The following is a 52,555-nucleotide window of genomic DNA, read 5'->3' on the forward strand; positions in this document are numbered from 1 at the left end:
GAAAATTCAGAACTTAAATTTTTTGAAAATCTCTGACCACCAGTCTCTCTTCAGATGATCATATTGAATATTCACTCGACAAATTCTTATTATCATTTTACAGGTCATGATTCCATTAAAGAGGATAAAGGGAGCCAACGAAAGTGAAAATGTGATGAATCCAAACCAGAAGTACATACAAGTAGTAACTTTGGATAACTTTGAGTTCTGGTTTCTGGGTTTTGTAAATTATCCGAAAGCTTTGAAATGTATTCGACAGTCACCTCCAATCTTATGTGAGCCAGTTCCTGACGCGTATCAACAGAAATTGACTCTCCCTTCCAGGAATTCAGCCAAAATTAAGTATGTAGATATGTCTCAAATCTCTATATCGATGTCGAGAAGTTAGCTTGAATGGTCTCCCAGATAATGATGATTCTTGGTGCCTGTTTGACTGCTCTTTCTGTGCCATATCAAGAAAGTTTCTGTTATGAATTTAATTGACATCTCCCAGAAATAGATCAGCTCCATCTACAAGTGAAGAAGTTCAAGAAATGTAGCACACCCATGAGAAGTAAAAAGCACAGAAGATATAACTTTTCTAAACCTTTATTTGATGCTATCTTTGTGGTGGGTAAATGAAGCTCCCTTGCAATGCATGATGCAATTACTTACTTTGGCTGTGGCATATCTTGAAGATTTACTGTGAAGCAGGTCTTAAGGTCCAGAATCCAAACCAGCATAATGTGAAGATTTTGGAGCCTTTTTCAGTTCCTAATCAGAGAAATGTCATGTGGTTGTTAACCAGTGCAAAGAAAACGTTGATCTAATTACAGTTAACAGGTGCATTCTCCACACAAATGATGGTAATTGGCTACAAAGGCAAGATCAGCTCTGTTTCAAGTAGATTTGAGCCAACACAGTCTTGCTGAGAGGTAATTGTTATACAAATTTAAACAGTAAAGAAGGAAACGTTGTGATGCAAAATTTAGTCCCTCAAAGCCTTGACTGAAGAAGCTTCAAGAATCCATTTTACTGAATTTGTCAAGCCTTTGTATATGGTCCCTGGAACCACTTCTCATTTTTGCTTCTTTTCTTCTAATGTAACGTTACTGCACGAATGTGTATAGGCTTTATGTTTATGTCGTCAATAAAACTTATGCCACAAAAAGCAGAGAAAATATTTTGTATCTTTCCCCCTTTGTTTTTGGGTAGAAATCCTTTTGATCTTTGAATGTGACGAAATTCCTTAAAGCTTTGAGTGGCTTAATCTAGTCTATTGTGTCCTTTTTATATAATTCACCAGGAAAGTGGCTCAAAAGGAAAATTTGGCCTACAAATCACTCTCCCCAGTAATGAAACAATTTCTATTTTTTTTAGGTGAAAAGGTAATGAGGCAATTTCATGAGTAAGAAAAGAAGGCTCAAACTCTTAAGAAAAATGAATGACCTGTAGAAAAGAGTTACCTCAACAGGGAGTTACCTTTTCCTAAAAACTCTCAATTTTTTTACCTTTCTAACCTAAATCTCTCTAATGAATCTGATGCATGGATATTTCTTATTTCAAGTAATGGAGATTTTTCTGTCAAACTGGTAAGAGAAGCCCTATCACAAATAAGAGCGATACCACATCCTAATACACTCACTTCTTGGTGGAAGTTCTGTTGGAAATTACCCCTACACCCCAAATTTAAGTTATTCTTTTGGCAACTCATAAATGCAGGATTACCAGTCAAGGAAACACTCGCTCAATGGACATCGATGACTCTAATATGTGGGATTTGTGGGAAGTGCGTGGAATTTCTGTGGCATGTTTTTCTATCATGTGACTGAATTTGAGCGGCGGGTCTTTTAGGCCCAGGATGGAAGGACTGACACACACATCCATTAGTGATCTCTGCAAAGCTTTCATGTTAGAGTTTGGGTTTGACAGATCTACTAAAAGATGGATGGTGTCTGTCTTTATAATCACTTGCTATTTTGTTTGAAAAGAGCAGAATAACAAAATCTTTAATAAGCTTACCCCCAACCCCAATACAGTGCTGAATAATATTTCAAGCTGGATTCGAGATCTAAACCTCAACACCAACATAAATGAGCTTCAAGGAGCCACACATAGTGGGACACAAATAATGATTCCTAAATCAAATATTTGTTTTTGTAAAAGTGTGACTAACTTAAGCTTTTCACCAATGTTGATGTGTGTAGGGGTACATAACACAGTACTAGGCAGTGTCGGATGGAGTGTGAGACTATTTTGGAAAGGAAAACTTAACAATGTCAATACAGGAGGACTTAGGAAGGGAAACATCATGGAGGCTCTCTTACGTGGGATGAAGGACGGGATAGACCAAGTGGAACTCTACAACATTCAAATAGAGGAGATCTGGTGCAATGAAAAGGAACTGCTTGATTTACTCTCACCACTGAATCACAATAAGTGGTCGACAGATTATGTCCCAATTTTGGTAGATATAATCTGTAATAGTAAAAATATTAATCTTAGGGCCTGTTTGGTTACATGAATCCAAATATTTCAAATCTCTGGATTCATGAATGCGAGATTTATACCCATTTGGTGGTGAAAATCTCTAGATTCATGAAATCTAGAGATTTATCTTTTTACACTAAAAACGTGAATCTGTAGATTTAGGGTATGGGGTGAAATCCAAAGATTTCATCCCTACTATAAAAACACTAAACATTTGCTCATTTACAAAAATCACAAATGAATCCAGAGATTTCATTACACATATTCGATTAACCAAACAATTAATTTTATAAATTATGACTCCATAGATTTGAAATATCTAGATATTTGAAATCTCCAGTTCAAATCTCCAGACTCATGTAACCAAACAGGCCCTTAAGTAGTTTATCCAAACCACACTCTCCAGCAATGGCTCACTTATATAGCATATGCATCCTCCTTAGAATATCAAAAGACACTAGCTGTAATGGATACTACTACTCTGTGTATTTGCATCCTAAGTAATATTAAGTTTTTATTCAGTATCAAAAGAAAAGAGTTGGGTATAGACCTTGATACCAAAAAAAGTTGTCTATTTATTGTGGTTGAGGTATGAATTTATTGTTTACACCCAAAACAGAATTTGAAATATGAATTATGCGCTTTGGTTACGTTCTAATACTGGAAAATTTATACCGAGCTGGGTTTACCTTCGGTTCAAGTCTTGACTCCGGTCAAAGACGGTCCGACCCCATGATTAGGTTCGGACATTCGGTCGAATCATTATAGCATGATGAGGAAGGAACCCTACAGCTCCAAAGATAAGCACAACCCCGAGGAATTCAGGATATGTGATTGAGTTATAAACAGCTACTGTTACTATGAGGAGTAGGCAATCGTGTAAATCATGGAAATTACCACTGATACGGGGGAAAGATCATGCCTTAAGAGGAAATTGTTTCCACCCCCGAGAAAAGGGGTAAAATCCTACAATCAGACGGCCACCAAGAAAGATCGTGGACGAATCCAATGATGGAGAACACAAGGTAAAACCTATATAAACAAGTAGCCTATGCACAGACAAGGTATCTGAATCATTTCCATTACTATCGTATTCGATTTCTACTCTGCAACTCGCCAGAGCTTTGCAATAAGTTCCTTAACTGACTTAGCCTTCAGAGGTGACCTCCCGACCCCCACGGCGGACCACGTCTAACAATGTTTTGCAGGTAATTCCTCAAGTATTTCAAGGCTGAGCAAATTTTGGACGCATCATGTTCAATGCAAAATGGGTTGTTTCATTTCATTTGGTCCATCAAATGAGACCTGAAACCACTTCTCAGGTTCTTGATGCTTTTGATTCTTCCACATCCAGGGGATTGGACAGCAAAGAGCAGAAGGTATAATCTTGAGCAGAAGAACATGCCCTTTTCAACCAGTAAGAAATATTTGAAATCTGTGGATATATATGGTTCTTCACAAAATTCTTGATTAATTCCCTCCGTAGAAATATCTTGGGTTTCTGCAGAAACCAGTCAACTTCTTGGTTAACCCAGAAGTACCAACAAATGTCTTGCTTAAACCTTAGTAGCAATGTCTTGTGTTTTGCAGAAACCAGTCAATTTATTGGTTAGTCCAGAAGCATTAACAAAAGATTAAAAAAATAGAGAAACTAAAAGATTTTGTAGGTGTGCAGCTTGAAAAGAAAAGTTTTCAGTTTCCCTTGCAAACTTTCGGTTGGGGTAGTTGATAAAAATCAGTGACTACTAGAAACTTCCCATATGTCCATGATATCTTTAGGAAAACAGAGAAATTTCTGACTAATCAGAGAAGTACGCTGCTTGCAAAAGCATAAAATATGTGGCTGCCTTATCCCCCTTTCAGTATCTATATCATATGAGGTGGCCACTATGAAAAGAGATCCTTAGTTTGCTTCTCTTACTAACCACACTACCTTCAACCTCAGGTTGAGTGAAGAAAGAAACGCAAAAGCCCTGCTTTACATATAAGCACACATGTGCATTGTCATTAATAGAAAGCTTTTTACAAAATTTCAAAATTTCTTAATCTTGGGGAGATCCACTGAACTTTTCCAAGTTCTTTGAAAATTCTTGGAAGGACTCAGTGCTTTTCTTTTTTCATATCTGTGTGGGTTTGTTTACTCCTGTTGATGAGCCATGGATGACACTGCAACAGAAAGGTGTGATTAACCACCTAATCTGTTCCTTTAAATACATTAGTGGGCTCTAAAGTTTGTTCAACCATTAAAGATATACAATGCTGATTCAGAGATAAGCAATCAAAATGTTTAAGTTTTCTGCTCTTTGAAAGTCGGCAATGTTGAGCTAACTGAAATGTTTAGACCTGATTGACTTTAAGATTTGTATATTGGGACCTCTTCAATGGATCTTCCATTTTTGACCAAGAAATAACAAGAATATAGATGTATCTGACAATGTCAATCTCCTGGAGACTTTATAGAGAAACAATGGTGGGAAGATAATGTTTCTGGTTACTTTTGCTCCCCTACTGCTCCTACCCGCTTTTCACATGGAGAAAGATTAAAAGTTTCAGTTTTCCGATCACTTGAAAGGCCATCAAACAGAAAATTCTGTGGGACCTTTTTATTTTTCATTCTTTATCCAAATCTCTGTCTTTATTGATGTTGATGACCCATAGATGACTTGGCAACACAATGCTGTGACTCACTCACCACCCAACCCTGTTCCTTTAAATATGCTAACCAACTGCAAGTTTTGCTCCAGCAGTTAAACCTGTAAGTTCATTTCTTTAGCTGTGGAGAACATTTGGGCCTTGTAGTCTCAGATTGAATATGAATTCTTTCAATATGAAGAACCAATTTCCAGACCAAGTCATCGGTATCCCAGTGAACTCAGTATCCTTCACGGTTGAAAAATCAGCAGAGAAGCATACAAAAGGATCAGAAACTTCGATTCCATATTTTATTTCCTTTCCAAATGAGTCCTCCAGATCCAAACAAAGTAATTAGTCTATGTTCTCTCTCCCTCTCTCTCTCTCCCCCTGGGTTAATTTACTAACTAGTTGCTATAATTTAAATATCTGAGCTATGCACTAAGATGGCTTAGCTTTGTCAATGCAGACAGATTTGAAACACTGATAGAACGGATCAATAAGCTGGGGAAAAAAGCCGACAGGTTCACACATGGACTCTGTGATCATGGTAAGCATCTTCATGCTAGAATTTAGTTATTCTCTCATCTCCCCCCCCAAAAAAAACCCTGTTTTTATTATTTTATGATAAGAACTGAGTAGTTTTTTTCTGAGTAATTTCACTAAAATTTACTGGAAGTGTTTTCTGAAATTTCTCTTCTGATAACTATGTTGATCTGAGCCAAAGGTTTCAATATTTTTTCTTCTCTAGATTAGTATTGCCATTAGAACAATGAACAGTATTTGAATGTTGTTCCAAACTCTTGAATTTTTACAGTTAAATTGGGGTCCAAGGTATCTGCAACTGTAAAGGGGAAGTTGAGCTTAGGTGCCAGACTTCTTAAAGAAGGTGGTGTTGAGAAGTTATTCAAGCAGATATTTAATGTTGGAGAAGGAGAGAAGCTATTGAATGCTTCCCAATGTTATCTGTCGACGACAGCTGGTCCTATTGCAGGGCTTCTCTTTATATCCACTGAAAACGTTGCCTTCTGCAGTGAGAGATCTCTTAAAGTCACTTTGCCAACACAAGAGATTATCAGAACACCTTACAAGGTAAATTCATGATAAAATTTCTGGAACTAATGATCCCTGAAGACATCTACTTCCAGCATTTTTGTAGCATGCTCTATTAGATGTTTTTTACTCAAACATGTTTTGTTATCTTATATAGGTCATGATTCCATTGAAGAATATAAAGGGAGCCAACCAAAGTGAAAATGTGAAGCACCCAAACCAGAAGTACATACAAGTAATTACCGTGGATAAATTTGAGTTCTGGTTTATGGGTTTCTTAAATTTTCACAAAGTTTTCAAGTATATTCAACAGGCCATCTCTGAATCTTAATTGAGTCAGTTCTGTCATTATAAGAACAGAGACTGACTGCTCCGCCCAGGAATTCAGCATTCGTCAAAAGTTTCATGTATATATTTCTTAAAGCTTTTAACGGATGCCAACCATCATTCGTGTGGACGAGTTATTACTCGATCTCCAACGAGATGTTGTTTCTTCGCGCAGGCCAACTGTTCTTGCAGTATGATATCATTGAAATTTCTGTCTTGAATTTGATGAGACCTCCAGAAACTAGAGTACCCTGTGTATGAGATCTGAGGGTCTAAAGAGAAGTGGGGGAATTGATCAGTTCTCAATACCAAAGAGAAGAGGTTCAAGACATATAACCATTCTCATGAGACACAGAACCACAGAAGGTAAATTTATATGGACCTCATGATCCAATCTTTCAGAGGAGGCCATCTGAAAGCTACTCCCAGTACACGGTATGCCTGTGGCTTCCGGAGAGGCTTTAGAACAACATGTGATTCTCAATCAGTCAGGAGAGAACAGAGTTCCAGTTTCAAAAGATATGTGCCTTCCCAATACAATTGATCATCATTGGCTGTGAAATTAAGAGATCAGCTATGTTTCAGAGTTAGCAAGGCCAAAACAGTGATTTGCTGAGATGGAACTGTCATATAATTTTAATGGCAAAAAAGCAAGTTGAATTAAAAAATTTAGCTGTGACCAAAGCCTGGATTGAAGAAGCATCAAGAATCCACCCTGTATATGGCTTTTGGAACTCTCTCTTTTTTGTTTGATGGAAACTATATTCACATGATTTCATGTATAGACTTCATGTTCATGTAAATGGAACTTGTATATATGCAACAGGAAGTGTTTGATATCTTTGGATGTAAAGGAAATAGCTTTGAGTAATTTGTGTTTAACTTAATCTAGTATTTTGACTTCAATGATACTGTTCCATGGTTCTGTTCTAATCTATTAACGAAAGAAAAGTTTGAAAACGAAGTTCACTTTTATTCTGGAAACACTTATAAGTTCTAAGTCCCTGCTTTGTACTTCCTTCTAGTTTCCCTTCGAAATCATCTAAGAGCAACTAATATATCTTATGGGTACTCACACTTCTCCCAAATATGACAGACAAAGGTCTATAGTCAAGGTAGTCGTCCACCACGACACTCGATAAATATTTAGGAATCACCCCATAGTAAGGATTCCAATTTTGACAATTGAGATTAAGGAACTTATACAAAATTAATATAGCTGCATTTTTGACCATATAACTTGTGAGTTGATCACGTCCCCCTTGGGTAGAGGGTCAAAGTGGAAGTGGAAAAACATGGGTGAGGTGGAGAGAATATGGTCATTTGCAATCCAACAATTCCCTGCAATTAACCATTAGGATTGTAACGTATGGCAATCATTTATCCAATAATCACAACTAACTACTCCCATTGAATTATTTGGGTTCACTCGTTATCAATGGGATCAAGGATATTTCCAGCAAGAAATATATCGAAGAGTTGGCAGCAGACTAGCCAAAAACCAAAGTTTATCTAAAGCTTTGTCTAAAATTCCTGAAAAATTAGCCTTTTATGATTTCTTTGGCAACAATCTAGCAAAAGGGGGATTGTTCAGAACAGGTTAATGGACAACGGGGATGGAAATAGCTGTTGGATTCGTCTTTAGATATAAAGAAGGACGTGAGCCTTTTGTATGCTCTTTGCCTACTTTTTTTGAAAAATTTCTTGCAGTTTTGGTAGACAGAGATGAAATTGTGAGAGTCGATGTTCCTTTCAGAAGGGAAGAATTGAAGTATTGTGTCGAACAAGTAGGCGTAATTGTTGAGTTCTATGATGATGAACTCAGTGGAGTTAGTTATAGTGATCTTGCTATTGTAAAAGAATATGCAAGACGCACTCAATTGGGCAAATTTTTTGAATTATATCGTGCTACTTTGAAATCTCACAGTGTTTTCGTAGCAGTCCAAGGGGTTGGTTTACTTTTGGGCATATTTCTTTTGCTTTGCTCTTCTTTTTCGGACACATTTGGATGGTGCTAGAACCTTGTTCAGAGATCTTTTTGCTGGGATTGACCCAGATTTGGATGCTCAAGTAGAATTTGGAGCATTCCAAAAACTTGGAGATTCAACTACAAGGAGACATGCAATATGATGCAGCATTGCTCTGGTATCTTTGTTTGATTTTTGCGATTTTAAGATAGGGTACTAGAAAAATCTTGATTTGAATCACCACCCTTTCTTTGACTCTTGCCCTTTCTTTATTTGGGAGATGATATGACACCAAATGAACAGGCATGGAAGCTATAATTATAAACCACAATCGAATCTATGGAAGCATTGGTTTATAACAACAATGAAAAGAACCATGAGATTGTTATTGGAGTCCACCCAAACTTTAACTATCACCAAATTATAACAATAATGGTTACAAAATTACTATCTCATCTTTAAATAAGACTAGAGGAACACAAAGTCATAGCCACATAATCACAAAATGGAAATCAAGAGAAAATGGAGAAAAGTCACTAAAGAAGGTTTTCCGTGAACTGTGGTAGAATAAAATTCTGACCGTTTGATATGAAATGCTAGGTATCATGACCATTCATTTCAAATTTCACCTCATTTTGGGAAAATCTCACCATTGGATTCACTAGAGAAACCAAACAAAAAAAATCCCTTCTTCTCTTTATGCTGCTGCTGCCTCTCTCTCTCTCTCTCTCTCTCTCTATTTCACAATTTCCTTTTGTGTGCGACACTTTGCTTTTTCAAACTGAAAAGTGAAACTTTCTTTTGGTTTTGTTCCTTTTTTCTTTTCTTTCTTTTAATGATGTTGGCCCCACATACTTAATGGGCTAGACCCAACAAATCTCCCCCACCGTGCCCATGAGGGAGGAAACCGTCACTTGACTCCTTACTTGGAATCCATGTGTACAAGCTCCATGCATACCTCAAACTTCTCTCTAGTAACAACCTTTGTCAATATATCGGAGGCATTTTTATCCGTGTTAATCTTCAACAAAACCTTCCACAACATCACACAACCAATGACATCTAACATCAACGTGCTTTGTGCGAGAGTGATATGTAAAGTTCTTGCTAAAATCTATTGCGCTTTGACTGTCAAATAGGCTACATACTTGACTTGTTTCAAACCCAATTCTCGGAGAAATCTTTTCAACCACAACATTTTTTTCCCTGCTTTTATAGCAACGATGTATTTAGCTTCAGTTGTAGACAAAGCAACACATTTTTGTAGCTAGACTTCCATGAAATAACTACACTTACAAAGTAAACAAGTAACCTAAAGTTGACTTTCTACAATCAAAGTCACCCGCCATGTTAGAATCAATATACCCTTGCAAGATTAGATCTGAACCTCCAAAACTCAAACACAATTTGGAACTTCCTCTCAAGTATCTAAAGATCCACTTTACAACTTTCCAATGATCTTTTCCTGAATTATCAAGAAATTTGCTTACAACACTAATTGTTTGCGCAATTTAGTGTAATGCAGATCATGGCATACATAAGACTACCAACTGCAAATGAGTAAGAAATACCTAACATTGCTTCTCTTTCTTGATTAGTAGATAGACATGACTACTTACTCAGTTTAAAGTGATTGGCAAGAGGTGTGCTTAGAGGCTTAGTACCCTGCATGTTAAACCTTTCAAGCACCCACTGAACATGTTTTTCTTGTGACAACCATAGCTTCCTAGCCTTCATCTCATGAACAATTCGCATGCCCAATATTTATTTGGCTAGCCCTAAGTCCTTTTATAGTCCTTCATATATATAAAAGGACTTGAATAGTTGTTTTTTTAACTTCTTAATCATGTTTGTATCTTGCCCAATGAACATACACAAGGATCTGTTTGAGTTCTCTGATACCCATTAGCCAGCATAAGTGAGTCAAACTTCTCGTACCACTGCCTTGGTGTTTGCTTTAGTCCATAAAGACTCTTATTTAACTTGCATACTAAGTACTCCTTCTCATTGACTTCAAACCCTTCTGGTTGCATCATATAAATTTCTTTATTTAAGTTATCGTGAAGAAATGCAGTTTTCACATCTAACTGCTCAAACTCAAGATCCAAGTTAGATGCTAAACCCAAAATGATTCGAATAGAGTTCAATTTTGCAACTAGTGAGAAGATCTCATTAAAGTCAATTCCCTTATTTTGTCCAAATCCTTTCACCGCCAAATAAACCTTGTGCTTCACTAGCTGCCCAGTTGCATCTTTCTTTATCTTGTGCATCCATTTATTCTTCAATTCTTTTATACCCTTATGAAGTTTTACCAACTCATAAGTATGGTCCTTATGCAAGGAATTCACCTCCTTCTGCATAGCTTTCATGAAACTAATTTTATCAGTGTGGGTCATTGTTTCTTGAAAGCTTTTAAGCTCCCCCTCATCAGTAAGAAGAACATGTTAGAATTGGGATACCTTTGTGTTGGTCTACGCTCTTTTGTGGATTCCTCATTTGAAGTTCTACATGCAACCTCTTCTTATGGGAGCTGCTCTCCCTGCCCAATTTTCTCATGCTTTTCAGAATCATCTATCACTATCTCTAGATCATCATGATCAACATGTTTATCATGAATAGATTCTCCTGCCAGAACATATGTAGGATCAAGTATAACATTTTCAACATGAATTCATAGTCTTCTCCAAGTGTGAAAAAATTTCAGCTTCACAAAATATTAAATCTCTGGCTCTGAAAGACTTCTTTTTTTTTTGGACCTTATAACTTGTACCAGAATTCTTCATTTCCATATCCCAAGAATATGCAAGGAATTGCCATACAACCAAAACACCTTTAGATGATAGTAGATACATCATTTTCTCTCCACACCCTTTCTAGAATATCAGACCCTAAAAGAGCTGGTGGAGACCTGTTCATTAAAGAACAAGCACTGCTAGCTGCTTCTCCCCAAAAATATTATGGTAACATAGCCATCTTCAACATGCATCTTATTTTGTCAACAACGGTTCAATTGTACCTCTTTGCTACCCTATTGTGTTGAGGGCTTCTAAGGATTGTTTTCTCATGTTTGATGTTATATTTGGAACAATAGCTCTTAAACTCTTTTAATGTGTACTTTCCTCGGCTATCAGTGCAGAGACATTTCAGAAGCTTCCCTGTTTCTCTTTTAGCCATGACATGAAATTCCTAAAATAATAGAATGTTTGGTATTTTGATTTCAATAAAAACAACCACACCATTCGTAGGGGTTGAGAGTGTCTAGATCTAGACCAAATAGAGAAGAGGACACGAAACCCTTTGGGGTGAGCGGCGGTCTCATCATCGGTGTAGTAGATGTAGGATGGAACGGGTAGATAAGGAAGGCTTAAGCTGGGAGGCAACATGATGGGGGATATGGTTTTAACCAAGTGAGCTTAGTCCAAGGGTCTGGGTGAGATGAGTTGTAGATATGATTCCAACTTCCAAGTAGTAGTAGAGAAGAAAAAATATTCTCTGGAGGAAGCCAGAGGAATTTCTCTTGAGGGCTGAGCAAGAGAAGGGATAGGATAAAGGAGAAACCACATAAGATCAAGTTTCGAAAGAAGGGCTTTTTTTCAAGGGGTTCTAGTCTGAATTGGACCATGAAAGTTGAAGCTTGGCTTTTCGGTCTAGATTCATTTGATAATTGAACACCGAAGTGAAATCATCCAGTCCCAAGCACTAGGTTTTCCCAGCTCGAGATGAGGGTACCCATTTGACAACATTTCTGTTTCACAATAATTTCCCTATTTTAAGGAATTCTTTGATCCTATCTTCACATTCTCTTATTGCATGCGTGTCTTCAGAAATTCTTGAAGTAACAATTTCTTGCCATATTCAACTATAAACAATTTTGGCTTTCCAGAATTTACCCCGTTCCATCTTTCCTTAATCTGAATGAACTCAAGCTTTATTTTTTCTGATTCTCTTCTTGTTCATGTTTTCTTCTGTTCTGTATATATTTCTTTCTCACTTGTCATCCATAACTATGCATGATCAGTTAACTTGAGTTCCATCGACGAAGGTGGCTGAGGGAGAATCTGAATGAAAAGCTAGCTAGTCTGTCAAAGTCAAACCATGCATGACAAATGAAGGTGAAATCTAACAGGAAATTTAATTCACAATTCAAACAAATTAATGCCTCTGAGGCTCTGATATATAAATAATCTCATAGGTAACACAGACTCCATATGTACAAATCCACAAACTTTTTCTTTCTCATCACATCCAGATATAAAAATAAAAATAAAACCACTGAGAAAAGGAACGAAAAAATATTAAAAAGAAAATATGAAACATGTGAAGAAACTTTAATTTGAACTCCAAGTCTTTCAAATATTTATTTATTATTTATTTATTACTAACTAGCTAGTTACTTCATGGATCACATGATTTACAATCGCAAGGTTTGCCAGCAGGAACATCACAGAAACATCCAAAACGTGTGCAACTAGCAATACATGTGCAACACATTTCAGAACACACACTCTTATCATCTCTTCTGCAACATTTGCATTTAGTACACCTCTCTATATTCCCTGTATGTCCACGAAGTCCTTCATTGTAGTAGATCTGACGTTGCATCAGTTCAACAGATACAAACAATTCTTCTTCTGTTAATTAACCCAAATTTAACAGAATCATGAATTACGAATAGAACACATATAAAAGAATATTTAAGGCATACATTATATGTATTTATCTATATTTATATACAAGAGAGCGAGATTGTCTTTGTTACCTGAAGAAGTATTAGTAACATTAGTAGTATTGATTTGGCCGACCAATAGAAGAAGCAAAGCTACAACTATTACTCTTGTTGCATCCATTGTTGCAGAGGATTGAATGGTATTGTATGCAATTTGGGGCTTTGTTGATGGGAGAAGCTCAAGAATGCTTTGGTAAGATGCATGTCTAGTGTTTTTATAGTGGCGCAATGAAATCTCTAGATTTCACCCCATACCCATAAATCACAGATTCATGTTTTTAATGTAAAAAGATGAATCTCTAGATTTTATGAATCCAGAGATTTTCAAAACCAAATGGGTATAAATCTCAGATTCATGAATTCAGAGATTAATCTGAGATTTGAGATCTCCAGACTCGAGTAACCAAACAAGCCCTAACCAAATATGTGGAATGAAATCTGTGGATTCATTTGTGATTTTTGTGAATGTGCAAATATTTAGCGTTTTTATAGTAGGGATGAAATCTCTGGATTTCACCCCATACCCATAATCTACAGATTCACATTTTTAGTGCAAAAGGATGAATCTCTAGATTTCATGAATCTGGAGATTTTCACAATCAAACGGGTATAAATCTTGAATTCATGAATCCAGAGATTTGAAATCTTTGGATTCATGTAACCAAACATGCCCTTCATACATTTTTACAAGCAGGTTCTCCATCCTAATCAAATTTGTGAGGCCTAAATCATTGGGACAGAATTGGTAAGATTGTCCATTGACCTTGAAGATTTTGCTACAAATCATTTCCTAATTTGAATTATTTTCAGAAATTCTTCCATATAGATTCTCCTCTCTCCACATTAATTAGACACGTTGCCTTTTGAGGCTTGAATCATTGTGATAGAATTGAAAAGATTGTCCCTTGACCTTGAAGATTCCGCAATAAAATCCCTTCGTATTTCCAATTTTCTAGAGAATTTCCGAGATTATCAACTAATTTAGCGCAATAAAATGAATAATCATCAAGGTCTTGCCGATTTTGAAATTTTTTTGCCCTATTTGGCATATGTCGTTTCATCTAGGGTTTTCGTTTTGCCGAAATTTTGTATCATGAGAATATGTGTACTTGAAATCAAAAAGTCAAAAGTCATGGTTAGATAATCTTTATAATTCCTAAATTGCATTTAATACCTTGTGACTTTACAATACAGCCCTAAACCCCTTTGGAAATATATATATATTTTTTAATATGTTGTGTTTAAAACAGATTTACTTCGTAAGGTTCTTTAAAAGAAGTTTTACTCCTTATAAAAGGAATATGATGGATAGCAAAAATCATTGTGAAATTCAAATTAATTTTGACAAAAAATTATTTGAGCTTGAATTTTGAATTTATGAGTAAATTATTAAGAAAATTCGAATTTACTCCTAAATTTAAAATTCAAATTCAAATTCAAATGCTTTTGCCAAAACTAATTTGAATTTTTATAAAGACCTTTGCTATCAATTATATTTTATTCATTTCAGGAATAAATATATTTTTTAGCAACCTGGTGAAGAAAATTCTTTTTTAATTCAATGTATCAAGGATTTTATGCATGGGATTAAGGGCAATAAAGTCACAAGACATTAAGGGCAATTTAGGGATGATGAGATTATCGGAATTCATACCATTGTGCACATTCAAGAGACATTTCTCTACCAATTTGAGAATGAATAACAAAGGGAGAATTGAAATTGACACTCAATTGGGTTTTACAAATCTAAGGGTAAGAGTGAAATGGGCCTAAAGATTATATGAATCAAACAGCCATTTCCGCCATTAGAGGTGAAACCTGAGGGTAGTTTTGCTTCTTCTTGCCTATATATATTGCCCTCTCCTTTCTTGATGACAGCTTGGGAATAAGAAGAGTGTATAGGAAAACTTAAATATCATAGAAGGAAAGGATGTGGAGAATGGTGAGTTGAGATTCTGTAATTTGGTTTAATTGTTATAAATATCATGGTTCTTGACATCAAATTACTTAAAAATAAATAAAAATCTACCCATGAGGAATTTCTTTTTTCTTTTTTTCATACCATTTTATATAATTGATTGAGGGTTAACAAGAAGAAGAATGACATTGTCTTTTTCCAATTAAACGAAGTCGACTATATCAATTTTTATCTTTAATTAGTCTTATTTAAAGTCATATTAGATACAAGTATTAAGTTATATATATCATTTCTCACCATTTCTCTTAAGGTCATACTATGTCTGCGGCTAGTTTTTCTTATTCCTCCGCTTTTGATTAAATCTTTCTTTACCCAAGGGCTTTCAAAGGCATTCATTGAATGTACCCGGGCTAACTTAAACAATTTTCTCAAAACTTATCATTTCTCACAATTACTCTAAGTCAGGAAGGCCTTAATTGAATGTGGTTATGCCATCTTGATGATTTTCTCAAGGCTTATCATTTCCCAGAGTTCCTCTGAGTCTAGCTCTAATATGGTTATTCGTTACCTTTTTTGTGTTTTGGGGAGGAATTTGATCGTTCTTTACCTTAATTCTTCCTACTTTTGCCACTCATGCATCGTTGCTTCCTTTCTTTTAGCTATATTGAGTATATCAATATGATGCTTGTTAACAGCCAACACCTTACACTATACATCATAGCTGGTCGTATGATAGTCCAATGGAACTTTTACTCTAGTAAATTCTATTTGATCATTTTGTCGTTAAGGTTGTTTTTGCTCAGTATGATGAAATTTTTTATCTTTATACTGGTATGATGGAAATTTGAGCTTTTTGTTGGTAAGATTTATTTGTCCTAATATGGAGGAAAAATGGATTATGCGTCAATGTACAAATAGAGTTCCTCCCGAGGGGAGTGGGGTTCAATTTCCAATTGAAATATTAGTACTACCACCCCTATGTTGAATCCTGGCTCCGCCTGATCATGTCCTTTGATTGATAATAAAGAAAACACAATCTTCTCACATCTAATCAATAATAAGCATTATTCTCTGTGGCATTCATTATTTCAAATCTGTCTATGATTGTCACTAGAAAAAGTGACTGACTTGTCAAATGCATCTAACCTCTTTTGCTAAAATGACAGAAAAGAGAAAAAAGAAAAGAAAAATTGAATAAAATTGATTTTTGGAAAATTTTCTCATCACATGTTGAGACCTGTATAAATACCACATAGTGCTTAGTATCTGCCGGTTGTAAAAGTAGAATGTTTGGAAGTTTTATTAAGAATAATTTTTCCCATGGCGACAGTGACTAACAAAATGTGACTTTTTAATCAATGTTAGAGGCAAAAATGGAAGATAGTGGAAGTTTGGGTGGACTCCGATAACAGTTCCGTAGTTTTTTTCCCTTACAGGTTTTTCCACGTTAAGAAATTCTTGTGTTTGTGATAGTTTATTTGTTGAATACTTGATCCATTACAATTGTGTTTGTTATTTTAATTTACACTAGCATATTGTTTAGCCTCCCATCAGTAAGGGCCTCTTTGGTTACTTGAGTCTGTAGATTTCAAAAATTTAGAGATTTCAAATCTACAGATTTCAAATCTCTAGAGTCATGGTTCGTAAAATTAACTCTTTGGTTAGTTTGAATTTTTGGAATGAAATTTCTAGATTTATCCTAAAAAATATTTATTGAATTATGGTTCAAATCTTTAACGCTTTGATAGTATGGGTGAAATCTCTGGATTTCACCTCATACCCATAAATCTACAGATTTACGTTTTTAGTGTAAAAATGTGAATCTCTAGATTTCATGAATCTAGAGATTCACACAACCAAACACGTAAAAATCTCCCATTTGTGAATCCAGAGATTTCAAATCTCTGTATTCGCGTAACCAAACAGGCCCTAAAATAGTGGATCAAGATCTCGAATATTGTTCGAATTGTTGGATGTTACAGTTAGATTGGGGCCAAGGCATCTGCCACCATGAAGGGGAAGTTGAGGTTGGGTGCCAGAATTCTCCAAAAAGGTGGTGTTGACAAACTATTCAAGCAGATCTCTTAAGAAAAATGAATGACCTGTAGAAAAGAGTTACCTCAACAGGGAGTTACCTCTTCCTCAAAGCTCTCAAATTTTTTACCTTTCCAACCTAAATCTCTCTAATGAATCTGATGCATGGATATTTCTTATTTCAAGTAATGGAGATTTTTCTGTCAAACTGGTAAGAGAAGCCCTATCACAAATAATAGCGATACCACATCCTAATACACTCACTTCTTGGTGGAAGTTCTGTTGGAAATTACCCCTACACCCCAAATTTAAGTTATTCTTTTGGCAACTCATAAATGCAGGATTACCAGTCAAGGAAACACTCGCTCAATGGACATCGATGTCTCTAATATGTGGGATTTGTGGGAAGTGTGTGGAATTTCTGTGGCATGTTTTTCTATCATGTGACTGGACGAAAAGAATTTGGGCGGCGGGTCTTTTAGGCTTAGGATGGAAGGACTGACACACACATCCATTAATGATCTCTGCAAAGCTTTCATGTCAGAGTTTGGGTTTGACAAATCTACTAAAAGATGGATGGTGTCTGTCTTTATAATCACTTGCTATTTTGTTTGAAAAGAGCAGAATAACAAAATCTTTAATAAGCTTAACCCCAACCCCAATACAATACTGAATAATATTTCAAGCTAGATTTGAGATCTAAACCTCAGCACCAACATAAATGAGCTTCAAGGAGCCACACATAGTGGGACACAAATAATGATTCCTAAATCAAATATTTGTTTTTGTAAAAGTGTGACTAACTTAAGCTTTTCACCAATGTTGATGTGTGTAGGGGTACATAACACAGTACTAGGCAGTGTCGGATGGAGTGTGAGACTATTTTGGAAAGGAAAACTAAACTATGTCAATACAGGAGGACTTAGGAAGGGAAACATCATGGAGGCTCTCTTACATGGGATGAAGGACGGGATAGACCAAGTGGAACTCTACAACATTCAAATAGAGGAGATCTGGTGCAATGAAAAGGAACTGCTTGATTTATTCTCACCACTGAATCACAATAAGTGGTCGATAGATTATGTCCCAATTTTGGTAGATATAATCTGTAATAGTAAAAATATTAATCTTAGGGCCTGTTTGGTTACATGAATCCAAAGATTTCAAATCTCTGGATTCATGAATGCGAGATTTATACCCATTTGGTGGTGAAAATCTCTAGATTCATGAAATCTAGAGATTTATTTTTTTACACTAAAAACGTGAATTTGTAGATTTATGGGTATGGGGTGAAATTCAAAGATTTCATCCCTACTATAATGATTTCATCCCTACTATAAAAACGCTAAACATTTGCTCATTTACAAAAATCACAGATGAATCCACTGATTTCATTACACATATTCGATTAACCAAACAATTAATTTTATAAATTATGACTCCATAGATTTGAAATATCTAGATATTTGAAATCTCCAGACTCATGTAACCAAACAGGCCCTTAAGTAGTTTATCCAAACCACACTCTCCAGCAATGGCTCACTTATATAGCATATGCATCCTCCTTAGAATATCAAAAGACACTAGCTGTAATGGATACTACTACTCTGTGTATTTGCATCCTAAGTAATATTAAGTTTTTATTCAGTATCAAAAGAAAAGAGTTGGGTATAGACCTTGATACCAAAAAAAGTTGTCTATTTATTGTGGTTGAGGTATGAATTTATTGTTTACACCCAAAACAGAATTTGAAATATGAATTATGCGCTTTGGTTACGTTCTAATACTGGAAAATTTATATCGAGCTGGGTTTACCTTCGGTTCAAGTCTTGACTCCGGTCAAAGACGGTCCGACCCCATGATTAGGTTCGGACATTCGGTCGAATCATTATAGTATGATAAGGAAGGAACCCTACAGCTCCAAAGATAAGCACAACCCCGAGGAATTCAGGATACATGATTGAGTTATAAACGGCTTCTGTTACTATGAGGAGTGGGCAATCGTGTAAATCATGGGAACTACCACTGATACGGGGTAAAGATCATGCCTTAAGAGGAAATTGTTTCCACCCCCAAGAAAAGGGGTAAAATCCTACAATCAGACGGCCACCAAGAAAGATCGTGAACGAATCCAATGATGGAGAACACAAGGTAAAACCTATATAAACAAGTAGCCTATGCACAGACAAGGTATCTGAATCATTTTCATTACTATCGTATTCAATTTCTACTTTGCAACTCGCCAGAGCTTTGCAATCAGTTCCTTAATTGACTTAGCCTTCAGAGGTGACCTCCCGACCCCCACGGCGGACCACGTCTAACAATGTTTTGCAGGTAATTCCTCAAGTATCTCAAGGCTGAGCAAATTTTGGACGCATCATGTTCAATGTGAAATGGGTTGTTTCATTTCATTTGGTCACATCAAATGAGACCAGAAACCACTTCTCATGTTCTTGATGCTTTTGATTCTTCCACATCCAGGGGATTGGACAGCAACGAGCAGAAGGTATAATCTTGAGCAGAAGAACATGCCCTTTTTAAGCAGTAAGAAATATTTGAAATCTGTGGATATATATGGTTCTCACAAATTTCTTGATTAATCCCCTCAGTAGAAATATCTTGGGTTTCTGCAGAAACCAGTCAACTTCTTGGTTAACCCAGAAGCACCAACAAATGTCTTGCTTAATCCTTAGTAGCAATGTCTCGTGTTTTGCAGAAACCAATCAATTTATTGGTTAGTCCAGAAGCATTAACAAAAGATTAAAAATAAATAGAGAAACTAAAATATTTTGTTGGTGTGCAGCTTGAAAAGAAAAGTTTTCAGTTTCCCTTGCAAACTTTCGATTGGGGTAGTTGATAAAAATCAGTAACTACTAGAAACTTCCCATATGTCCATGATATCTTTAGGAGAACAGAGAAAATTTTGACTAATCAGAGAAGTACGCTGCTTGCAAAAGCATGAAATATGTGGCTGCCTTATCCCCCTTTCAGTATCTATATCATATGAGGTGGCCACTATGAAAAGAGATCCTTAGTTTGCTTCTCTTACTAACCAAACTACCTTCAACCTCAGGTTGAGTGAAGAAAGAAACGCAAAAGCCCTGCTTTACATATAAGCACACATGTGCATTGTCATTAATAGAAAGCTTTTTACAAAATTTCAAAATTTCTTAATCTTGGGGAGATCCACTGAACTTTTCCAAGTTCTTTGAAAATTCTTGGAAGGACTCAGTGCTTTTCTTTTTTCATATCTGTGTGGGTTTGTTTACTCCTGTTGATGAGCCATGGATGACACTGCAACAGAAAGGTGTGATTAACCACCTAATCTGTTCCTTTAAATACATTAGTGGGCTCTAAAGTTTGTTCAACCATTAAAGATATACAATGCTGATTCAGAGATAAGCAATCAAAATGTTTTAAGTTTTCTGCTCTTTGAAAGTCGGCAATGTTGAGCTAACTGAAATGTTTAGACCTGATTGACTTTAAGATTCGTATATTGGGACCTCTTCAATGGATCTTCCATTTTTGACCAAGAAATAACAAGAATATAGATGTATCTGACAATGTCAATCTCCTGGAGACTTTATAGAGAAACAATGGTGGGAAGATAATGTTTCTGGTTACTTTTGCTCCCCTACTGCTCCTACCCGCTTTTCACATGGAGAAAGATTAAAAGTTTCAGTTTTCCGATCACTTGAAAGGCCATCAAACAGAAAATTCTGTGGGACCTTTTTATTTTTCATTCTTTATCCAAATCTCTGTCTTTATTGATGTTGATGACCCATAGATGACTTGGCAACACAATGCTGTGACTCACTCACCACCCAACCCTGTTCCTTTAAATATGCTAACCAACTGCAAGTTTTGCTCCAGCAGTTAAACCTGTAAGTTCATTTCTTTAGCTGTGGAGAACATTTGGGCCTTGTAGTCTCAGATTGAATATGAATTCTTTCAATATGAAGAACCAATTTCCAGACCAAGTCATCGGTATCCCAGTGAACTCAGTATCCTTAACGGTTGAAAAATCAGCAGAGAAGCATACAACAGGATCAGAAACTTCGAGCCCATATTTTATATCTTTTCCAAATGAGTCCTCCAGATCCAAACAAAGTAATTAGTCTATGTTCTCTCTCCCTCTCTCTCTCTCCCCCTGGGTTAATTTACTAACTAGTTGCTATAATTTAAATATCTAAGCTATGCACTAAGATGGCTTAGCTTTGTCAATGCAGACAGATTTGAAACACTGATAGAACGGATCAATAAGCTGGGGAAAAAAGCCGACAGGTTCACACATGGACTCTGTGATCATGGTAAGCATCTTCATGCTAGAATTTAGTTATTCTCTCATCTCCCCCCCCCAAAAAAAACCCTGTTTTTATTATTTTATGATAAGAACTGAGTAGTTTTTTTCTGAGTAATTTCACTAAAATTTACTGGAAGTGTTTTCTGAAATTTCTCTTCTGATAACTATGTTGATCTGAGCCAAAGGTTTCAATATTTTTTCTTCTCTAGATTAGTATTGCCATTAGAACAATGAACAGTATTTGAATGTTGTTCCAAACTCTTGAATTTTTACAGTTAAATTGGGGTCCAAGGTATCTGCAACTGTAAAGGGGAAGTTGAGCTTAGGTGCCAGACTTCTTAAAGAAGGTGGTGTTGAGAAGTTATTCAAGCAGATATTTAATGTTGGAGAAGGAGAGAAGCTATTGAATGCTTCCCAATGTTATTTGTCGACAACTGCTGGTCCTATTGCAGGGCTTCTCTTTATATCCACTGAAAACGTTGCTTTCTGCAGTGAGAGATCTCTTAAAGTCACTTTGCCAACACAAAAGATTATCAGAACACCTTACAAGGTAAATTCATGATAAAATTTCTGGAACTAATGATCCCTGAAGACATCTACTTCCAGCATTTTTGTAGCATGCTCTATTAGATTTTTTTTTTACTCAAACATGTTTTGTTATCTTATATAGGTCATGATTCCATTGAAGAATATAAAGGGAGCCAACCAAAGTGAAAATGTGAAGCACCCAAACCAGAAGTACATACAAGTAGTTACTGTGGATAAATTTGAGTTCTGGTTTATGGGTTTCTTAAATTTTCACAAAGTTTTCAAGTATATTCAACAGGCCATCTCTGAATCTTAAGTATGTCAGTTCTGTCATTATAAGAACAGAGACTGACTGCTCCGCCCAAGAATTCAGCATTTGTTAAAAGTTTCATGTATATATTTCTTAAAGCTTTTAACGGATGCCAACCATCATTCGTGTGGACGAGTTATTACTTGATCTCCCACGACAAGGAATTGATCAGTTGTCAACACCAAAGAGAAGAGGTTCAAGATATATTACCATTCTCATGAGACACAGAACCGCAGAAGGTAAATTTATGCGGAGCTCATGATCCAATCTTTCAGAGGAGGCCATCTGAAAGCTACTCCCAGCACACGGTATGCCTTTGGCTTCCAGGGCGGCTTTGGAACAACATGTGATTCTCAATCAGTCAGGAGAGAACAGAGTTCCAATTCCAAAAGATATGTGCATTCTCAACACAATTGATCATCAGCTATGTTTCAGAGTTAGCATGGCCAAAACAGTGACTTGCTGAGATGGAACTGTCATATATATATATATATATATATATATTAAATGGCAAAGAAGCAAGTTGAGATCAGCAATTTAGATGTGACGAAGCATCAAGAATCCACCCTGTATATGGCTTTTGGAACTATCTCTCTTTTTTGTTTGTTGGAAACTCATTTCAAATGATTTCATGTACAGACTTCATGTTCATGTAAATGAAACTTGTATATATGCAACAGGAAGTGTTTGATGTCTTTGGATGTAAAGAAAATAGGGTTGCCAACGCAAAACTGTTCTAGTGGTGAAACCAACACCTCTTAGTGAAGAGGTCGTGGGTTCGACTCTTGTTGATGCATATTAATATCCTTATCTCCGGCTTAATAAAGCCCCTTTGTACCGAAAAAGAAAATAGCTTGAGAAATTTGTGTTTGTTATAAATAATATTGATTGTGGATATACATCATCCCCCAATAGACAATACTTCTAATTGAAGATCTCAATCACCTCAGCATACAATCTTGGTGATTCACATTCCCATCTTAATTGAAGATTACAGTGATCTCAACACACAATGTTGGCAGTCAATATTTCTATTCCATGCACCTTCTATCTTGGGCGGCAATTTATCTTTCCATATCAAGAATATCTTATTGTGTGCAAGAATCATATATTGTATTTCCATATCAGAGTAGATGCTCTTTCTACTATAAATATGTAATGCACTCAACTGAATGAATCACTTCTGATTGATCTTGTTCTAGTTTTCTTCTTTCTCTCTTATATATTATCTTTATTTTATAACACGTTATCAGCACGATTCCGCTCAAAGAACGAATCCGCTCGAAGTATTGCGTTTTGAGAAGAAAGACAGCAGACTATGTATCATTATGTTTTATATTCCAAAGTAAAAAGAATGATCGACCTCCTCGCACGTTTTTGTAAACAATGGAGTTTACCTTGTTCATCTTGAAATGTAAGTGCATCATGATAAAAAGGTATGTGTTTTATTGAATCTAAGAATCAATCAAATAATAAGATATTATGTTGCTTTAACGATTGTGGTTTTATTTATTGTATATAGTGGTTGCCAGCTTTGCACCACAAATATTGTTAAATGCACCTGAAGTTGCAAGATTTGAAACTGTAAATGAATACAGTTCTACAGATGCACATGAAGTTACAAGATTTGAAAGCAGTAAATAAGTACGATTCTGAGATGCATTTGAAGTTGCAAGATTTGAAACTCGTAAATGAATACGATTCAGAGATGCACATGAAGTTGCAAGATTTGAAACTGTAAATGAATACAGTTCTACAGATGCACATGAAGTTGCAAGATTTGAAACTGTAAATAAATACAGTTCTGCAGATGCACATGAAGTTTCAAGATTTAAAAGTTCTATAGTTTTTGAATTAATTCTCTTTTGAAATTATAAGGAGAAAATATTATTCATGAAAATATTCCAGCAAATTTTCAAGTTTCAGATTTGTTGTTACAATAGTAATATTGTAAAAGGAGTTTTAAGAAATACTCTGAATGATATCATGCCTATTTGTGGCTGAGTAAAATAATGGACTATTAATGGAAAGTCATGAAGCTCGTCTTATTGGTTCTGTTCCATTCCTTGAAATGAATACAACAATTCATGATATGCCTGAAAGAAGGCAAAATTAAAATTTTGGTCATGACTATGGAAGAGGATGAGACAAAAGACGGAATAATTACCGTCATTATTATGGAAATAAATAAGAGAATAATAAGGATTCTCAATATAACAATTCAAGGAGTGAAGATAATATTTATTACCGATGTGATATGAAAGCCATTAGACATGTATCTGTCGTATTTCACAATATTTAATTAAGCTTTGTCAAGCCTTAATTAAAGAAATAAAAATAATGTGGAGATAAATTGGATTTTTCAAAATCATGATACTTGAGCAATTTTTGCCTATAAAAAAAAAATGATGATTTTAATGGCTTCATAGATACTACACATCTAGATGCTACAAACTCCTTTGAAGATAATAGTTGAAGATTTGGTTATGGTTATTTTATTTGATGACACGGAAGCCAATGTTCATACAAGAATTGTTAGTACAACATTGATTGGAAGCTTCGGAAGAGCTAATCTATTATTATCTGGGAGATAAAATTGGCTATGAATAATTCATTATTTTGTAGTAAGTCTCAAAGAGACTTATTAAGTTTCAAAGCTATTGGCCAAAATGATTATCAGATTGAGACTATAAATAATGGTATAAGTAAATATCTATACAAAGGTATTAGATATTTCTCCCAATTTGTACTACACGAATATCGCATGGTTGAAACACATGCTTGGGTAAATCAAATGAACATTGATTCCAATAATTTTATTATTTGACATGACCGGTTGGACAATCCGGATCAAGTATGATGCGAAAAACTATTGAAAATTCAATTGTCATCCATTGAAGAACCAGAAGATTTTTCAATTAAGTGAATTTTCTTGTATTGTTTGTTCTCAAGAAAAATTTATTATTAAATATTCACCAGCTAAAGTTGAGATTGAACATTCTACGTTTTTAAAACGTATAGAAGGTGAAATATATGGGCCCATTCATCCATCATGTGGACCATTCAGATAATATATGATTTTAGTAGATGCATCTATAAAGTGGTCACATGTATGTTCATTATGAACTCGCAATTTGGTGTTTGCGAGATTGTTTGCTCAAATAATGAGATTAAGAGCATAATTTATGGATTATAAGATAAAGACAGTTTGTCTTGATAATGCTGGTGAATTTACATCTCAGGCTTTATGATTATTGTATAACAACTAAGATCACAGTTGAATAGCATGTTGTTTATGTTTATATCCAAAATGGTTTAGCAAAATCATTTATTAAATGTCTCCAATTAATAGCTAAACTATTGGTTATAAGAACAAAGCATCATTTGTATGCATCAGGCCAAAAGGTTGTCATAAATTCTCCCTATTACAATTGGCTTATGGTCAGAAGCCAAATATTTCTCATCTTAAAATTTTTGGATGTGCGGCTTACGTTCCAATTGCTCCACCACAACGCACAAAGATGAGTCCCAAAATAAAGTTGGGAATATATGTTGGATATAAATCTCCTTATATAATTCAAAATATTGCTAAGGATAGGAGATTTATTTAATGCAATACTTGCTGAGTATTATTTTGATGAATTAGTTTTTCCAACATGAGGGAGAGAGAATAAACAGTTGGAAAAAGAGATTGATTATATGCATTATCATTATCTCATTAGATCCTCGCACTGAGCACTGTGAACTTGAAGTTCAAAGGATAATGCAATAAATATTATAAATCAACTGCCAAATTTGCTGACCTGCTAAGAGTTATTAAATCTCATATTCCAGCTGTAAATGCTCTAATTAGAATTGATGTCCCAGCAGGACAATCTATCAGTGCAAATGAAATTAAACGTGGAAGATCAATCGGTTCCAAAGATAAAATCCTAGAAAAAGAAAGGAGCAAATGATCAAGATGGTCATAAAATGGAGACAATTGATTATGAAAATCCTGAAGACATAACTTTCTATGAAACCCCAGAAGAGGTTCAGGTACCTGAAAATAATGAAGAGATCTCGATTAGTTATGTCATTGCAGGAAAAAGATGGAATCGAAAAGATAAAGTTGTCGACAACATTTTTGCATATTATGTTATTGTTGAAATAATACAACAAGACGAGGATCTTGAACATAAATTTGTTGATGAATATAAATCAAGAAATGATTGGCCAAAATGTAAAGACGCAATTCAAGCAGAATTGAATTCGCTTGAAAAATAAAGTTTTTGGACCTATAGTCTAATATCTGAAGTTATAAAGCCAGTGGGGTACAATTGATTTTTCTGCGAAAAATGAAATGAGAAAATGAATAAAATCGTGATATATAAATCATGAATTATGGCACAAGAATTTTCGCAGATGCCTGGCATTGATTACATGGAAACATGTTCTCTTGTGATGGATGCAATCACCTTCAGATATCTTATTAATCTGGCAGTGTATGAAAATTTTGACATGCGTCTAATGGATATTATTACACCCTATTTATATGGCTCACTCGAGTGTGAAATATATATGAAAATCCCTGAAGAATTCAAAATGATTGAAGCATATAAAAATTCCTAGGAAGTTTGTTCAATAAGGCTTCAAAGATGATCAGGGCATATATGGTATAATCTCATTTAGTGGATATTTACTAAATGAAAAGTATAAAAATGATCCAATTTATTATTGTGCCTTTATTAAAGGATATGGATCTAATTTTAGTAAGTATATATGATGATGATTTAAATATCATCGAAACTCCTGAAGAGTTTCCAAAAGCAGTAGATTATTTGAAGAAAGTTGAAATGAAAATCTCGAAAAGACAATGTTTTGTCTTGACTTGTAAATTGAGCATTTTATGAATGAAATATTCGTTCATCAATCAACTTATATAGAGAATATTTTTAAGACATTTTATCTAGATAAAATATATCCATTGAGTACCCCAATGGTTGTGAGATCGCTCAATATAAAGAAAGATTCATTTCGACCCCAAGAAAATAGTGGAAAATTTCCTGGTCATAAAGTACCATACTTAGTGTAATTGGGGCATTAATGTATTTTGCTAATAGTATAAGACCAGATATAGCATTTTCTATAAGTGTATTAGCAAGATTTATCTCTTCTCCAATACGAAGACACTGAAATGTTATAAATCATATATTTCAGTATATTCGAGAAATTATTGACATGATATTATTTTATGAATGTGGACATCAACTTACTTGTTATGCAAATGCAATATTTTTATCTGATCTATATACAACTAGATCTTAAACATGCTATTTATTCACAAGTGAATGTTACCTATTTTATATTTGGTTTAGACCAATGATACAACACATTCTGGAAGCATGAGTCTTCTACTAGAAAAAAGAGGTTTGAACAATATTATATGAAGATTATGCTGCATGCATAGCTCAATTGAAGCGATGATACATCAAAGGAGATGGAACGATACATATTTCACTGAAATTCTTCTTCATTCATGATCTTCAATGAAATGGTGAAATCGATGTTCAACAAACTCGTTCAAGTGATAACTTGACAGGTTTATTTACTAAGGCGTTGCCTACTTCAAATGTTGAGAAGTTGGTATATGATAATGGAATGAACGTATTTAAAGATACTCAATGATTTTATAATCAGGGGAAGTAAAATACGTGCTGTACTCTTTTTCCCTTAACCAAGGTTTTGTCCCATTGGGTTTTCCTGGTAAGGTTTTTAATGAGGCAGCTACCAATACGTATTATTTAGATATGTATACTCTTTTTCCTTCACTAAGATTTTTTCCCATAGGGTTTTTCTTAGTAAGGTTTTAACGAGGTACATTATCTATTGATGGACATCCAAGGGGGAGTGTTATAAATAATATTGATTGTGGATATCCATCATCCCCCAATAGACAATACTTCTAATTGAAGATCTCAATCACCTCAGCATACAATCTTGGTGATTCACATTCCCATCTTAATTGAAGATTACAGTGATCTCAACACACAATGTTGGCAGTCAATATTTCCATTCCATGCACCTTCTATCTTGGGCGGCAATTTATCTTTCCATATCAAGAATATCTTATTGTGTGCAAGAATCATATATTGTATTTCCATATCAGAGTAGATGCTCTTTCTACTATAAATATGTAATGCACTCAACTGAATGAATCACTTCTGATTGATCTTGTTCTAGTTTTCTTCTTTCTCTCTTATATATTATCTTTATTTTATAACAGTGTTTACCTTAATCTAGAATTTTGACTTAAATGATATTGTTCCATGGATCTGTTCTATTCTATTAACCAAAGAAAAGTTTGAAAAAAAATTAACTTTATTTATTTATTTATGAATATTTTTATTTTTATTTTTATGAATAAATAAATATATTAAAAGGAACAAAGTAACGAAATACAAGAAGGATCCAAACAAGGAAGGATCAAAGAGAAGGATGGATTTTGGAGTTGAGCTCCCGGGAAACAACAATGAGCCTATTCCTTGGGGAATCAACAATCCGGGGATGGGGATACAAATGATTCTAGAAGAAACATCAAAATAAATAGCATTCCAAATCGAGTCAAGAGAGCGGGATTTGGAAGTCCAACGCCTGAGATTACGCTCCACCACAAATGGTGGACCATAGCACCAAAAGAGAATCTTACTTAAGAAAAGAACAAATGTTCAATGTCTTCAGTACCATTCTAGCAAAGGAGGCAATTGGGGTTCGGAGGGATGTAGCAGGTGATAAGGAAAGCTTGGGTCGGGAGAGCAAGGTTTAGGGCTCTCCAAAGGGTGAGAGTGTGGCAGGAAATGTGACCTTTAAACCAAACCAAGGGGGGCCAAGGGGGGAGGGAAAGGGGAGAGTGAACTAGGTTCCGAAGAGGTGGTGAAGGTATTAATGGTGGAAGGTAGCCAAACTAATGTGTCAAGGAAGGAGGAGGTGATGGGGGGGGGGGGGGAAGGAGTTCCACAGACTTGTGTGAGACAAAAGTGGGAGAGAGGGACCTAGGAACCATTGGAGATGAAGCTCAAGAGAAGGGTGGATTTGGGAATGCGGGTTTCATAGATAGTGTTGAGGGGGAGGGGGAGGAGAGTAAGGAGAATACCCATCAGATGCCATGGATCTATCTAGAAATTAGTAGAGGAATTAGAAGAAATTTTGGTGGAAATGGCAGGGAGGGCACGAGATCTAAGGAGGAGAAGTTTCCTCTCCAGGAAGGTTAGAGGGATAGGGACATTCCAGAAAGAATCAAATTTGAGAAGATAAGAGTATACCCAGTTAATTAACCCAAATGGAATCTTGTTTAGAGATATTTTTCCAGATGAGTTTGAGCAAGGCAGCAAAATTGACTTCTTGGATCTTTCGAATTCCAAGGCCCCCCTTAGTTTTAGGCCTACAGATGTTAGACCAATTGATGGGGTGGAGGAATATTGAGGATTCTTGGCCCTTTCAGAGGAAGGCACAGAAGGGAGATTCCATTGCCGACGAGATGGACTTAGGTATTGAGAAAATGCCACACCAATAAAGATAGGAGGATTGGAGAACGGACCAGATGAGCTCCCCCCTACCAACAAAGGAGAGAAGCCGGCTTTTCCAGAGTTGGAGACTCTTACAAATAGATGAGGAGGCTCTTAAGTTTAACTTTTATTCTTGAAACACCTTAATTTCCAAATCCCTACTTTATGCTTCCTTCTAGTTTCCCTTCAAAATCATCTAAGAGCAACTAATATATCGTATGGGTACTCACACTACTTCTCCCAAATATGACCAGACAAAGGTCTATAGTCAAGGTAGTCGTCCATCATGATGCTCTATAAATATTTAGGAATCACCTCATAGTAAGGATTCCAATTTTTGACAATTGAGATTATGGGGAGTTTAAGGAACTTATTCAAATCAATATAGCTGCATTTTTCCATCTCAATAGATATATGATGAGGCTCTTAAGTTGGCTTTGTTGGCTTTGCCAAAGCCTGTGACTATAGAGGTGAACAATTATCTTGATGTCAGTCCTATGGAGAAGGAGATCAAAGAAACTGTTTGGGATATGGTTAATTCATCTCAAATCTCCAAAGCTGAATGGACTTCATTTGTTTTCTATAAAAAAAATTTGGGATTTGGTAAGTTTGGATGTCACTAAATTTTTTCTTGAATTCTTTAGCTCTGGTTGCACGTCCTCTGCTTCAAATGTTACTTATATCTATTTAATCCCTAAGGTAGATCAGCCTGAGGTAGTAGATCAATTTAGACCCATAAGCCTTTGTAATGTAACTTCTAAAGTCATTAGCAAGATCCTGACTACAAGGCTTAAAGTGCATCTTGATACCATTATATCACCACCTCAGTCGGCTTTCATTCCCCAAAGACTTATATCTAACAATGTTTTGATGGTACATGAGGCATTTCATTATATGAGGAAGAAGAAAAAAGGAAAAAAGAAATTGATAGCCATTAAACTTGATATGAAGAAAACATACGATAGGATAGAGGGGAAATTCATTGAAGAGGTCATTACTATTTTGGGCTTTTCTAGGACATGGATAGATATGGTAATGTCTTGCATCACATTTGTTACATATAACATTCTTGTTAATGGCATTCCCCAACCCAACATCACTTCAAGTAGGGGTATCACACAAGGAGATCCCCTCTCCCCTACAGTCTTTGTCCTATGTGCTCAAGCCATGAGTGGTATCCTCATGGAAGTAGAGAAGAATGGGTTCATCCAATGTATCAAGGTCAGAAATAGAAGCTCCCCCCTTTCTTATTTGCTATTTGTAGATGATAGAATCTTATTTGCTAAAGTGGGACTTGCACAACCTAAAAGCATGTTTAGACTTTTAATGTCTAGCTAGTGGTCAAAGTATAAATTGTCACAAAACTTCTTTGACTTTCAGCACAAACACTCCTTCTAAGATGGGTTCTTTAAAATCCCTAAGATTTCATATGGAGATGGACCAAAAAAAATCTGGGGTTACTAGTGGTGTTTGGGATGGTTAAGAAGGACTTATTTAGAGAGGTGAAGGAAAAGACCCATGTCTAAATTCAAGGTTGGAAGGGCAAGCTTCTCTCCTATGCATGTAAAGAAATTATGGTGAAGTCAGTTGCATTGAGCAGCCTTAATTATGCTGCATCACATTTCAAATTACCTACTTCATACCAAAAAAGATTAAAGAGTGCTATTACTCAGTTTTATTGGGGCAATAAAGAGCGTGATAGGAAAATTTGTTAGGTTTCATATAGGAGAATGAGCGAATTAAAAGAAAAAGGTGGGCTTGGTTTCAGAGATCCTAAACTTCAAAATAAAACTTTCTATATAAGTTTGCTTGGAGGTTATGGTCTAAACCTCACTCTAATTGGGTTGAATTTTATAAACAGATTTATTACCCTCATTTTAATTTTTTTTGAAACTAAAATTACCTCCAATCCCTCTTGAGCATGGAGAGGGATTCTTGAAGCAAGAAAGGCTCTAATGAATGGCTTATTGTGGAGAATTGGCATAGGGGACAAGATAATTAGGATTTGGGAGGACAATTGTTTACCAAAAAATCATGGTTTCAAGCTTCTTCATCCTAACACTAGATCATATCAAGTTACTTGGGTGGTTGAATTGATTGATCAAACAAACCGGGTTTGGAAAGAAGACTTGATTAGAAGTTGTTTTCATGTTAAAGATGCTGAAGCCTTACTTAACATTAAGATTGCTCTTTTCCTAGTGGAAGATAAGTTGGTTTGGGGATTGACTAATAATGGTTTGTTCTCAATAAAATCAACTTATCATTTGTTATGTGATCTGAAAGATAGCGAAATGCCCCAACTAAAAGGTGCAGATTTTCATCAAATGCAGGTTCCTAAGGAGGTGTGGAAGTCTGTGTGGAATTGCAAAGCCCCACCAAAGCTTCAAACTTTCCTTTGGAGGGCTCTCTCGGGTGGTTTAGCTACTGCTGGAGCTTTAAAAAAATAGGAATTTGTTAAATGATACTAGCTGCCCTAGATGTGGAGAGAAAGAAGAAACTATGGAACACATTCTTCTTTATTGTTCGATCGCTAAAGTTGTTTGGCATTCTTCTCCTCTTGGTTTTACAGCTCCTCATTCTAATGTTTCTCTCTCAGGTTTCATTCAAGCTTGGAGAAAAGTTGGAAAAGATAAACCGGATATGCATAGAATTTCATGTCTTTCTTCTTTCATCTGTTGGGAATTTTGGCAGGCTCAAAACATGCTTCTATTTGAAGGGGCAACTTTTTCTCCTAGTCATATAATTAAGCAAGCCTTAAAGGAAGCCAGAGATTATACAAATGTTGTTCAGTTTTTGGATGTGAAGAGCGAACTTGCTGCCACTATGACTACCTCAAACCGATCTTGGATGCCCCCTCCTACAAGGGTTCTCAAATTGAACTCGAATGCTGACCTCAAGAATAAGAATGGAGGTTTGGGTTTTGTCTTCAGAGATCTCCTTCAGTTGTGGTCTCGGTTCCTTCTCACTTCTCTTCACCTATCGAGGGTGTAGCCTTGCCAATTTGAGAGGGTCTTCTTGCTGCAGTTGCGGAGGGTTTTGATTATCTCATGGTGGAAAGTGATCATCAACAGTTGACCAGGATTCTTAATTCTCAATTGCATACCCCTTTAAGCTTTTTGAATATTGTTGATGATATCAAACACCTCTCTTCATATTTTTTGTCTTGTAGTTTTCACTTTGTTCCTAGGGAACGCAATTCAGTTGCTCATTCTCTAGCTGGGAAAGCAATTACCTTGATAGGGAGGACTAATTGGCCAAATTCCACTACTTGGTTGTTGGATCTATGTAATTTTGACACCTTGTCTTGCTCCTGTTCTTTGAAATGAATGTTAGTTTATTGAAAAGATTAAAAAAAAAAAAAAAAAGATTATGGACCAATCAGGCCGAATTTGAGCTTAGCAACGAAGTTGGAATCTTGCCATAACAAATTTAAAGTACAAGTCATGAGAAGTGTAAGGCATCTCAAATCAACTAATACACCTTTGAAAGACTTGATATACCTATATGATCTGCTCACCCAATAGGTTAAGCATTCTAGATGAACATTCAATAAAATATATGAAAGTTGTTGCACCCATATCTATCCCCTCGAGTGAACCGTACTGGTTCAAGAACCTGATCATAGAAGAGGAAAGTGAGAGTGGGCCAACTTTGTGGTCAAGAAGCCGCCTCTGAAGGTTAAGTTAGATTCAAAAGGCAATGCCACCCTGAGGTTGGGGTTTTTTAAGGGCCTATTTGGTTACATGAGTCTGAAGATTTCAAATATCTAGAGATTTCAAATCTATTGATTTCAAATCTATGGAGTTATAATTTATAAAATTAGATGTTTGGTTGTGGAATGAAATCTGTGGATTCATCCTAAAAAACTATTTGATCGACGTGATTTTTGTGAATGTGCAAATGTATAGCTTTTTTGAAATCTCTGGATTTCACCCCTTACCTATAAATCTAGAGATTCACATTTTTAGTGTAAAAAGGTGAATCTCTAGATTTCATGAATCTATAGATTTTTACAACCAAACGGGTATAATTCTCAGATTTATGAATCCAGAGATTTGAAATCTCTGGATTCATGTTACCAAACAGGCCCTAAAAGTCTAGGCTAAAAAGCTTTAATAGACAAAGTGCGAGTAAATGAACTTTCAGCGACAAATGCTAGGTGAGGAGCATTTGTAGTCGAACCTGATTCCTCTAGGATGTTGGATCATCTAGCTAGCGCAGATCTTCCCTTTGGTTGACACGCCACATGTTGGAGTGGGACCGTTCTGATTACTAGCTTCTAAAACTAGCATGACAAAGATTGTGTGACGTAACAATCCTGGTTTGCACAACCGGCAATCTAGTGGGAGTGTAGCTCTAGGTAGATGTGGAGGTGACTCAACATATCTTCTATCACATATGAAACTGCAGTTCCTACTTCCTAGGGTATGGAGCATTCCCCGACTATCCATCTTCTTGAGGCTAGGGGTCGAGCCCCCTATCTCGGTAATCTCTAAATGTCTCCTTGGAGACATGGGTCAATTCCCCAACCCACACAGAGAGGACCCCGGTCGAACCCCTCAGGTTTGCAAGACATGGAGTGAGCCCCCAACCTGAGTGGGTGTTGCTGAAGCTTCCCAGGGTTGAGCCCCCTGGTCTGGTTCCTTGTGTCTGGTTTATCTGGCATCAGATGTCCCGGTTGATATATGTGGCGAAAATTGGTAAAACAAACGCCTTGAAGGCCCACTATATGACTTCATATAAGATCACTCAAAAAAGAAAGGTTGGCACACAAGTGAGATCGTCAAGAAATGTTTTACATCAACTAACCTAAGACTTTCGATGGAATTCTGCACTCAGTGGATTAAGCTTCCAGGTTAGACATTCATAAAAAGTTTCTGCAGATCTTCATATCATCACAGGTGGTTGTTGCTGATTTATGGTTTGTGAAGACCGAAAACAGAAGTTGTAACCGTAAGAGAGAGAAAGAGGAAAATAGAATAAAATCCATCCAGGGGAGATTGATGAAGATTCTTTTCATTTCAATAATTTGCCTAACCAAAGCCAGGAATAAGTAAAGTTTTTTTGTTGATCCTACATTACGTGGACACTTGTCAACAAGATAAGGCAGTATTCTAACCGACCAAATAAAGTTTCAGAATCCCATAGTATGTGATGTTTGTTTGGCCAATCATATATATGATAGGTAAGAGCACATTCAGTTCTGATGTGTTGATGCTTCTCCCTTGTTTTAAAAACATCAAATCAAGTTGCTGTCCTATCCCTTCAGGCCACTTTGATATCCTGATTAGATTCTTATGTCACCTAAAAGAATCTGTGCTGAGCTGGTGACCTTAGAAAGAACGAAAAAATTAAACAAAATAGCAATATCTTGATTGATGGCCTGCTGCACACTCTGTTCCACCTCACCAGAAGAAAAGAAGAATGCAAAATGGTCTGTGCAGGTAAGCACACGTGGGCTTTGTCTCTAATGTTCATACGAAGACACTAGTTTGGTTTCAAGGGGATCTACAGTTATGCTTTTGACCAGGAAATGGCAAGAACATACATATATCTATGGTTGTCATTCTCTTGAAATTTTAAAGTAGGAATCATGGTGGAAAGATGATGCTTCTGGTTACTTTTCCTCCCCAACTGCCCCTTCTCACTTTTCAACTTGAAGAAAATCACAAACAAGAATGGAACTTTTTAAGCTCCTTGAAAGGAAATCCAAGGAAAAAGAATTTCTGTGGGACCACTCACCACCCAAATCTGTTTGCTATAAGTATGACCAAGCTGGAAGTTCAGCTCCAGCAGTGAAATCTCCACAATTCATCTTCTTCCCTGGCTGTGAAGAAAATCTGGGCCTTGGAGTTTTAGATTGAATCCTTGCTTTTCGATATGAAGAACCAATTTGCAGATCATGTCATTGGAATTCCAGTGAATTCAGTATCTCATACAGTTGAAAAATCAGCAGAGAAACAAACTAGAGTATCCGAAACTGCAAGCCCATATTTTATTTCTACTCCCTCAAAGGAGTCTCCCAGATCCCAACAATGTAATCCCTCTCTTTCTCTCTCTCTCTCTCTCTCTCTCTCTCTCTCTCTCTCTCTCTCTCTCTCTCTCTCTCTCTCTCAATACTTTGTTTTACCATACTAGCTATGAAAAAGTTATTTTAAATCATTAAGATATGCACTAATGGTTTAGCTTTGACAATGCAGATAGAGTTGAAACACTGATAGAATGGATCAACAAGCTGGGGAAAAAAGCTGACCATTTCAAACATGGAGTTTGTGACCATGGTAATTGTCTTCATGTTAGTGTTGAGACAAAGCTTTCATAAATTCCCCCCCTGCTATGAGTTGTATTTCCATTGGTTAGAATATTATGGAGGGTATTTGAACGTTTCAAATTTCTGAATGTTACAGTGAAATTGGGACCCAAAGTATCAACGACGGTGAAGGGGAAGTTGAGTTTAGGTGCTAAAATTCTAAAAGAAAGGGGTGTTGAGAAGTTATTCAAGCAGATCTTCAGTGTTGGAGAAGGAGAGAAGCTGCTGAATGCTTCCCAATGTTATTTGTCAACAACAGCCGGTCCTATTGCAGGGCTCCTCTTTATCTCCACTGAAAATGTTGCCTTCTGCAGTGAGAGGTCTCTTAAACTCAATCTGCCAACACAGGAGTTGATTAAAACACCTTACAAGGTAAATTCAGAGTAGAAATTCTAATAACAAATGTTGTTTGTGAAAATATCTCCGCCCAAGCCACTGTACTCTTCAGTCAGATTACCCTCTTAAATATTCATTCTTGCTGTCTTAAACAGGTCATGATTCCATTAAAGAAGATAAAGGGAGCCAGTCAAAGTGAAAATGTGAAGAACCCAAACCAAAAGTACATACAAGTAATCACTGTGGATAAATTTGAGTTCTGGTTTATGGGTTTTCTAAATTATCAGAAAGCTTTCAAGTACATTCAACAGGCCATCTCTCAATCTTAGGTGAGTCAGTTCTCTGTATTATTACAAGAGGAAATGAATTTTCCTCCCAGAAATTCAGTCAAGGTTGAAGCATCATGTATATATTTCCTAAATCTGGGAAAACCTTCATGGGTGTGGTGAAGTGATCTTAGAGGATCTCCTGGCAAATATGGTTCTAATCTGTGCAAGCATAAACTGATCTTTCAGTGCAACGTGATGAAAGCTTTTGTCATGAATTTGATGAGACCTCCCGAAGCTATAGTGTCCTGAGCATACAATCTGAGAAGCTAAACAGAGGAGGAGGAATAGGTCAACTTTCTGATCTCAACAGAAGAAGTATAAGTTTATAAACCATGTCGACAAGAGATGGATGCAGAGAGAGAAACTTATCTAGACCTCATGATCCGATCCCTTAGAGAAGAAGGCCATCCGAAAGCTACTACCGATGCCATGGTGCAACTGATTACACTGGCTCTGGCATATCTTGAAGGCTCATATTGCAGATAGTCTCAAAGTCCAAGATTCAAACCCACCTCACAGCATCAGTAAGGCTTAAAGATTTAAGAGGTCTTTCAACTCCCAACAACAGACATCTTATGGTTCTGTAACAGTGCAAAGGAGATGGAGGTCCCATTCCAAACAATATGTACATTTCTCAAAATGAGAAAAGATGGCTTTTGGCTTTCAATCGGTGGGCCACGGGGGGGAGATGGAATGCAGATGAATTGGAGGGGCGTGTGTTATTAGCACTGATCAAAGTCTTTATTCAAGACTAACAAGAACCCAACCTACATATGGTGCCTGGATCCAGTTCTTATTCGATCTCGTCTCTCTCTCTCTCTTCTTCTAAATTCTAACTTTAGTCATATATATTTTTATATATAAACTTAATGTTTACCTTTATCTTAGTGAAACCCAACGCAAGCACACTGTTGAATCTTTGAGAGGGAAACAAATGTTATTGTCAGACAGGAACTTGGAGGAAGTTCTGAAACAGTGAATTCTAAAGGTTTTTCCCATGCTTTACCTATCTGTCAACTCCGTCCAGAGCCCACTATTGGCACTACTTCACAAGCATTTCCAAAATTAGATCACACACCAAACAGCTTATCATGCACTGTTCTCACTTTTGGCACACACTCTCAGATAATCACTGCATCCCAGTATTGACGTTAGCACTAGTACCATTAACTGTCTATCTCAGGATCAAACTTCACTGGTTAGGGCAATACCAACAAATCACCTGCACACTTTTTTTTGTCTTCTTTTTTTTTAACCTTTTTTTTTAACTAATAGAGAAAAAATATATTAAACTTAAAGCTTATCAGTCATACAAATAGGAGAAGGTTTGTTCTAAAGGCTAGAGTTACCTCTTCTCATAGGGGTAGTAGTAGCACTATTAGCTAAATTAGAGAAAGTTTCCAGGAGTGGTTGGGACTTAAAATTACAAAAAGAGGCATTTGAGAGCATAGACTTGATGTTTTCCAAAATCATAATCAAGTTGATAGGCCACTGTTTTTTTGGTGGGGCCTGTAGGTAGAGGGTTGCCTCTTCATCATTGAGCCAAACATGTTGAATTTGATCTGTCTTTGATTTGGAGTATTGTAAACCCTCCTTAATTGCCCATAGCAAAGCATACTGTGCATGTGTTATTTGTTTCCAAGCTCCCCTGCCTTAGAATAGATGATTTTGCCATCATCCATAAGTCCCACGCTCCAACCTGTTAGATTTAGGGATTCATTATATACGCGTGCACACTTAGTCACACTAACATAGTTAATAGTGTTCACATCCACCTTTTCTAGCAAATGGCCTAGCCTAATGGGTTGTAAATGCCCATACTGCAACATGAAACTTCCAATCCACAAAAACAGTTACAGTCACAATCCTTAATTAGGACATAAGTTATTCAATGTTGTGTCTACATCCGCTGGGATAACACCTAATGAAGGTTTCAATAGAATGTAGACAAAGGCTGATAAGTGAAAATAATACTAGTGAGTCGACTGGGTTGAGCCATGGGCGACCAGCATCAACCGATTGAGACCAGAGGGAGAAGTTAACCCAAAGATTTCTTGAGCGCGAAGGAACCTAACCGTTATGGTAAGAATTGTGATCCCGATGGATTCGGAGATAAGCAATCGTGCCTAGAAAGGAAAGTGCAATACCTCGGATTTGGGAAATCAAACCTTAAGATCTAACGGTCTTAAATGGGACTTATTGATTGATCCAACGGTCGGGGATTGAAGGTAAACCCTATAATGATCAATACAAAGGGGAGATAATTGAATCGTTCCCCCTCTATTCTATCTTTCAATTAAGCTCTTCAACTATTCATAGCTCTTTAATGATGAAATAATTTACTTAGCCATTGGAGGTAGATTCCCGGCCGATGAGTTGGTCCGCATCGATTCTTGTTTTGCCAGGCCTCCGACGGTTGAACAATTTTCAGACGCATCATTAGCGCTGTCTATGGGAATGATTTAAAAAATCTTGGTTGACATAAGATCAACAGTACTGAGAAATTAGAACCAGGATCCACCCCCGGGGGTGAATATCCACTTCTCCAAGAGATCAAGGAGCGGGAAGTAAAATAACTTAATGATGGCAGACGCTTGGAAGTTCAAAATAATGAAGGACCAATTGTTTTAGCCATGCAAGAGCAGATGAATCAAACCCAGCAACAGATGAACCAGATGCATGTTCAGTTCCTCGACATGCATGTGCTACTCAAGACTATGGTGAGATGCATTGGGATTCTGAGGAATTCGAATCCTTATGGACAAGAAGAAGCAAGACGCCATGGTTGGGAAACTAGAAGGAGAGTGTAGCCTTGAAGAAGACGTTTGTCGGGAGGAGAATGGAACCTAGTCGAAGGACAGAATATTCGACAGCTGTCTGCACGGACTGCAGGACTGGATGAAAGAGAAGAAGTTGGTGATAGGCATTCGAAATTGAGAAGAGCAGGAGAACTTTCTCTTTGTCAAAAAGGAAAAGTGCTTGTCAGGTTGAGAAGCAGCCATACAGGAATGTTAACAAGGTTCAAGAGAAGAGTCGAAACGCATTCCATAACTTCACATCAATCCAACAAAAGAGCTATCCACACGCCGAACATCAGAGCCACTGAGATTGGTTGTGAATCGGCAAATATAAACAAGAGGTTGGGACAACTTATAGAATGGAAAAGACCGACGACATATACTCAGTCATCAGAAAGACCTCGTTCGTATATGCCATCGCCAAGTATGAAATTTCCCATAACTTTAGATTCTTAACTTTCTCATTATTTGAAGGTAATGGAGACTCGATGGCGCATATAAGCTACTCTCAGCAAACAATGGCAGTAGATGGGAATTTCAATGAGATACTTTATTGGGTATTTGGTTCATCCCTTGCTGGAGAAGCTCTTGAAGTGGTTCTCGAACCTCCCATCAGGTGTGGGTTGCTAGTTTTGATAAACTTGCTAAAAAGTTCATAGGACAATTCCAGACTGCCATTCGAACAAAGAAGACCGAGGAGATGTTACTTGCCATTAAGCAAGGAAGGAGACAGTTGATCCGAGACGTTTTACAGTGTTTCAACAATGCATCCAGGAAGGTTGAGAACATGGACAAACAAGTCATGAAGGCAGCTTTGTACATAGGAATCACATACCATTGGTTACTTGAGGTCTTGTTACATGACAAATTGGCTACCTATGTCAAACTATTGTAGAAGTGCCAAAAGCAGGCAGAGGTATTGAAAATCATTGAAGCTCGACAGAGAGAAGCAAAGGCAACAAACAAAGAGAAGAAGATCCTCCTAGAAAGACAAGGTTCGAGAGGACCAAGTACTGACTGAGGATCAGGAGCTTACCGACTGATAGATCCAGAAATGGTTTCAGATCATGATCTATCGTGGAATGAAAAAACTTGAAGAAGTTCTATTTGTAGATTTTATCCCCTTTTTTTCTATATAGTACGCTTGGTCGGGCATTTTGTAACACGACTTTGACCGTATATATAATCAATCTATGAATTATTTACTTTGGATTCCAAGACCCTTGAAGGGGGGGGGGGGCACTACGGTAATTAAAGAAGATTGCAAGGCTTCGGATTTTTCAAATAAGTCCCCATAATTTTTTAGGCTTCAGGCTTTTTGAGTAAGACCTCAAAAGGGTTTCGAATTTTCTGAATAGGTCTCCGTAATTTTTAAGGCTTTGGGCTTCCTTAGTAAGACCTCAAAAGGGCTTCGAATTTTTCAAATAAGTCCCCATAATTTTTAAGACTTTGGGCTTCCTGAGTAAGACCTAAAAAGGGCTTCGGATTTTTTGAATAAGTCCCCATAATTTTGAAGGCTTCAGACTTCCCAAGCAAGACCTTAAAAATTGGGCTTCGACAAAGAGTAAGACCACTAAGAAAAATTAAATAATTTTTTCTAAGGAAGGGCTTCAGTAGTATCCCTACTAAGACCCACTAAGTATCAATATTTAAAACACCCAAATATCATTATTCTGAAATTTTTGCAACTATGGTCGAGAATGATCGGATTGGTAAGGTTCACCGCAGGGAATCGATCCCATACTTAGAATTTTTTTTTCTTTTTCATATAAGATGAAGTCTACTTGAACGCAACACAGAGACTAAGCCAAATTCCAAGGGACAAAGATTCAAAGACAGTATTAGATTTCAAGAAAAGGTTCCAAGGCCTAAGACTGCATTCATCATCAAGCAAAAAGAAAGACAAAAAATTGTACCAAAAGACCCCTTCGGCCAATATGCATATAACAAAAAACTTGTTTTTCCAACCAAGCATTGTTGGGAAATTGAGCGGAAGAAAAATTATAACTACAATGATCAATGACAGCGACATCTGGAAGGACTAACGTCTGGTTGGCGTCAGCGGCGGCGGGAAGGCCCTCGGGAAAAGAAAGACTGTTTGATTTCTTCCCTATGATCATTTTGATGTTCGAGAAGGGCATACCATACGGTTGACTAATGAGCTCGACTGCATGGTCTAGGGGATCATGATAAGTAAAAATAATACTGACAAGTTGACTGGGTTGAACCGTGAGCAACTAGCCTTGACCAATTGGGACCAGAGTGAGAAGTTAATTATCGAAAAATTTCTTGAGCATGAAGGAACCTAACCGTTATGGTAAGAATCATGATCCCGATGGATTTGGGATAAGCAACCATGCCTAGAAAGGAGCGTGCAATACCTCAGATTTGGGAAATGAAACCTTATGATTAAACGGTCTTAAATAGGACTTATTGATTGATCCAATGGTCGGGGATTGAAGGTAAACCCTATATAAGCTAATGATTAATACGAAGGGGAGATAATTGAATCGTTCTCCCTCTATTCTATTTTTCATTTAAACTCGGCAACTATTCAGAGCTCTTTAATGGTGCAATAATTGACTTAGCCAGCAAAGGCGGATTCCCAACCAGTGAGTCGACCCTTATTTGACTCTTGTTTTCTAGGCCTCTGATGGCTGGACAATTTTCAGACGCATCAAAGGCAAATACATACAGACATTTCAACAAACACCACGCCTACATACATTACATAATCAATTACAGAAATGCTTTTAGTAACCGAAAACAAACTTCAAATGAGTGAGAGTTGAAATTTCTAAGTTAAAGGGGCAAAACTGTCATTTTTGGGTGTGGAGCTGATGTCCCATGCTGGATATCAACCATTTGGTGGTGCTTAGAAGGGTATCATTGAATTTTTAATTATGAGATCCTCCAAATTTTGTGAATTCCTATGCCAAATCCTTGACCAACAAAGCTATACTAACGGAGATGGACCTTCAAAACTAGATCATGCCGGCCTCCTCCTTGAAGGTTGGTGATGACCTTTCCACCCTGACGAGTCCAAATTCTCTCCACCCAGGCAGGCTGTCCACCCATCCTCCCTCTCTTACAGTGGCTCTCCATGGGTAGGGCCCACCTGTGAGGGTGAAAAAATATACATATAAAACATTGAACTGAAACCTTCAGAGATTTAAGCTTTCAGGTTAGATAGTCATAAAAAGTTTCTTATCATCATATCATCACAGGTGGTTGCTGCTGAATTATAGTTTGGGAAAAGTGGTGCCCAAAAGAAAAAGGAAAAAAATCGACTCCATCCCTTGGGAGATTGATGGAGGTTCTGTTCATTTTTAATACTTGCCTAACCAATGCCATGAAGTTTGTTTGTTTGTGATCCTACATTACGTGGACACTTGTCAACAAGATAAAGCAATCTTCTAACCGACCATATAAAGTTTCAGACTCCCACAGTATGTGATGTTTGTTTGGCCTATGAAAGGAAAGGGCTGATTCAACTCTGATGTGTTGATGCTTCCCCCTTGTCTATCCCTTCCACTTTCATATCCTGATTGGATTCTTATGTCACTTGCATGGTTCTGTGCTGAGCTGGTGACTTAAGAAGGAGAAAATTAAGCAAACTAACGTTATCTTGCTTGACATGGTGCACACCTCATCTGAAGAACAAATAATGCAAAATGGTCTGTATTACAGGTAAGCACACCTGGGCACTGTGTCTGATCTTCATGCTTTTGACCAGGAACTGACAAGAACATACATATATGTCTGTGTCATTCTCCTGAAAAATATGAAATAGTGATAACAGTGGAAAGATGATGTTTCTGGTTACTTTTCCTCCCCAACAGCCCCTACCCACTTTCAACTTGGAGAAAATCAGGAACAAGAATGGACCTTTTCAACCTCCTTGATAGGAAATTAAAGAAAAATTTTTTATGGGACCACTCACCACCCAAATCTGTTGCTATAAATATGATACCAAACTGCAAGTTTTGCTCCAACAGGGAAATCCACCATTCATATTCTTATCTGGCTGTGGAGAACATTTGGGTCTTGGAGCCTCAGAGTGAATCTTTGTCCTTTCGATATGGAGAACCAATTTGCAAATCAAGTCATTGGAATTCCAGTGAACTCAGTATCTTATACAATTGAAAAATCAACAGAGAAACATACTGCAGTATCAGAAATTGCAAGTCCATACTTCATTTCTGGCCCCTCAGAGGATTCTCCCAGATTCAAACAATGTAATTCATTTCTCTCTCTCTCTCTGTGATTTGTTTGACCATATTAGCCATGAAAAAATAATTTTAATCTTTAAGATGTGCACTAATGCTTTGACAATGCAGATAGAGTAGAAACATTGATAGAATGGATCAACAAACTGGGGAAAAAAGCTGATAGTTTCAAGCATGGAGTTTATGATCATGGTAATTTCTCCTCTGATAACGTCAGTTTTGTATCAGAAACCTGAGCCGAAGCTTTCAAAATCTCCCCCCCGCCCCCCCTCCTTTTTCTATGACTAGTATTTCCATTAATTAGAAAAATATGGACAGTATTTGAATGTTTCAAATTGTTGGATGTTACAGTTAAATTGGGAACCAAGGTATCAGCAGCTATGAAGGGGAAATTGAGGTTAGGTGCCAAAATTCTTAAAGAAGGTGGTATTGAGAAGTTATTCAAGCAGATCTTCAGTGTTGGAGAAGGAGAGAAGCTACTGAATGCTTCCCAATGTTATTTGTCAACAACAGCTGGTCCTATTGCAGGGCTCCTCTTTATCTCCACCGAAAATGTTGCCTTCTGCAGTGAGAGGTCTCTTAAACTCAATCTGCCAACACAGGAGTTGATTAAAACACCTTACAAGGTAAATTCAGAGAAGAAATTCTAATATCAAATGTTCTTTGTGAAAAATCTCCCCGCACTGTACTCTTTATTCAGATTATCCTATTCAATACTCATTCACATTCTTGTTGTCTTATACAGGTCATGATTCCGTTGAAGAAGATAAAAGGAGCAAATCAAAGCCAAAATGTGAAGAATCCAAACCAAAAGTACATACAAGTAGTCACAGTGGATAAATTTGAGTTCTGGTTTATGGGTTTTCTAAATTTTCAGAAAGCTTTCAAGTATACTCAACAGGCCATCTCTCAATCTTAGGTGAGTCAGTTCTCTGTATTATTACAAGAGAAATTGACTTTTCCTCCCAGAAATTCAGTCAAGGTTGAAGTATCATGTATTTATTTCCTGAATCTGGGAAAACCTTCATGGGTGTGGAGAAGTGATCCTACAGGATTTCCCTGGTAAATGTGCTTCTAGTCTGTGCAAGCGTAAACGGATCTTTGAGTGTAACGTGATGAAAGCTTTTGTCATGAATTTACTGAGACCTCCTGAAACTATAGTGTCCTGAGCATACAATCTGAGAAGCTAAACAGAGGAGGAGGAATTGGCCAGCTTTCTAATCCAACAGAAGAATATGAGTTATATAAACCATGTTGACAATAGTTGGACGCAAAGAAGATGATCTTATCCTAGATCTCACGATTCAATCTCTTAGAGAAGAAGGCCATCCGAAAGCTACTTCGAATGCCATGGTGCAATTGATCTGGCTTTGGCATTTCTGAAGGCTCATAATGAGAATAGTCTCAAATTCCAGAATTCAAACGCACCTCACAGCATCAGTAAGGCCTAAAGATTTAAGAGGTCTTCCAATTCCCAACAACAGAGACACCTTATGGTTCTCTAACAGTGCAAAAGAGAATGGAGGTCCAGGTCCAAACAGTATGTACATTCTCCAACAGAGGGGTTTGTTGAGATGGAATGTCATATGAACTTGGTCGTAAAGATGCCAAGTTGAAGAGTAACAACAACCCAACCCACATATGGCGGCTGGAACCACTTCTCATTCTCTTCTCTCTTCTTGTAAATTGTAACTATATATTTCATATATAAACTTCATGTTTACTAAAACTCCATACAAGCACAGTGTGTTGAATTTTTGAGTGGGAAAAGAATGTTACTCTCAGACTGGATCTTGGAGGGGATTGTGACTCAGTGAATTCCAAAATATTTTCCCAGGCTTTACCTATCTGTAAACTACAGAGCCCACTATTGGCACTACCTCACAAGCATTTCCAACATATACTCATACACCAAACAGCTTATCATGCATTGTTCTCATTTTGGCACACACGCTCACTAATAATCACTGCATCTCAGTGTTGGTATTGGCACTAGCACAATCTAACTGTCTGTCTCAGGCTCAAGCTTCATCGGTTAGGGCAATACAAACAAATCACCTGCACACTCAGTCACACTAAATACTTATTCTGTCTTCATATCCACCTTGAGCAAATTTCCCAGTCTAATGGACTGTAAACACCCTTACTGCAACACACGACACTTCCAATCCACAAAAACAATCACAATCACAATCACAGTACGTAGTATATACACTGTTCAATAATGTGCCTACATCCATTGGAGTAATACCTAATGAAGGTTTCTTTGGAATGTAGCACAAAAGCAAATATAGATCTCTCCTATATGCAACTCATATACATACAGGCATTTCAACAAACACCTTCCCTACATACATTAACAGTTCAGGGTGTGGAATGCATGGCTGCTGTGGCTCATGACCCATGTGTGGCCCTTTGCTGCGCCATGTCCCATGCAGGCTATGACCCTTCCTGCCTTACGCAGACGCCTACAAAGGATGGCCCTTAGGCCATTAGCTTGAGACCAATTGCACATGGCTGAGCTCATCCCATTTAGGGGCCGAACTAAAACCTTGTGTGGAGATCCTCCACGCACAGTTCAACTACTCCCATGGTCTCAGCTTTGTTTGATGTGGCTTCCATGTGAGAAACCATGTGAAGCTGCCGAGTGCATGTGGCTGACCCATGTGGTTTTCCAGGATCCTATGCAGTTTTTTATCCTTGCAATATTTATTCCCAGACTGTAAGAGTGTCAATTTAGTATTGAAATCCATCATATAAAACTGTATCATACCAAATTACTTCAAATAGGGTATTTGTGTATCAAAGTCATACTAAACCATTTTTTTCTTCTCGGGTACAAATGCGCTTTTTATATATATGAAAATTAGGCAAGGGATGTTATATATATGCCGTCAGCAAAGATTAAATCCACGGAATTTCAATTGAAAAGTGAGGTTCTCAACCATTCCATTAACCCTCCATTTGCTACTAAACCATCTTTGTACCATTTACATATTGAAACTGTACTCTAATGTACTATATTCTCACCATTTCTATACGAAGACAACAAAGTATGGTTTCAATGTTAAGTACTGATTTTTTGTACCGTATTGATACTCTACCATTTTACATTCTCAGGAGGCTGTTTTAATACCTTGACCTTATGGTATAACTGTGGTCCTCCGACCGCTTCGGCAAAGCCTACATCCCTTATCAATTTTGAGAAGTAATGCCAAGAAAATTATGCTATGTTGATCTTACTTTAGTAAGAAAAACTTTCCCATCCTCTTTTCTTCTTTTTAGTGTGGTGTTTGTTTGGTTTATAAGAGTAGGATGCTGATTCAGTTCTGACATGTTCATAGGTTTCAACTTTTTATCAAAAAAGTATGGATATCCTTTTTATCCTCTTTCCAGCTTCACAGCACCAGATCCACTTGCATGGTTTGTGCTGAAGTGCTCATGCTATGGTGGCTAAAGAAAGTTACATTTAGATAAAACTTCATTATCTTGCTTTCTCTAATGTCTACTCTCCTCCACTTCAGCATGAAGAGAAGAAAATGCAAAAAGACCTACATTACATATCAGCACATGTGAGCACTCCTTACTGACTTTAAAGAGCTAGTTAACTTCTGTTGCCCAACTCTCAGGTTGAACTTTAAGGAAAAAGTGGTCGATGGTATTTCTTCTAATTGAAGCTTTCTACCATAGATGAAACACTAATCTTGGTTTGCTTAGGGGTTGTGATCTCTAATTTACTTTTAAGTATGAAATCACAAAGTTGAATTGCAAATATTTTTATAAAAAATAAAAAAATACGCGTAATTTTTGGGATTGACACCAAAATAATAATCTCACATCGATTGTACATAGTCCACATAGCTATTTAACATCGGTTCAGGAATTCGATATAAAGATTTATAAAAACTTGAGCGCTTTCCCATCACTTTTCATTGGATTGATGTTATTATGGATGACGACGATGGATCAATATATTTTTTAAGTTCCATGGACAATATGCTGACTTAGTTCCATGTCACCTATGAATCCCCCATGATCCAAATTGGGAAATTCGTATTGTAGGTATGAGAACTCAGAACGTGAGTAAATAAAAATTGTTGGCCATCCAGATAGAAACTATTGGATTTGAACCTAAACCAATGGAGTGAATGGCGAAGATAATAAAGTTAGAGAGTTGTTGAAATTTGGAAGAAGATCTAGCTCGAATGCTGACAGATATAGAAGGTGTATCAAAAGTTCAATTGCGACATTGTTTGGAAGGTCCCAAAAATTAGGTAAAACCTCTCTGAGTGTGGTTTAAGTATTGGAAAAGAGCCAAGGGAAAAACCACCCCCAAAACTGCTCTTGGACCAATTCTAGGGGTTAGGGTTGGTTGGAGTGTGGGTCATCTCCCAGGCGACCCCTACCTACTGCCCATGAGTAAAAATGATAGTTTGGGGATTTCGGTGTTTTAAACCTCTATTTAATGATTTCTTCGATCTAAAACATATTATTTCACTCCTAAGCTGTCAGAGAACATCATAGAACTCATGGCAAAAATGGAGAACATTGCGGAGATCTTCTATAAAGCTTTCCATTCACCAACTGAACTTTCTTAAGGTTAGTATATCATTTATTCTCCTAAATCTCTTCTCTTGATTCTTCGCCGTTAGTGTATCCTTGTGGAGAAATCCTTAGTTAGAAAAAACTTAAAATCCCATCTCTATCTTGGCTTTAGAGTGATCCAATAATCACTTTATTCTACCTTTCTTTCCGGACAGATTTTGGAGAGGACCCTTTTGCGTTTCATTAGATTTCTAATTTGATTTGAGTTTTTGAATGCCTACCATTGTTAGAACTTATTCTTAAATGTTTTTAGAGTTTTCTACTCACTTTGGTTGAATTTTAGAATAAAATCCTGAAGCCCTTGGTGTACTAGACTACTTCTCTCCGTACTAGGACCTGGGTCTCCCAGAATGGGTCTCATATGGGTACTATCTGGGCGACCCATACCCCTTATAGGTCTTCCGACAAGGGTCTCCCCAATCAAACCCCTACCAGACACTATTCATGCAACTCATACCCCTTGGGCTAATTGACCATGGGTCTTCCCATGCAACCCATACCCCCCCATAGGTTGATTGAGTAAGGGTCTCATGCAACCCATACCCCTTTGGGTTGATTGGTCAAGGTCTCTCTGGGGAGACCCTTACTGTTACTATTCATGAGACCCATACTTGCCAGTTTTGGTTTCACTTCTATTTTCGGCAAGGGACTTCTAGGGTTGTTTCTAACCCTTAATCAACAATTAAATAGGATTATTTGGGATGTGATAAAGGACTTTTTGGTTTCTTTTGAAGAAGTACAACTCACTTACAAGGTGAGGAAATTCGTTACTTATGCTTATCTTTGATTCTAAATGCGATATTTGACTTGTATATTCAATTACATGTTGCTGCTTGGATATATGAATCATTGGTGTCTTGTTGGGTTAGTATAAAAGAGGACTTGATCTAGGATTGTGGTTTATCCATTACCTTAGGAACCTTGAAGAAACATAGAGATTAGGGAACATCTCTAGGTGGTGTAGGTGAAATGATTAGGCACTCCGTCATGTCATACCCTATTAGTAGGGGTATTGGCCGAGTGACCAGTGGCAGCAGTGTGGGGTGGTGGGACCTTAAGATTGGTAACCAACTTGTGAGAGAACACAACCACATTGTGGGGGCCATTCATTGATAGGGTTACATATAATAGGCTTAGGCTCATGGATGCTCTAGATTGCTAACTAATCTGTGAGAGGACATGAGAACTTCCTACCCATTATATGTTGATGACCAATAGGATTAAGAGAAGGTGTAGTTCGAGTTGGTTAAAGCCATATAATACCTTGACTCTAGATAGAGAAGATTACCAAACTGAGTTGGTTGGTGTCTTAGGGGAGGTATCTGGTCCTAGAATGATGTGATAGAGTAGATGACTTGCATTAGGTTAGGGTTATCCTTGACCCACGCCAGTATGCAAACCAATGGTGTGGTGAGAGAGAGAGGACCTAAACCCTAGCCAAGGTGTGAAGTGATTGTACCCCTTACCTGGGATCTCAAGACCGGCAATCAACTCGTGAGAGATTAAAGTGACAAGACCTACCCAAATGAGATTGGTGTTACATCTTAATGCGTGTCTATCAAGATAGAGACTTGCACTAGTTAGAGTCTAGGAACATCATTACATCTCATTGCAAAATCATGTTAGCATAATATTGCTATTACTTTATGTTTGAATGGAGATATGCATATTTATATGAATTACTCGCCGAGTTCTTCGAACCTTACCCTCGTGGATTTGTGGTTTAGTTTTTGTTGCAGATCTAGATGCCACGACGATTCAAGAATATGAGATGCCGGCGACAAATCTGTATTGTGTGCCGGATTACTGGGATGACGACTGCATGGCGACACATGTGCATACTATGACGGTGCGTACTATAATTAGCCCCACACTCTGGGAGACAGAGACGATTTAAGAGACTAAACATTTTGAGTTTCTTATTTACCATTTAGTTAAAGATACTTACTTGATGTAATTCCTTAGGAGATATGATTCATTCCTTTACAATTAGTTTCATTTGAGAATTGGTTTTATTAGATTTGACCTTGCTTCTGCTTATTTATTTTAAAATCCTTGATTACTTTTGATATTCATTCTTTAATGTTAAACATATGACTATTCTTGCTCATGATTTTGTTATTATATGAAATGGTGTATGATGTGACCTGAAACCGAATCTTGTGATTGTGGATCACTCCTTCGGATATTCGGGTAAATGGATACCGGCTGAGTAGATATTACATTATCGATGGAGATAAGTCTCTTATCCTTGAAGTTGTCATTCTTTGATCCTATTACTTGAGATGTCCAATAGAAGAAAAAAATAATTATTTCCTTAAAATAATTTCTTATGGTAGTTTCTTAGAAATTGAATCTCCTTTGGTCAACCTAAAACGTAAGAAAATATTAGTTCATTATTAATTAAAAAAGGGTCAAAGGTTGGGAACATTGCTTGTATATGGTAAACGGGTGATCACCATATGTTCATGTCTCTCCCCCTTCTAACATGATTAGAGATCTAAGAAATGATAATCCAATATGTAAATATGTCAAATAAAGAGAATACAGTAGAAGAAAATACCTTGGTATATCTTTTATATGTGGAGAGAGTTACAAGAATATTTGTTGAATATAGATTAGAAGATTTCACATTGAAACTAATACAATGGCAGATTTTTTGGCAAATTCGGCAGCTAAGTCAGGAGCTTTTGATATTAACATTCCTTAGTTAGCTTCAATCCTTAATAAACTTAATGTGGATGCCTCTAGAGGTCCTAGATTTCGTTTTATAAGTTCATGGTTTTCTAATCTAAGCAGGAACCAGTGAGGAAGGGTGTATTGGGGGTAACAGTTGTTGCGGGTAAGGAAGGTTGGTTCCTTATGCAGTATTAATTGATGTATTTTTAATATTTCTTCTTCGCTTAATATAATGATCCTTTTAGCGAAAAATGACAAATAAAGATGAGAACTGACCTTGATATCCGGAAATTTGTTATTGCTTATCCGTACCCATAAATTGTAGAAATTCTTTTGCATTTGAAAATGCATTCTAAGGTTCTTGAGCACCAATTTAGACACTAATAGTGGATTCCGTGTCTTATTCTATAGATTTGAAGGTCCATTCTAAGATTCTTGAGCATAAATTTAGGCACTAATAATAGATTTTGGGTCTTATTTTCTGAATTTAAAGATTTATTCTAAGGTTCTTGAGCACCGACTTAGGCATTAATTGACAGATTTTGTGACCTTTCCACATTATACAAACCCATCCTCTTCTATGTGATATTCCATCTTACGCTCCTCATTGATGTCTCAATTAATTTTTTGGGACAAGGGCATTTGTTTGTATTCTCTTTTTTCAATGTCGACCAAAAGAAAAAATTTAATTAAAAAAAAAAATCAAGCGGACATCTTTTCAAAATTCTGGAAAAAAAAATGTAGGAAAAAAAAGAAGAGAGACAGTAAGGTGCCATAGAAGGTCGGTAGGTGCTGCTTTTTTTCTTTTTTCTCCCAAATCTTTGCGCCTTTATTCTTATGGTGAGCCACGCACTGATGACACAGCAACAGAAACGGTGTGATCAACCACCCAAAATTTTTACTTTAAATACGGCATCAAATTATTTCGTTCCATCGCAAGGGAATTGTTTGTCTTAACTTTCCTTGATTAGTTGCAGTTAGAGTTGAAAGTTGGAGGTTGTAAACCTCAGAGAAGTTGTAGTTTCAGAGCAGATCAAAGCAGGAAGCAAGGATAATATGGAAAACCCTATTCCACATCATGTTATTGGGATTCCAGTAAACTCGATGTCTTACAAAGTTGGGAAGGAAGAAGAAAACCCCACTTCAGTACCTGAATCTGATAACCCATACTATATTTCCAGTCCTACAAAGGAGTTTCCCAGATCCAAACAAAGTAATTTCTCCCTCTCTCTCTCAACAGCTACTTCTTAACTATCAGCAATATCAGAAGAATTTTGATTTTTAAGCTATTCGCTAATGGTTTAGCTTTAAATTGCAGATAGAGTTGAAACACTGATAGATTGGATCAACAAGGTGGGAAAAAGAACTGACAATTTCACGCATGGAGTTTATGATCATGGTAATTACTTTCATGTTAGTGTTGAATTATCAAATTTACCGGAAAATTTTTCTTTTGATA

General features: G+C 36.8%; 5 protein-coding genes across 5 annotated transcripts in view; all 5 read left to right on the forward strand.

Annotated features, from left to right (window-relative positions):
* The first annotated feature begins 5,223 nt into the window (after positions 1 to 5,223).
* LOC149012626 (GEM-like protein 4) lies at positions 5,224 to 7,359 on the forward strand. Its single transcript, XM_089158884.1, has 4 exons — positions 5,224 to 5,450; positions 5,570 to 5,650; positions 5,918 to 6,192; positions 6,311 to 7,359. Exons 1-4 carry the CDS (start codon positions 5,282 to 5,284, stop codon positions 6,482 to 6,484), a joined length of 699 nt encoding a protein of 232 aa, XP_089015010.1. The 5' UTR covers positions 5,224 to 5,281; the 3' UTR covers positions 6,485 to 7,359.
* Positions 7,360 to 21,008: 13,649 nt separating this feature from the next.
* LOC149012627 (GEM-like protein 4) lies at positions 21,009 to 23,113 on the forward strand. Its single transcript, XM_089158867.1, has 4 exons — positions 21,009 to 21,235; positions 21,355 to 21,435; positions 21,704 to 21,978; positions 22,099 to 23,113. The coding sequence occupies exons 1-4, from the start codon at positions 21,067 to 21,069 to the stop codon at positions 22,270 to 22,272; spliced, it is 699 nt and encodes a 232-aa protein (XP_089014993.1). The 5' UTR covers positions 21,009 to 21,066; the 3' UTR covers positions 22,273 to 23,113.
* Positions 23,114 to 35,366: 12,253 nt separating this feature from the next.
* Positions 35,367 to 37,412, forward strand: LOC149012628 (putative GEM-like protein 8). Its single transcript, XM_089159331.1, has 5 exons — positions 35,367 to 35,847; positions 36,011 to 36,091; positions 36,218 to 36,492; positions 36,612 to 36,785; positions 36,972 to 37,412. The coding sequence occupies exons 1-4, from the start codon at positions 35,691 to 35,693 to the stop codon at positions 36,783 to 36,785; spliced, it is 687 nt and encodes a 228-aa protein (XP_089015457.1). The 5' UTR covers positions 35,367 to 35,690; the 3' UTR covers positions 36,972 to 37,412.
* A 6,174-nt stretch (positions 37,413 to 43,586) lies between these two features.
* Positions 43,587 to 45,903, forward strand: LOC149012629 (putative GEM-like protein 8). Its single transcript, XM_089158620.1, has 4 exons — positions 43,587 to 43,821; positions 43,924 to 44,004; positions 44,164 to 44,438; positions 44,558 to 45,903. The coding sequence occupies exons 1-4, from the start codon at positions 43,665 to 43,667 to the stop codon at positions 44,729 to 44,731; spliced, it is 687 nt and encodes a 228-aa protein (XP_089014746.1). The 5' UTR covers positions 43,587 to 43,664; the 3' UTR covers positions 44,732 to 45,903.
* Positions 45,904 to 51,898: 5,995 nt separating this feature from the next.
* The window catches only part of LOC149012630 (GEM-like protein 7), a 2,100-nt gene continuing 1,443 nt past the window's right edge, over positions 51,899 to 52,555 (forward strand). Inside the window, exons 1-2 of the mRNA XM_089158648.1 lie at positions 51,899 to 52,309; positions 52,415 to 52,495. Of these exons, the coding sequence (XP_089014774.1) occupies positions 52,153 to 52,309; positions 52,415 to 52,495 (238 nt within the window). The 5' untranslated portion in view covers positions 51,899 to 52,152. The remainder of the gene's footprint in view (positions 52,310 to 52,414; positions 52,496 to 52,555) is intronic.

The sequence above is a fragment of the Hakea prostrata genome, chromosome 6 (genome assembly GCF_041222555.1).
Source record: "Hakea prostrata isolate BN-2017 chromosome 6, UWA_Hpros_2, whole genome shotgun sequence".
NCBI lineage: Eukaryota > Viridiplantae > Streptophyta > Magnoliopsida > Proteales > Proteaceae > Hakea > Hakea prostrata.

Excerpts from the sequence above, each read along its gene's own strand:
- LOC149012628 (XM_089159331.1), top strand. The coding sequence starts at position 35,691 with ATGAAGAACCAATTTGCAGATCATGTCATTGGAATTCCAGTGAATTCA. Across the intron at positions 35,848-36,010 it reads GTCTCCCAGATCCCAACAAT|ATAGAGTTGAAACACTGATA; the intron begins GTAATCCCTCTC and ends TTGACAATGCAG. Across the intron at positions 36,092-36,217 it reads ACATGGAGTTTGTGACCATG|TGAAATTGGGACCCAAAGTA; the intron begins GTAATTGTCTTC and ends TGAATGTTACAG.
- LOC149012627 (XM_089158867.1), top strand. The coding sequence starts at position 21,067 with ATGAATTCTTTCAATATGAAGAACCAATTTCCAGACCAAGTCATCGGT. Across the intron at positions 21,236-21,354 it reads GTCCTCCAGATCCAAACAAA|ACAGATTTGAAACACTGATA; the intron begins GTAATTAGTCTA and ends TTGTCAATGCAG. Across the intron at positions 21,436-21,703 it reads ACATGGACTCTGTGATCATG|TTAAATTGGGGTCCAAGGTA; the intron begins GTAAGCATCTTC and ends GAATTTTTACAG.
- LOC149012629 (XM_089158620.1), top strand. The coding sequence starts at position 43,665 with ATGGAGAACCAATTTGCAAATCAAGTCATTGGAATTCCAGTGAACTCA. Across the intron at positions 43,822-43,923 it reads TTCTCCCAGATTCAAACAAT|ATAGAGTAGAAACATTGATA; the intron begins GTAATTCATTTC and ends TTGACAATGCAG. Across the intron at positions 44,439-44,557 it reads TGATTAAAACACCTTACAAG|GTCATGATTCCGTTGAAGAA; the intron begins GTAAATTCAGAG and ends TGTCTTATACAG.
- LOC149012626 (XM_089158884.1), top strand. The coding sequence starts at position 5,282 with ATGAATTCTTTCAATATGAAGAACCAATTTCCAGACCAAGTCATCGGT. Across the intron at positions 5,451-5,569 it reads GTCCTCCAGATCCAAACAAA|ACAGATTTGAAACACTGATA; the intron begins GTAATTAGTCTA and ends TTGTCAATGCAG. Across the intron at positions 5,651-5,917 it reads ACATGGACTCTGTGATCATG|TTAAATTGGGGTCCAAGGTA; the intron begins GTAAGCATCTTC and ends GAATTTTTACAG.